Source organism: Miscanthus floridulus, chromosome 4, assembly GCF_019320115.1.
Source record: "Miscanthus floridulus cultivar M001 chromosome 4, ASM1932011v1, whole genome shotgun sequence".
NCBI lineage: Eukaryota > Viridiplantae > Streptophyta > Magnoliopsida > Poales > Poaceae > Miscanthus > Miscanthus floridulus.
This window is the reverse complement of record NC_089583.1, coordinates 65889677-65960950: the sequence shown is the minus strand read 5'-3', so window position 1 is coordinate 65960950 and position 71274 is coordinate 65889677. Positions and strand designations below refer to the sequence as shown.

Here is a 71274-nt window from a genome sequence, read left to right as displayed (position 1 = left end):
GAAGCACCGCACAAGCTTCTTGCGGGCTTCGACGGAGACCACCACCAAGCCGTCTAGGAGGTGGCAACCTCCAAGAGTAACAAGTACCACCAGCTTGCAACTCGATCACCTAGTGCCACTCGATGCAATCTCACAATGCAACACACTAGAATCACACTCACTCGCAATCGATTCGCACTCTTGCAAGCACAAGTGAGTTAGAGGGCATCCAAGCACTCCTACACAAGCTACATAGGCGTGAGGGTGCTAAGCGACCAGACCAAGGCCAGCCACACACTCCTTTTATAGCCCCAAGGGCTAAACTAGCCGTTACCCCTTCACTAGGCAAAGCGCATACTGACCGGATGCGTAGGTCATAACGACCAGACGGTGAAACCCAGCGTCCGGTCACTTACAGAGAGGTTCCAGCGATGTTTTCAGCGATCGGACGCGTCTGGTCATCACTGACCGTACTCTCCCAGCGTGTGGTCGCTTCTGGACACGCTAAAAACACTGACCGGACACTGGGACCGGATGCACAGGTGCTGACCGGACATTGGAACCCAGCGTCCGGTCGTTTTTCACGCTAGCGTCCGATCGTTTTTCACGCCAGCGTCCGGTCACAGACCTTTCAGCGCTAAAACGGCTATAACTCTTAGCTCTGAACTCCAATTTTGATGATCTTGGATATTTTGGAAAGCTTACTCAGAGGGCTACACATCCCACATGAATACTTGATCCAAATCGCAATGGATCAAAGCAGTATTCCAATCCAAGGACCATCCTATAGTTTGGAGTACACCAAAAAACCTTTTTTCTCTTCTCTAAGTTGATTTACAACAACTCTAACTTCTTCTCCTTTGCAAATATGTCAACACCACCAAGTGTGCACCACCATGTGTATGTGTGTTAGCATTTTCACAATCATTTTCCAAAGAATTAGCCACTCAACTTGCCACGCCACTCAACCCTAGCGACGATGCAAAGTTAGATCACTCGAGTGGCACTAGATGATCGATATGCAAACAAGTTTGCCCCTCTTGATAGTACGGTCATCTATCATAAACCCAGTCATCAACTTCTCTGCACACCTATGACTGGTGAAATGAAATGCCATAGGTTATACCTTTGCCTTACGCATTCCATTCCATCTCCTCCAATGTCGATGCAACACATGCACCAACATGATCAACAATGATATGATCTACTTCATATCATCATGTGATCATATTGGTTCATCGATCTTGACTTCACTTGCTTTTCATCGTTGCCTTCGTTCATCAGCGCCAAGTCTTGCTCAAGCTTCACCGCCATGCGGTCCATCGCTCCAAAGCCTCTGACTTGCCCTTCACGCTTGCAACCATTCCATCAAGCCAAGTCTTGTCTTAATCTTCTCTACCTTGATCACATGACTCAATGTCATGTCTCATGTGCAATAAGCTCCTTCATCATCACATGTGTGAGCTTTGCAATATCTCCAAACCATTTTCACCTTCACGGCATGTGTTGCTCACACACATGTACTTGTGGACTAATCACCTATGTATCTCACATAAACACAATTAGTCCATCTAGGGTTGTCACTCAATTACCAAAACCACACAAGGACCTTTCAGGGAGTCGTGCACGATGCTTGGGGGTAAGGGGCTCGAGATCTGCCTCCTCCGCCATCTCCTCCGGGAGCAGCCTTTGGATCTCACTATGGGCAGGCCCATGCTCTGGATCTGGTGGCGGGAAAGGGGGCAGGATGAACAACATCACAACCTAGCCAGGGGGTGCCCAGCTCGGCCAGGGCCTCTGTGGTGGAATGGGCAGCAGCGGCCGTGTGGCGCGTAGCTACGACCTGCCCGGCAGCTCGGCGGTGCGCCCGTCCATCCCTAGCCATCGACGGCGGCGGCCGGCATGGCCAGCGAAGCCGGCTAGGGCATGGTAGCTTGCCTAGTGCGAGGGCGCGCGACGCAGGGAGGAAGAGGAGGGGGTGCTGGTGCTGCACGAGGAGAAGTTGGGAGCAGGGGAGGTCGCCATGGGAGCAGGGAGCGGCGTCGGCATCGAGAGAGAGGGGTATGCATGGGATCCTCCCGTGCATGTGGTGAAGAGAAACTTGGGAGGCAAACAATGTTCTCAACCATCGGATCGAGAGATGGACGGCTGGTATCAACCGAAGTTGCAGCTGGGCCTATCTCTCAATTTGGGCTAGAATGGAGTCATCTTTGCCCAAGACTATTTTTCTTTTTTTATTTTCTTTTGCGGGTAGAAATGTATTAAATTCTAAGATATCAAAAATGATTTCAAATGAAAATGTTGTCAATAGCAAAGTAGTAAAACTCATCAATATCCACAACTTAGGTTTTGGTCCTTTTTCCATATGAGTTTGTTTGAATAATTCAAAATTTGAATTTCAAAATATGAAAACTATGACATAATTTTTGGATAGCAAATGACTTCATATGAAAAAGTCATAAACCACAAATTTGTAAAACTTATCAAGATCCACGACTTTTATTTTGGTCATTGCTCCATCGAACTTTGTTTGAACAATTCAAATTTTAAATTTCAAAAAATGATAACTTCAAACAAGATTTTGAAATAGCAAATGATTCCAGCTAAAAAAGTCATAACCAACAAAGTTGTGCAACTCATCAAGGTATATAACATTTAATTTTGGTCATTTTTTCATCCGAAAAAGTGGTAGTATACATTGTTCACAAATCCATAAATCTCTCACATAGTTTATGAAACTATATGAAAGATATATCAATTTATAAACAATGTTACTACCACTTTGTCGGATAAAACAATGATCAAAATAAAAGTTTTAGATCTTAATGAGTTCAACAACTTTTATGTTCATGACTTTTTCAGCTGAAATCAATTACTATTTTAAAATATTGTTTGAAGTTGTCATTTTTTGAAATTCAAATTTTAAATTGATAAAACAAAGTCACATGAAAAGATGATCAAAATAATAGCCATAAGAACACAATAAATTAATAGAGCGTGATTTTAGAAAACTTTAGGAAAAAATCATCAAATTTAAAGTTAGGATGAGGACGAAAGAGTAGTTACAAGTTTTAAAGAGAGATTAAAAAGAAAAACTGCGGTGGTTTGTATGAAGTTAGTATGAGGGCGCTTGTTCTATTTTTCTGCGTGTGTTTACTTTTTTATGTGTGTTTTATAGAAACCCACAGAATATTTGTAATTTTTCTGTATGTATTGGCACACACAGAAAAATCATGTAATTATTCTGTCGATTTTTTTATTTTTTCTGTCGGTATTTTTGGAACCCACAGAATAATTACTAGTTTTTTTGTGTGTACCAAAAAAACACATAGAAAAATTCGTTATACACATGAGTATTCGAGTTTCTAGTAGTACTTGTATAATTTTTTAAAAGATTATTCAACCCCTAGCATTCCACCTGTCCTTACACCTCCAAAACCTCCTGCTCAGTAAAAGGGGGGCGTCCAGGGAGCCTAGTTCAAGGTGGCTAAAGTTCAAATCCTCCCACTCCCAGTGCTGAGGCCCCGAGGGTTGTCTCGTCACTCCCATTACTCTAGAAAATATTCATGCGCCACTTGTTCTTTTTTTCCTCATGCGAAATTGCCAAGCTTTGGTCCCTTTGCAGCTTGGAATGAAATTTTTTTTCTCCGCTGGGAAATGATTTTTAAGTGAAAATAATTGGAATTTGCCATTATGTGTCATACAATAGCGATTTGCTCCATTCTTTCAGTCGTCGTGCAGTGCTTGGAAGCCTATAGTTGAGACGGTGGAAAGGTTCAGAATGTGGGTTATGCTCCGTCCAGGCCATTTGGATTACGTGCTGAATACTCAGCATATGAATCCAGAAGTTTTCAAATTTAAATTGTTTTGGCCTTGGCGGTTCACTTTGATTTGAGAGGGATATGAGTATGCTGTAAAGAGAGGCCCCGTAGGATATGTGCGTCTCGAAGGACAAATCCCAATCCTCGCTGCAGAAAACATGGTCTAGGCGTACGAGAGTTGGGTTGCTTCGTTCATTACTCAAGTATATTTTCAATTCTGGAGATGTCATTGAGCATTTGTGAAAAGCTGAGCCATAAGGTTTCTATTGAGGTTTTGTGTTGTTTTTGTCCCTTGCTCGATCGGTAATGCTCAGGATTGGGCGGCTGTTCGATTGGATGTCGCTTCTCGGGCCTGCGCGCGCTACTGACCCAACAAGCCTGCCTCCTCCTCTGTACGTCTCCTCCATCTCTTTCAAAAATATCATTCTACTTGTTCACCCCTCGCACGCTTCACAATGTCATGCGGCCGTCAGTCCGCCCCACTCTGCATTCACCGCAGCAGACATCTCCCCCGTGCTCCCTCATCCTACGCTGCTCACTCCTCGCTCCTGCCCGTTACGCGCCCCACCCGCGCCGCCAGGTGCGTCGCCCGCCTCTGCTAATGCTGGCGTGCCATCGCGCACCTCAGGTCGATCCCTACCGAGCCAAGGCCACCCACGAGCTGGTGGTGCTCGCACGCTGCCGCTCGGCGCCGGCTCCTACTCCGAGGTCAGAATCAACTGGCCTTGGCCTTTTCCCACCTCTACGTTGCAAATGTATATTTCAAGTGTTTTAGGTGTTATTAGAGGTATGTTGCAAGTGTTTCGTATGGATGCTGTAAAAGTAGATCGTGATGTTACATATGCTACAAGTGTTTTAGAGGCATGTCGCAAGTGTTTCAGAGGCATGTTGCAAGCGTTTGTTCAAAATGTTTTAGACGTATGTTGCAAGCGTTTTTATCTGAATGTTGCGCATGTTTCACACATGTTGCAAGGATATGTTTTAAATGTTTCAGTCTTATGTTGCAATAAGTGCTTCCATGTTGCAAGTTGCAAGTGTTTTATCTAGATATTGCACATATTTCACACATGTTGTAAGTGTTTCATCTATTTAAGATGTATGTTGTTTTATGTTGAAAGTGTTTTCGTGTTTCGGAGGTATATTCAGAGAGTCATGAGGGCACGGTCCGAGCACCAAGGGGCGGCGGATGGGGCGTGCAGCGCGCCTGGGTACTGCGGGCGGGGCATGCTCATCCTCATCTTGGCTCCCGGGTCCCACCCGCGCAGAGAAAGAGGAGGGACTCAAGGGGAGGGGCGAGGTGGACAGGACCCGAGCACGTGTGTGGGGCGGGACAAGGCAGGGATGGACGAGCGCATGCAGCAGCGAACGGCGCTGCGGCAGGCGAGCTGGCGACCGAAGCCGGGGTCGCGCGATGGCGTTTTCTGATGGATCGTTCTGTTAGGCCGTTCGGTGGGTGGGAGTATGCCCAGATTACCATCCGACGAAATTATATCCTATCCGACGTCCAGGCACCAGCAATTCCCTTGCTCAATAGATGAGGTGGCCATACACAGACACACAGTAACTCTAAAATCCGTGGCACTCTTTTATCTGAACAGTAGCTGAAATTGTGGTCGAGATGCCAGTAAGCTCTCATCCCAACCCAAAGCAACAGGATGTAGCTGAAATTGTGATCGAGATGCCAGTAAGCTCTCATCCCAACCCAAAGCAACAGGATGCCCACACGCGTGCGGCAATGGGCCGGCGGCAGCATTCGGTAGCTCCCCAAGCAGGCAGCAAGGAATCGACGATTTCGTGCACAATGCCTCTCCTGACTTCAGATTTCAGTCCTCTGGACATTCCAGCAAGCTATGTTGATGTTGGGGCTAGCCATGAAAAAGCAAATATGGATGGATGCCTCTCAACAAATGATGCAAGCGAACCAAGGCACGGCTGCTGCAGCTGGGTAACAGTGAACCAAGGCACGGCAGCAGCCGCAGCAGGTTGTAGGTAGCTGAAACATATAGCAGATCGAAACACATGCCATTGATGCAACAACACACAACAGTCTGAAGAAACACAGGTTTTAGTTGGTACTTGACGATCCAGTACATATAAAACACAGCAAGCTGCTCTGCTAGTGAGCAGCAACGACGAGGTCTGTACAAGAGCTGCAAGCAAACAAAGAGCTGATGAAACGGACAGCACGATGCAGAAATACACAGGCGCAGATCGATAACCACCCAGGCTGGTTTTAAGACCAGTCACTACTGAAACCTCCTGGAGCAGTTCTGTGGCTTCTGGTCCAGGGAGAGCATCTCGTCCACTTCGGGCCCAGCAACGAGCATCCCTGGCGACTTGCAGCTGGCCACGAGCATGTGAGCATCCACCGTCTTCTCCTCTCAGCCCTGTGCCTACAGCAAAATCAAGACAGAAGAAGCAACCAAAACAAGGAGAATTGATTGAATGGAATGAATTGAATGCTGACTGAATCGATGAAACCTTCCCTCTGGTCATGAGCATCCAACGTCTTCTCTTCACAGCCCTGTGCCTACTGCCTACAGCAAAACAAGACAGACTAAGTAGAATAAGCAACCAAAACAAGGAGAATTGATTGACTGAATCGAAGACACCTTCCCTCCAGCCACGAGCATCCACCATCTTCTCCTCACGGCCTTGTGCCTACAGCCAAAAGGATTCTTCTCCTCACGGCCTTGTGCCTACAGCCAAAACGATAAGACAGACGAAGTAAAACAAGAAGAATCCACTGAATTCAATTCGTTAGTATTTCAGTTTGAAAAATCGTAATTGGACATCACGGCGGGTGGTGGCCGGCAAGCTCAGACGGGGTGGTGCAACTCCTCATCTCTGGAAGTGACACAGGTGTTAAGAATAACACTTTATACACACACAGACAAGAAGAATCACACATGAATCTGGTACTGAAGAACCACATAAGAACCACATCCTAATCACCTGATATACTTCACTAACAAGGAGTACCACAACATTATGCATTTCTATTAACTTGACATCTGACAGGACATTATACTCTTTGAGTGACTTGACAGTAGCTAAAGTACCATAACCACTAAACCTTCAGAGTTCAGAACACAATACTGTCAACTGTGCCCTTCCCATTGACTTCAAATCTTAAGAAATCTACAGAAATTAATAAACTCTTCCAAGGAGATAACAGCGGCTGCAGCTCGAATTGTTAGACAACCTTGACTGGCCCTGGTGACGAGCAGTTGACCCAAACGAAAACTCCACTTGTGGCCCTGGCCACGAGCAGATGACCAAAACGAAAACAACTTGTGGACTGTGTCCTTTAGCCTCCAGCCACGAAATTTCACCATCTTCTTCTCAAAGCCCTGTGCCTACAGCAAAATCAAAACAGACGTAAAACAAGCAACGAAAACAATAAGAATTGACTGAATTGAGTTCGTAAAAATTTCAGTTTAGAATCCTAATTGGACATCACGGTGGGTGGTGGCAGGCAAGTGCGGACGCGGCGGTGCTCCTCCTCTTCGTCTCCGGCCATGGCGTCCGCCTGCCTCTTCCTACTGGCGCAGCTCCCGCGCGGCGGCAGGGGCACCTTCTCCAGCACCCCGCAGAAGCACTTGAACTCGTAGCCGTCCACGAACAAGCGGGAGCTGATCGCGCGCAAGAACCGCTCCTCTAGGCCTGCGATCTCGCCGGTGCGGATCGCGCGGTCTGAGGCGGCCTCGAACACGGCGGCCCAGTTCTTGGGGGAGTGTCCGCCGAGGAAAAGCGCGACAGCCACCAGCCGGTGCGCGGTGGACGGCTCCACCACGATCCCCGCCACCCGCGCCGCGTGGCTGCCGATGAATCGCGTCAGATAAACGCCAGCGAGCACGAAACACGTACCGTCGACGCGGATCACTTGTCCGGTGGCGGCCTCCGACCGAACCAGCACATAGATCCGCTCGAGGAAGTCCCGGATTGGCACCTTGGGAACCGTCCGCCCGCGGAAGGCGCGGACCAGATCGCTTCCGGCGGGTTGGGAGGCGGCGGCGGCGGCGGCGGCGGCGTGGAGGCGGGCATCCTCCTCGACGAGCGCTGCGAGGAGGGGGAGAGATCGGGGGATCCCCCGGTCGTCCTCGCACAGGCCGATGGCGGCGGCGGCGGCCATTGCGAGAGCGAGAGTGAACGAAAGCGAGACCGAGGGCGCGGGTTTCGGCGACTGGATCAGATGGCGAGAGCGAGCCAGATCGAAAGCGACGGCGAGGGTTTCGGCGACTGGATCGGATTGGATCAAATTAGATGTGGCGCGAAACAGAGGAGGGAGGGAGACGGCGAGGTAGGAGCGTATTTTATACACGCAGGATACGCGTTACAACTGCGCTGTACGTATACGGTAGGATACGCGTCAGTACTACGCTGGCACGCAGGTTGGGCCAGTTTGCGTGGGCCTATCTGCAATACTCGGCCCTATTTCTGAACGGGGAACGGAAAAACGAGGAGAATTTTCTGAAATCTGGAAAAAAAGGCATGTAACTACATATGAAACCCTATAAGTTAAGTGGATTAAAAAACTAATAAAACAGTAGATTTGTAAAATATAGCCCCATTGTAATATTATCAGTGTCAAGATAATTCCATTCCACGAAAAACCTTCCATTGCTAAAGTTCTTTGTGTTTTTTTTCTTCCAAATTTTCCCTAATATTTTGAGTTTATAGTTCCAAGTTGAAATGGCTCTCGTTGTTTAGATCCCATACACTGGAAGTCTTAATTAAAGTAATAAAAAGTGAACCATCAATGTAATAACATTACTAATTTCAAAAGAATTTCATTTCATGAAAAGAAATTCAAACCTATATTGCTAAAGTTACTTTTTCTTTCAAACCCCCTTGTTTTTCTTTTCAAATTTAGAAAGTGATTCGGGCCAAGTTGTGGGCCTATCTGCAGTACTTTATATTGCTAAATTTAGAAAACAAGGAGAATTCCAAAAATATAAGAAGATGTAAATAAATAGGGTAAAGAATTAAGGCACTAAAATTAAAAACAATAAATCAATTTAGTAACATTATTAATTTCAAGAGAATTTCATTCAACCAAAATAATCAAAATTAAATTGCTAAAGTTCTTTTTGTTTCTTTTTTCAAATTCCCGTATGTTTTTATTACATCGGCCCTCCTCACCTTCAAAAGATTTCAAGCGTTACTTTATATATATATTAACTTTAAAAAGGTTGTACTTCGGAGTTAGTAGATCCCACTTTTAGAAAAAAAGGAATTTCATTCTAGTCCTTGCAAGTTATCACTTAATCATTTGTCATTACATTTCTATTATAGCCTCGGGCTTATAAAACATGCTCCTAAAATAGCAATCAAGAGAAGGAAACAAAATGTCAATTCAAGCCACATACTAATTAACTGGTTGTTTAGATCCAGGAGCTAAAGTTTAGTCCGTGTCATATCAGACGTTGAGCTAATTATAAAACTAATTGCACAGTAGTAGACTAATTAGCGAGACAATTCTATTAAGCCTAATTAATTCATGATTAGCGGATATTTACTATAGCACCACATTGTCGAATCATGGACTAATTAGGCTTAAAAATTCGTCTCGCAAATTAGCCTCCATCTGTATAATTTATTTTTTAATTAGTCTATATTTAATACTTCTAATTAGCATCAAACATCCGATGTGACGGAACTAAAACTTTAGTATGTGGGAACCAAACACAAGCACTAAGCTATTAGAAGACATCCACTCATGATTGGTGAAGATCTCGAATGCTATGGTCTTCAATGTAGGACATGCCACCTTAATCTTGGGCGTAAACCAAATGCAGCTTGAATCACTCTCCAAGCAAAGAGCGCCACATAACAGTTAAAGAGGAGGTGTCAAATGGTCTCTTTACCGTTGCTCCTTTTGGTTTACTAACTTTTTATACATTTTAATTGCTTCGTGAAAATACCATTCTTATTGAGTTCCACTTAAACCTATCTTGTTGGCTATACATACTTCTGAACTTTCCGTAGCTTATGCAATAGAACTTGTTCTCTAATTTTAGTCTACGATTATCTTAGGGCGCCTTTGGCAAGCATGAACGTTTCCGATTCTGCCGTGGATCCCACGAATCAGTGCCAAACGAAATAAGGCACAGCGTTTTGGCCAAGAAACCAGTGCAACGATTCTCATTTTTTACGCTATGCTAGTGAAACGGCCTAGGAGTAGTTTCGTTCGATTGTGTTTCTTCCATCTTCTCTTCATTAGCAATTGTATTTTTTCCCATTTTCGGTCGCGTGCGCTCGGAGGAATTTTGGAAGAATCTGGAGGAATCTGTGAGAGAAAAACACTGTTCCGGATGAAAAAAAAACAAATCAAGCCGGGTTTAAAGACACGCGAACGGGACCTTCCTTTCTAAGTGCAACAAATTAAAATGAATAGTATTTAAGTAGATCTTCAACCATAAAAAATTCTTATTTTTTTGGAACATTTCTTATTAATATTATTTTTTATATAAAAAATAATTTCTTCAGGGATCAGAATCTAACCCACCAGCCAAACGATCTTACGAAGTCATTGTCTGAAACGTTTCTTAAGAAGCCGGATCCGAAGCGTTTCTATGAGAATCTAGATCCTTACCGAACACACCCTTATAGTCCGCCATACTAATCTATCACTTGACAACTATACAACTACAACAAAAGATGGTAGCTCCTGATGATACGTTAAGGGCAGTCCCAATGGTGCATTGATGATGGTTTCTATCCTCATTAAATGACTTGCCACGTAGGCAAAACGCTGATGTGGCAACGTAATTAATGAAGAAAGAGAGCAAAAATCATAGAAATGGTTTCTTCATGAAGAAACCAGGTCTACTCTTGACCCAATGCACTAAGAAATCATGAAATCGCCATTGGGGAGAAACCACCAGTTTCTAGGGAGCTCGTGTCGTACTCCCATTGGAGGAAAAGATAGAGTTGGGAGAGAGAAAGAGAAAATAGTTATTACTCATAGAAACCATGGGTTGGAAAGCAGTACTTTTTTGGTGCGATATCCTATGTTATAGAAACTACTAGTTTCTTTCATTGGGACTGCCCTAAGGACATGTTTGGTTGCCGTGACGTTGCGCTCCTATATCTGCCCAGCTGTAGAATCTTTGAGAGAAGTAAATTTGCTACCTATCAAATTTATGGCTCCGCAGTTGCAAATATATGGCCGCATCCTACACCTCGCGGTGTGGCCAAATCGAGAGCCTGGCCCCCAGATGCAGCGCACAGGAAATGACCCACACGTCAGCCTCATGTAAATAATCTATATATTTGCTTATACAAGCAACCAAATATTTTTGTTCACAAGAATTACTGTATCCACATATACAAACCAATTGAATACTGTTATGTGAGGTTTCGGCTTGTGGAACAGGTTAACATGGCTATCTCCAACGGAGTACCATAAGTGCACTTAAACCCAAAATGGGTCTTCGATGGTAGTGTATCGGCCTCCAATAAAGTACCTATATTGAAGATCCATTTTAGGTGGCAGGTGAGGTACAACCCAAATACGGGCATGCTCTCTCCTAAAAAATTATTTTTCAGAAATGGTTCTCTTTTAGGTCCTGTTGTTCGAGAAAACAAAAAATAAGTATTGAACTTTTTGTCTGTAGTGCTACCCAAATATCAAATGGGTCTTATATTTTGGATATCGTTGTTGGAGATAGTCGGAGAGTCTAATGGTCTGGTTTGGTTTGGGGTAGTACCTATAATAGTTTGGTTGGGTTTGAATCGAGGAACAGAAATGGTGGGGTGGGGTGGATTGGCTGGACAAATGGTGGGGGTGGCTTATACATTCGTCCGTCCCTGCCTATCCGGACGCTGCCCCCAGATGTGTAGTGGACCGGCCCAACGCCTTCCTCAAATCCCCTTGTCCGTTTCTAATAAAAAAATGATCGTCGCTTTTATCTGCTCGTTGCTCCTATCGGCTTGTCACTCCTATCCGCTCGCCTGCCGCCTTCGAGGAGCAACGCACGGGCACTAGATTGCCAAGCGCGACGGACGGCCGCCTCCGAGCCGCGGCGCTCGGCTACCGGCCCTGCCTGCCAGGCACGACGTTCGGCCCCTGGACTTTGGGCCCTGCCTGCCAGGTGCGGCGCCTGGCCGCCTCTGAGCCGTGGCTGCCCTCTAGCTCCCTGTCACGTTGTGTGGCTACCTTCCTACCGTCTCGCGCCAGCCCCCCGCGTACCAGCGTCGTCGGGCCGCTGCCTCCGACTAACTCCACACGCCGACGGTTCTCCATGCGATGTACTGAAAATGCATGTTGCAAACGTATGTTTCATGTGTTTCAGGTGTTTCATAGGTATGTTGCAACTGTTTCATGCGGATGTTGCAAAAGTAGATCGAGATGTTGCATATGTTGCAATGGTTGTACATGTATGTTGCAAAGGTCTGTTTCCAATGTTTCATCTATTTTTTAGATGTATGTTGCAAGTGTGTTTTATTTAGATGTTGCATACGTTTCACACATATGTTATAAGTGTTTTATCTGGATATTGCGTATGCTTTGCAATGGTTTTCGAGTGTTTTTGCAAGTGTTTCAGAAGCATGTTTCAGATGTTTCATCATGTTGCAAGTGTTGCATCTCGATGTTTCAAAAGTAAATCGGGTATTGCATCTCCCTCGCGTTGCCTCGGTGTCTTCTCCTCCTTTGGACGCCGGCTAGGCATCCTCCGCGCCTCTACTCCTCTTCCCGATGATGGTGACGTTCGGGGCGGTGGAGGAAACTTACTAGGGCGCATGCGGTCCCACGTGGCATGCGCGTGCTGAAAGCGAAGGCGGCGCGGGAAGCGAGATGGGGCTATGTTATCGGGACGGGGAGGCGCGGAGGGGGCGCAGGCTCCAACATGCGCACAGACACACGTGAGTGGAGTAGCAGGCACCGGGGTCCGGACGCCAGTAAGACCCAACATATTCACAAGAATTACTTTTTTTAGCAAAATGTTCACAAGGATTACTTGTATCCACGTATACAAACCAACCAAACACTCTTCTGTAGTTCTGTGAGGTTTCGGGCCTGTCCATCAGCTTTAGACGTTTAGTGCCAGGAACCAGGCCCGTAGTGAGCTATGGGCTGTGTTCCTGTGGCCCAGTCGGCTGAGTAACCTGACATGTGGGTCCCATGTTCTCCCGTAATCCGTATTGCCGTGCCCTCCCTCGCCCTTCTTGCTCTCCCCCTCTCGTCGCTTGCTTCCTGGCCGCGCCGCCCTTACTCAGGTCTCCCCCTTAGCCGGCGAAGAGCAACCAGGTACGCGTACGCCCCTTCTCTTCCCTTCCCTTCCCTCTTTGCGAAATTGAGCACCTGGAACCCTAAGTAAGCTCTTTGTATTCGGATTCGGATCTGACCCAATTTCCATGGATATTATATATGTGTATTACATACCCACTAACTTCGATTTCTAGCAAAAAACAATTGTCGGATAAACCATGCCCTATAATGGATGCGCCTATGACCGTGCTGCATGTTTCAGTTGATTTATATTTTTTTTTCTAAAAAAAGATTTTTGTGTTGCGAAATTTCAGAGCATAGGCTCCTCACTAAGTTCCGCCCCCTGTTTGGATTTTAGGCCCAGTAAATAAATAATCACATGGCTCATCAAAAGCGTGAAGGCAGCTCCGCTGATGATGATTGTACATCCAAGCGCCTCAAAGGCACCGACACTGCTTCTGAAACGGGGGGCAGTGTAGAGGCTAGTGTTTCACAGCAAATGGATGCTGAAGCTAGGAGAACCTGCCAGAAGGAAAGCGAAGTGCCATCGGACAAATGCGTTCCAGATGGGGAAGCCGCTGCAAACTCTCAGGTTTCGGGCGAGCAGAAGATGGTACTGACTGCCGTCGAGGCAGATGCGGCGGAGGACAAGGGTTGCAGGCACACTATGGAGGACGCCTGGGTGGTGCTTCCTGATGGTGATGCTGAATCCCCAGGAAGTTTGAGGTGATCATCTTTCCTGTTCATGTTAAGTACCCACGTGCATTGCTGTTCTGATGCATGTAGTTTGAGGTGTGCTGGATGGTGCAGGTGTGCACATTTTGCGATTTATGATGGGCATGGTGGTCGCTTGGCGGCAGATTATGTGCAGAAGCATTTGCATCAGAATGTCATCGCTGCAGGATTACCACGTGAGTTGGTCTGTTTACCTTTTCTGCTGCTTTTTAGTGTTTCCATTAGTTGTTGTGATGCTTTTCTTCCATGTTCAACTTCTCTTATCGGCAATTTTTTTTTGCAAGTTTCCATAGCTTAGGAACAAATAGTTCCTGTTATGTTTACCCATTTTCTTGTTAGTGTCCTGTTATGCAAAATTTCCATGATTTGCTAGTTGATTTTCCATAGCACTCATATAATTAAGATATTCCCAGTTTATTTTAGATTCACCTTTGTTAAAGAATTGAAAGGCTCTGCTGTTATCTAAATACTGCCCAATTATTTTGCAGATGGATGTTAAAGCTGCAAAGAAGGCCGTAATTGAAGGTATTCAGTGCATCAAAGTTAACTATTACTTGCTCCTTGCTTGTCTAGGCACTACTAGTCTCAGGATGTACTGTAAGAGAGAAGATTCTACTTCTACTGTTTTCAGAATCTTACTTTACAAATGGGTTCTATTTTATGTTTGATTCGCTCTTATACTTCCAGATTTCATAGTCTACCATTCACACAATAGAAAAACTTGACCTTCCGAAAATTATGCTGCTGCAGTGATGAGCTTGTGATAGAATTAACAATTTCTTTCACTAGCTGGCATTCTAGAGTATAACACATAATTTCTAGAAAACTGTAAATGGGGATTTCCATCTTGTATGCTGTGTTAAGCTTTCAAGAGGAACAAAATCAAATTTAAAACATTAAAAGGCAGACCCAGTGCCGGACGCTCCCACATGAGTGGGGTCTGGGGAAGGGAAAAACCGAGGCAAGCCTTCCCCCCCCCCCGCAAAATCTGCGTAGAGGCTGCTTCGAACCCGCGACCTGGTGATTCAGTGAGACAGCTCTCACCACTGCACCAGGCCTGCCCTTCTAAAACATTCTCTCTATTTTTTTGTTTTCTTGTAAGCATTTTGACTCTGTAGCTAATGTCTCTCACGTGCAAAATTGATGCTTTTCTCTCTCCTATTTTCTTCTTACAGTGTCAATTAAATGTTTTGGATTGGTAATTTGTAATTTTTCTAATGCTTATTTCTATCTGCAGGTTTCCGTAGAACTGATGAATCTTTACTGCAAGAAAGTACTAAAGGTAAGAAACAGTTCTTTTTGTTCATCTGCAATACCTACTGTGTGCTACACTATATGGGCACTTATTATATAGATTTTCTATGCCAGTAGATCTTGGGCCTAGTATAGTGACTACATACATGATAGTAACAGTACCTGGCAAGGCTAGCATGTTTGCTGATTTATTTAGTATTCTTCAGAATTACCTTCTTGTAGGCTGTGACATATTACCGAGAAGTGTACTGTGTAGATACATCCTAAGGTCATATATAACCTCCTTTAGTAATGAGACATCGTGGGTGCATTGTTACGATGGTGCGGTAACCTGTAAGAGACAACTGTGTCTAGTACGTGTTGTGTGTTGCAAAGAAAATTGGTGTGTTAAAAAACACTTCTGTCTAGATTCCAGTGGTTTCCTTTAGGTTGCGTTTGTGTTGAGACTATGAATACTCATATCCTATTATCACATTCACATCTGTAGGAAATTGGCAAGATGGTGCGACAGCTGTATGTGTTTGGATTCTGGGACAGACGGTCAGTAAAAAGTACCCAGGAAAAGTTTGGATCTTGGGATTTTTTTGTCTTGTCTTTTAGAAATATTGGGGACTTTTTTATGCCATTATTTCTTTCTTCAGTAAATATGTATGTTTAATTTCCATTCTGAGTTGGAAAAGCTGGAAATTTCTTCACTGGGGGCATGATGTGTTTTATCGTACGCATGCTTTCCTTAATGTTTGCCATCCCCAATGTTATCTGCTATAAGTTCATCTGCAAACGTCATAATTCACATATTGGTTTCTTATGTGTAAGAAACTAGATGACATGGCATGATACATTTAGTACTTGAGTGCTAAGTAATTTCATATGATTGGCATGCCTTTTTTATTTACATATTGGAAGTGTGAAATCAAATCAAAGTGAAACCCATTTAACAATATTTCCTGTTGTCTTAAAAAATCTAGGTTGTGGTTGCGAATGCTGGAGATGCTAAAGCAGTATTGGCTCGTTCTATTTCAACTGAGGGTGAAGGTGTGGTTGCTGAGACCAAAAGTCAACTAAAGGCTATCGTTTTGACAAGAGAACATAAAGCCATCTTTCCACAGGAGCGCTCCCGAATCCAAAAGGTAATATGTTTTATGTGGTCAGATTCGTTTCTTTTTCACTTTTCCTTGCTGACTTAAGTTCAGTTCCATAAGGAACTTAAACAATTTCTGTTATATGTACTGTCATTTGTTGTCACCAACTCCCTAATCCCAACTTAGTAATTGTGCTGTATCCATTTTACGTTATCATATCGTTTGTATCTAGTTTGACTATAGTAGAGATTAACTGAAGCACTGAATCCTCTTATCATGCTGATCATCTTTTCATTATTTAATTTCAAGACTGTTAACAGTTGGAGATGAATGTGTATCCATTCCGTGCATACGCACCTATATTCTATCACTCAGTTTTATTGCTAGGACTTGTGTAGTACATGGCACGTGCTTTGAAAAGAGTTGCCCTTTCATTATTTTTTTCTGCAGTCTCATTTTGTTCCCCCTGTTATGGTCTCGGTATGTACTACTATTAATTCAACTTTTTGGTTCTGGAAATTAGATTTTTATTTGTATACCGATATTAACTCTTCAACCTTGTGCTGTTATTAAGGCTGGAGGTTCTGTTGGTTCTAATGGAAGACTACAAGGTCGTATTGAAGTATCAAGAGCTTTCGGTGATCGCCAGTTTAAGAAGGTTTGCTGATATAAGTTTGTTTGGTCGCTACTTAAGTCTGCTCTTTTATATCTGTTCATTTGGAAAAGATATGGTGTTTGGTTACTTAGTTGAATATTTCAGCATTAATAATAAATCGAGGCATTGGTTTATGCTGAAAATAAAGTACATTTGGGGTGCAATGTACAGCAATGATCACAATATCTATTTTCTGGCTAAGTACTCTGTTGATCTAGATCAACCAGTGAAGTGTCTGACGACCTTTGCTGTGTATGCTAAAAATGGGGCTTTGCTGATTTTTTGATTGTATCTAATATTAAGAAATAATAATACTGCTGCTTGAAACCTTTATAGTCGATAATGTGGAACTAAGTTAGCTTAGTTGGTGGGGGTTGAGGATGTGTAATGTAAACCAGCACACCCTGCTCTTGGCTTGAATTTGGGTGAGCTACATGCAAAATGCCTTAGTTCCGCCGTGGTGGTCTAATATTTTTTTTCTAGGATTTAACCACTAAAGAGTTTGGTTATGTAAGTTCCTGAAGCTACATAGTTGTAAATAGGTTGAGTTGATTTACTGTTTCTTAAACTGCGATTTAATTTTTTCTAATATATGATGTTCCTTTGCAAAAAAGAAATGCACAAATAAGAACCAGAGTGGATGGAAACACAAGAAAATCTGTCATAGACCTAAAATTTCTTGTATCATCACAATTGTCAATTATCTTTATGGTAATTGTGACATACACGAGTCATGCATTTGTATTAGCACAAGAGGTTCACTTGCTGATTTATGTGCACTGTGATGGTGGACTGTACAGCTTTATTAGACAAAAAGAAAGGTTATCCTATTGTAGTGAATGATTTTTTGTGCACTCTTAAAAGGCCCATACTGTAAAGGGGAAAATGCTGGCATTATTTTCTTTTCCCTGTCAATGTGCATTTGTTGGTTTGAACTTCAGAAGAATGCAGGTTGGTTTGATTGCAACACCAGACGTCCACTCCTTTGAACTTACTAAGAAAGATCATTTCATCATTCTAGGGTGTGATGGCTTATGGGGAGTATGTTCATTTCCCTCCCTCTAGACTGTTCTGTACCAATTATTGTTTCTGAACTCGATTTGCTTTATACCTGTGTAACCAGGTATTTGGACCAGGCGATGCTGTTGAATTTGTTCAGAATCAGCTGAAGGTTCTCTCCCAGTGATTCAAAGTCTATATGTAGTTGCATTTCCCCCCTATTTACAAGATAATGTGTCCTTTTTTTTTTCTCAAACATGCAGGAGAGTTGCGTATCATTATATTAAGAAGAAATAGATCTACTATGTTAAAAACCAGTTAGACTTATAATCAGAAGACACTGTTAGGGAATCTGTAACCCTATTTAGACAAATTCATATTAAATTCACTTGTTAAAATGTTTACCCAGTGTTACATAGCATGTGTTTTACATACTAGCTATTTATTACGGAACCTGAATGGCATACTTGAACATAGATGATAGTTATTTCTTATAACTTACTCCCTCTGTTCCAAATTATGTCGCTTTGACTTTTTTGGTACATTCATTTTGCTATGCGTCTAGATATAATAATATGTCTAGATACATAGCAAAATGGATGAACTGAAAAAGTCAAAGCGACTTATAATTTGGAACGGAGGAAATAGTTCTTTTTCTGTTTTTCACCCATAGCTGTCCTGCTCTTTTACCAGCATTTTATTCAATTTACATATACTGCAGGAGACCTCATCAGCCACACTTGTAGTGCGCCGCCTTGTGAAGGAAGCTGTTCGCGAGAGGCGTTGCAAGGATAACTGCACTGCTGTTTTGATTATCTTCAAGCACTAGCGATCGGCCTAATTCCCTTATGCTTTCGGCAGGCTGGAAAGGATTAGCTGATAAAGAACAATGTTTGAAGTGTAGCTAGTTGAACTTGGAACTCTTGTTTTGTCTGTTTTCATTTGATGTGACCTATTAATAAACCATCCATATTCATTTGGAAATTACTAGAAATCAGACTTGACAATCACAAGTTCGGATGTCTGTTGTCTGGAGTTATCTGGGTCAGGGGTCGCTGGTCGGCGGAACACTCGGCTCTAGAAATTACTGGTACTTGTTTTCCAACTCTGTGAACCAGAATTAGTTTACCAGTATTTTTATAATTAGAATTTTGGGTGACTATCAAGCTAACTTTTCCTAGTAGGAAAACCAATTTTACATTGTTCTCAAAAGAAAATGCTCAAAGGTACTACTTTGTCGCACAGTCAAATTGATACCTGGTCCCAGGGGGAAAGGGAGAGGGAGATAGTGGAGTGGAGAGTGATTGGTTTGGTATGATGTTTTAGTTTATACCGTAGAGAAAAACTAATAGGGTGATGATGGTGTTATAATTTTCAATTTTTTTTTCTAATAAAGCATTTCACGTGATCTGACTTGCTTTAAATCAAAGCTGCTGTTAACTCAAGTTGCGTAGGGCTGCAGTCTCGATCTCAGATCCAAGTACGAGTATTCAAAAAATGTTCTTTATGTACTGTATGTATGAGAAAATAGTCAATGGCTTTGTTCGCTTTACTAAAAAAAACAGGCTGATTTGTTGTGACAGAAAAATACCGTTTCGGTTGAAAAAAAAAACAAGCTGAAAAAGACGGATTATAAAAGAAGCGAACATAGTCAATGGTATTAGCTCGAAGTTCTATGCTGCCACTTGTTCAGTTTTCAACGGGAAAGGAAGCTGCAATGTAAAGTTTTTCAGACTCACGTGTACCGAGGTCATTGCGATCAATGAGGCCCTGATCCGTAAATTGGATTAGTCATAGTCAGCGCTCAAAAGGAGTAACAGTCGTTCGTCCTTTAAGGTAGACAGTACTAGTTGTGAATTGGGGAGGAAGCATCATATCTTTCGACTTTTCTTGCTTGATCCGTGAGAACGGTGTCAACATATGTGCTTATATTATAGTACTATATATTATGTACGTGGAAGAGAGAACATAGTTATAGCTTTTATTTAGGAATTACAAAGTTACAAAGTATGGACTCATATTTAGGACTTGTTTGAATTGGAAGATTTTTATAAATATTTCGAAGGAACCTGACTCCTATGTTTGCTTACATCACATAATGTTCGTAATGAAGGAATGCAGTTTTTGTTTCCTATGAAAAGACTCTTTCCTACATGATCATTCACTTCGTGCTCTTGCAACATGTGAATGGAGGGAGGAAGGGATGAGCAAGTCCTTATTCACTACAAGGAAGGAATAAACATGTACTTATATTCATGGGTTCTAAGTACTCATTCCTATAAAATTCTTGTGCTTTTTTGGTCCTCTATTTTCTACCTACACTTAGTTTTCTATTAATATGTTTTCTCTCTTTCCTCTGTTTTGCAATTTTCCTATTCCTCTCTCTTTCCTCTGTTTTGCATTTCATAGTTCCAAATAGGCCTTTAGTATTGTGTGGCTAACAAGTGGGCCCATGCAAAAATGCTAGTCCTATGGATTAAGGACACAAGTAGGTGTGGGTATATGAAATATGAAACTAATATCGAAAGTTGTAGTTCCTTGGTGATTACGTGCTAACAGTTATAATTATGTGAAATTAACTCTTCATTTTAACTTAATCTTCCAAGTTAGCATTTAATTGTTGGTTTAGTAGAACAATAGGTATAGTGCCAAAGCATTGTTGACATATGAATCTAATTTATAGTTACTCATGTAGAGTTTACTTTAACGAAGATACTTTTGACCCGATGAGTACTCCACGTCGATTATTAAAAAAAAATCCATGATACTCTAGTACTGCCTACACGATATTTAGGGCTTGTTTGGATTCTCTCGTATTCATTTTAATCAACATGTATTGAGGTGGATTAGGATGTAAGTTATTTTAAATTCCATTCCAATCCACTCAACACGCGTGTGGATTGAGGTAGATATGAAGCTGTGCAAACCATCCTTTAGGTGGATTAAAGAGTGAAGTGATTTATTTCGTCTGTCTTTTTTATTTCCTGATGAAGTGTCCTCAAGTCTCATCTACTCTGCTTTTGACTTGGACTAACCGTTCTAATCGTACGAGTTAGAAACATAAGTGTTTGTACGTCCAATACCAATAAATGTTAAAACAAGTGAACCCTGCATATGTGCATGTTTGCTTGTATACTCTTATAGCTTTTTTTCGCGAACGTGCAATCATGCGCGTGATTCATTAAGAGGAAGGTATACTCTTACGGCTAGTGATAATTCTCATATTCAGCAAGAGGAAGGTAATACCAAAATTTTGTCTATCGACGTCTACGTATTTAATTTGGATCAAAAGGAGTAATTGCGTGCAAGAAACAGGTATACAGAATTATCAACGGATAGGTCCAGGCACAGAGTAGATCGCTTTCATGTATTAAGTCCTTGTGATGATGTACATTCAACTTTTTTTTTAATTGGTTTGGATTTGAAGCTTCTTCCTTCTCCTCAAGTCACGTTCACATATAAACCAATCAGCTCCCATCCCAGGCCACACCAGACACCACACAGCACTCGCAGAGCCAGGCATTGCAGAAGCCCGGAGGAGCCCCACGCCGGCGGCGGACGGAATGCGGCTGCGCCTGCCCCAGTACGCCTCGCTCACTCCCCTCCCTCGTTCCTTCTCCCCGCTCCGTTCGTCAGATCGTCTCTTGGGACGGTCGTACTCGGTCCTCCAGGATCTGAAGGCATGCGCTGCCTTTTTCAGTTTTCGTTTCCTTTTTTCCTTTTCTTGGCAACACGCATCCTAGAAAATCTGCAGAAATCAGGCAAATTGGGATTTGGGCCCAAACCTATCCTGATACAGTCAGTTGGTGCTTGGTAGCTGATTGGCCGCGTGATTCGAGCGCCAATATTTGCCCAATCAGTTATCAGTAGCCTCCGCTTGTTGAAATCTTTGTCCGGTGTGGACTCGGTCGTTGAAACCCGTCGCCTGATTACTTGGGTTGTTTTCCTTGCTGTTGAGCTTTGTGATATGAAGCGGCGATTTGTTCATTGCATTTTGGAGCTTTTACTGCCTGGTGAGCGAAACGATATATCAGCTACTGGGGTGTCGTTTCTACATTGCAAGATTTGTCGGTGTTAGTATTCGTACGCACATAATTCTATTCAGATGGACATACTACACACATCTGAGAATGCAATCTCTAAACCAAAAAAAAAAAAGAAAGAAGGTAGTGAGATATTGCTAAAATCCTTGGCCTCAGCTGTGCAGCCACTGAGTTGATGTTCTCGAATTACTTCTCTTTCCTGTCCAAATTGGAGCGTTACACCTTACTCCGGCCAATAGTTTAAGTAAATTCTACTGCTCTAAGGAGCTAGTAAAGTATGGTGTATCAATCATCTCTGCTCTAATGCGGTATGAGTTGTAATCTTGTGTTACAAGCAGCGGCAATTAACCTGGTTTATAGATCTATTGATAAATTGTCTGAAATCTATGAGAAATTACTTGAAATCTGGCATTCTGTTGACCATTCCAATTCTCCACGTTGATGATGTTGGTATCTTGAAATTTTTGTAGTAACCAGTTAGCAATTCAACAAAATGTGCGTGTTTCATTGTTATGCGCCTAGTCTTGCTTTATTTTATTTCAGAAGCAAAACAGACTGCTGAGTAGTTGGACATTCTAGTAAATAAATTCTTATAGTTTAAGCATTAGTTTGCTATTTGAATGCTTTGCTAACGCTGAACCTATTGCAGGTGAACATTCTGCTCTGATGGCAAAGCAGTATTACGCTACAAGCAGCCTCGTGGTTGGGTATGCTCTGTGCTCGAGTTTGCTCTCAATCATCAACAAATATGCCGTGACAAAGTTTGGTTACCCTGGCCTCCTAACTGCTCTACAGTACTTGACATCTGCCGCTGGTGTTTGGATCCTTGGAAAGCTAGGCTTTCTCACCCATGACTCCTTCAACTTGGAGACTGCAAAAAAGTTTGCACCGGCTGCTCTTGTCTTCTACCTAGCCATATTCACCAACACAAATCTCCTCTGCCATGCCAATGTAGATACGTTCATAGTTTTCAGATCCTTGACCCCGCTTTTGGTTGCTATTGCCGACACAACTTTCCGGAAGCAACCATGTCCTTCAAAGTTCACATTCCTATCCCTTGTGGTCATCTTGGGAGGAGCAGTTGGCTATGTGATGACAGATTCAGCATTCAGCCTCACAGCATACTCATGGGCGCTTGCATATCTGGTGACCATAACAACTGAAATGGTGTACATCAAGCACATTGTGACAAACCTGGGGCTCAACACCTGGGGCTTTGTGCTTTACAACAACCTTCTTTCCTTGATGCTGGCCCCGATCTTTTGGTTCCTTACAGGGGAGCACAAGTCAGTCTTTGCAGCGATGGAATCAAGGGGCGAAGGCTGGTTTCACCTGGACGCCTTTGTAGCAGTGGCGTTGTCATGCTTGTTTGGGTTGCTCATTAGTTTCTTTGGTTTTGCAGCGAGAAGAGCTGTATCAGCAACCGCATTTACCGTCACCGGGGTTGTGAATAAGTTCCTCACCGTGGCTATCAATGTCATGATCTGGGACAAGCATGCAACTGCATCCGGTTTGGCTTGCTTACTGTTCACTATTGTCGGTGGAGTACTCTATCAGCAATCTGTTACAGTGAAAGGAAACAGTGTAGCGAAGCGTGAGCTGGTACCCGAACAACCTAAGGGGGGCAGTGATAGCAAAGAGTTTGATGAGGAGAAACAAAGCTTAGTTTCTTCAGCTAAATAATACAGTGCACGAATCACTTGCATTGATAGGATTCGTTTGCAGGTTTATTCTTTAGCCTTTGAATAGGCTCGTTTATGTGCCTGACCCTTAAAACGAATCAAACATGAGGGAATACTAGTGGAAGTAGTACTTCCGTCAACTGCTGTTATTGAATTGCACCAAGATTGCAATATTTTGTTCACTACTGATATGTAGGTTTGCTACTATAGCTGATAAAAGCGGTTCTTGATATTGCATATTTTCTTATGTGTCTGACGCCTCTCAGTTTTTCTACAATAAATATTGCTCTTCAATGTTCTTTAGTAAAATGACTTAGCATGTAATTTACAGTGCTTGATGCAGTCCTGTGGCACTGCTCTCGTTGCCGGTTGCCATATATTTCAATGCCTATTTCTGTGCAATTATTTTCCCTTTAAAATTAGCAAGTACGTTGTCATGTTTGGTCAAAATTGTTAGACAGTGCAACATTTATCCTTTTCAATCTTGTGCGATGGCTGCTTCCCACGTTTTACATGCAGAAAAAGTGCTGTTGGAGGTATGCCCTACTTGCTATCTGAATGAGCATTATGCCAGGAGAATGTCATGCTTAAGAGCAACAACAAGAAGACGGCGAAGTGCTATTTCCTGAATGGAAAAAAAAAAAAAATTAGATGCTCACTTGTATGCACTACATGTTTGATTATTACAGTACTCAGCTATCTTTCTCCACAACTGCCGAACCAAATTTCATCACCGAACAGCAACAAAATTACAAAGTTTTGAAGCGTCAGAGTTTGGGAAGAGAGAAGAGACACCTTGTGCCAGATCTTTTGCCACTAATGGCATGTAAGCCCTTGTTTAGTTACTCCAGAATCCAAACTTTGGCACTATGTAAAAAGAAGATTTTCCGTCATATCAAACTTACGGTATATGTATGGAGTACTAAATGTTAACGAAATCAAAAACTAATTGTACAGTTTGGTTGTACTTTGCGAGACGAACATTTTGAGCCTAATTAGTCAATGATTGGACAATTATTATCAAATAAAAACGAAATACTACAGTGCGCTACAGTGCCCTTGGAATTTTGGCGGCGCCAACTTTGAGGGGAACTAAACGCGCCCTAAAGTAGACTAGACTGCATGATTGGATTGGCTACGCATGTATAGGAACCAGAAGAAATTGTATTCTCAGAATGAACAAATGTTATCAGTTCGTACGAATTCCATGACAGTTCACCACAATAATGCAAGACACTCAGCTGTTTCAAACATTCAGACAATCCAGTTCTTCCCAAAGCAAAACTGCACTGCAGATTGCAAACTGTGGGCTCGAATATTCATTCACCCAACACAAGAATCAACTGATTTGCAATGTATACATTAACCATTTGTGGCCAGTAAAACTTTTGGAACATCTGTCATCGTGTAAGCTCCCAAAAATATAGCAAAATAGAAGGCCTGGTGCGTGTGATTCTATCTAGAAGTGCACAACAGAAACTTCGAAGAAAGAAAGAATCCAAATGGAACTTTATTCAGTTCCTGTTAGCAACAACGGAATATCTCAGTATATACAGGGCAGAACAGGCCCAACAGCGACCCGCGTCACCCGCGCCGTTCCTCTCTCCCGTGCCTTGTGCCGCTGTCAGCCGGGCCCCAGTTGTCAGCCGCCTTCTCCTTCCTCTTGCGTCGGGACTGCCGCCGCCGTCAGACTCTGCGCCGCCCCGGAGTCCGCGACCGCCACGCCTCCTCCCTTGCCTTGCGCCCCAAGTTGTTTCCGCTCCATAACAGCTGAGCCCACACCGCGCCACTCTCCTTGTCCCGTTCTATGCAGCAGTCGTCGAATCGACGCCGCGCCACACCAAGCCCTAGCGCCGCCATCACCGCCGCTGCCGTCGCCGAGTTGGATTCTAGGAGTTGGATCTGAGACGAAGAAGAGAAGGAGCTAGAGGGGTGATAGAAGGCGCCACATCCCCGAGACTCCCCTTTTATAGTCCTAGTCGATGTGCGGCAAGCGTCTTTGGGCCCTCCGATCAGCAATCGACGGATAAAAGAGGCCCCAAAGAACCAGCCAGGTGTCCTTTCAATCCCCGCAATGCATCCCAGGGTGGTTTCGTGATGGAGGCCGCACAGTAAAAGTGGAGCCAGGAGGACGCTGACAACGAGTCAAGTCCCCGCTCCACTTTCCGCCACGTGCGCTGCCCACTCCGCGCACGCCTCCTCATGGGACTTGAGGGGATCCGACTCCCCTCGGGCCTACCGGCCACCATCAACGGCCTGGATCCATGCACGCCAAGTGCTACGGCTCCTCCTTCGCTAGACCTAGTCCACAAGGCCCGACGTCCCATCTCCAAGACGAAGTGGGATGGCGTGGGAGAGCATGCCATAACCCCTCCATCGGGCGTGACACCCCAGGCGCCATCAACCGCCTACACAAAGCATTAGCCGACGAGACATTCCCAGAAGCCGCCACACCCGCTGACAAGGAGGCCCCATGGTGGCCTCGGGGGCTACGCCGACTCCCCAGATGGAGCTACCCGACCCCCTGATCGACGGGTGCTCGGGCAGCACACCCCCAAAACCAACCAACTCTCCGAAGCACCCAAAAGGGCGTGGTGCGCTGGGTGATCAGGTGGCCCTAAGCCAAAGCCCAGACGCTCTTGATCACCCGACCCACAGCAGGCTCTTACCAAAAAGAAGGGTGCCCCCGAGACTAAAGTTGGTAACTCCTAGACGAGTTCACCAAACCCTTGCTCGGACCGTTGACCTATGCGACATAGGACCGAAACAGGGGTCAACACCACCATCGCCCTGCCTCGATAGCCAGGCACCCCCATCACACCGGGGAAAGAGCTCCATGAAGGGTGTCACACTCTCATCAGCGGAAGCCATCCCCACCGTGGCTAGTTCGGTCACTGAAAGATCGAACTCAACCCTTCGTCGCCATCATGAGAAAGTATTGCCACAAAGGGCTCGGGGGCTCCTGACGAGATCTATGGTTCCCAACCGAAGAGATCTGTGGTAGAACTACCCAATTTATATGGCCCACATGCACCTGTCATTGTCCTTAAGACTTCTGACTGCTGCACATGAGAGCCAGATAACTCGGATAGTCTGTTGGGTGTCCTCGGGGAACCTTAAATCATCCACATTTTACAGCTCATACATGATCAACATGGAGTTACCACAACATTATAATATTTGGTACAAAAATATCATACATCAGAGTGCGGAAGATTTATAACATTAGTTTACAAAACATGTTCAAGTAAAACTTAACTTAAACTTTCAATGATGTGTAGAATTGCGGAAGCAACTTAGGCGAAACACCTAAGGTAGGAGAGAATGTCAGATCATGTCGTGCCCACCGACATGACCTCAATTAGCAGCACAAGTCAGATCCTGCAACAGGGGTTAATAAACCCTGAGTACTTGAGGGTACTCAACAAGTCTTACCCAACTAAAAGAAAAGACTCCAAGGACATGCAGGCTTAAAGGTAAGTTGGAAGCAAGAATAACCGTCGACACAGAATTTCGCCCCATGCCGAGGACACACGCAGCAAGCCGGAAGGGTCTGCTCGATGGAGCAGATCCGCCTAGCTTCAGCGTAGGGGTGGTCGATCCTGCGCAATCCTCTCAAGGCGTGCCAGTCAATTTGACCCTACAATTAACAAGGAGAGAAAGTTCATCAGTAATTAAGGGCGAAACTTACCGTTGTTACCAGACAGTCCCGAATGTACGGCTGTGAGAGCTGATATGAAAGGAAATCAGCTAAATAGCCGATTCCAGTATATTCATGAGAATAAGTCAGTTAGAGCTCATGGGGTCGTATGAAAAGAATCGGTTATCATTCAGGATAAACATCATTTAAATGAATATTAATCAATGGCAATAAGATATTAATGATGATCGGTCCATGCTGAGCTAATGATTACGAGTAACCGAACTCCTTTTTATATAAAGAAATAATTCAACATCACTTAATCATTTAATAAAGATAAATCTAATGAATAAATCTCATCTATCGCCATGACCAGTGGGGCATGAGGCAGAATCATGCAGGCCATAGAAACAACAATAGACTCGATGATCCTAACTCATTACTAATATCAGTGGGGCATGAGGCAGAATCATGCAGGCCGTAATACAATAACAAGATCACGGGGCTAACATATCTTTCAACTCATCTCTACTTGAATGATCTCGTAATGTGAATAGTTCGTGAAAGCATTCGATATCGGCTAAACAGCCGATTCAGGCATAGCGCACAGTTAAGGTCATGCCTCCCCAGGAACGGGTCAACCAACCAACGATCCCCACTCCACAGTGCCAATAGTGGGGTGAGAGGTAGAATCCCACAGGCCATGATGACAGGCCATGGAACGGTTCTCGCTAACTGATAGATCTACTCAAGATCGAACATGCCTTAACCGCACGCTATGCACGATTAAGATTGACGCAAAACAGCCGATAAAAACATAACTCATCATTTAAGATGTAGATTAGATCAATTTTAGATTAGCAAACGATGTGTTAAACAAGATACGAGGCCGATCCAGATCAATCTCAATCGGCCAGAGTGATATTACTGTAATTAGATAAACAATAAAAGCAATAAGCAATATTGGTAACTTAATGAATCTACCAAAGACTGCCACTCTAAGATAGAGCCAATAACTTGACCTTGATCCAATTCAAGCAGTGGGGTGTGGGGCAGAATCACATAGGCCATACTTGAATTAGGCAAGAGTCGATAACTAGCTTATACCAGAGCCGCAGTGGGGGTCAACTGGATCGATGCAGCCATACGAACAGAGGTATAAACCATGACGGTACTTACAACAAGCAGTGGAGGTCGACTGGATCGATACAGCCATACTTGCCGAAGAACTCACCGAGATCTACTCTACTCCTACTCCTAAGGGGTGGCCGGAGCCAAAAAAGTAATTGACTTATGTTTGATTGATTGGTTGATCTCTTTACAATAGCCGAGGTTTGGTATTTATACTCGGAGCCTAAACACGAGTCCTACCCGAGCACGATTTACAACCTTTGGCATAAAATGAAAACATTCCTAATTTAAGATAACTTGGACTCTAATTTTTCCTTTTTTGTAGAGTCCGACATGTAATTTCCTGGTGCCAACTGTAGTTCATCATTGCTGTCTGCTGACGTCACCCTAATATATATCCGATTCTAGAGTTGTATTTGAATCGGCTGACATCGATCTTTCTAGACTAGCACAACCTTGAAAGCCTATGAGTTCTCACGTTCTTTCTCCCAAATTTTGGTGTAAACACATGCCCCCCAATTTTGGGATAAAATGGTTTTATCCCAAAATTCTGACTCATCGGTTTACCGTGCCGCAACCGTCCTTATCCGAGAAATACGCATAACTCCTAACTTTTCAGCCTGAGCCTCACATAACATCAATAGTGCCTCTTTCGACGCACTTAGCCTTTTTATTTTCCCCTCTTTTCTTTAGCCAACTTCAACAGTCGACGCTATCGTTACCGGGGACCCAAACCCTAGCAAATTCGTCGTTCCATCAAACCGTTTATTCGAGCCATCTTTGCTAGATCTGAACTTGCTCTGACTGTGATGGCAACCTATGATCATGTTCCTAAGGTATGTTTCTAGCTTTCGTTCTCCAGGTGTCGGCCATCACCCCGTATTTCTGCCCCTTTTGAATTTATTTTATCCGATTTCTAGGAAATGAAGAACGAGATCTTGATTCCATCGGTTGTTGTCCCTAATGCTTACTTCCTTGGGACGATGGGAGACCCTGATCCATCTGATTTTATTTGCCAAGAAACCCACCAGACCCCTTTTAAAAGGTCCATAGTGGACTTGTCTTCTTGGAACAAAACTCCCTTCAGAAACTAGCCTAAAGCGCCTAAGGGTTGGAGAGACTGGTTTTGTAGGGTATCCGTGAAGAAGGGTGGAGATTGGGAGCTTTATGATCTAAACCAGTGTCTAACACTTTTGTTGTCCAAAATGGAGAGAAACGATTCACTCCTTATCTCTGCTTCTTATTTTTGGTCCAATGCTCTAAATGCTTTCATTTTTGGCCATGGTTCGATGACCATTACCCTAGCCGATGTATACATGTTGACCGGCCTTAGAACTACTGGATCAATGCAACCTTATGAGTACTTGAGTGATGGTTCCAAAAGACTGGCCAAGATAGCAAACTGTTGAGGATGGATCATATTCTCCATTGTTTACTCATGCTTCCTTCTTCGGCTAAAGAGCCAATTTGATATAGCCGATCCAGGCCTTTGGTTTAACCAAGTCTCAAAACACGGCTTTTATTAAGAGAACCCTTTGATTTCCTTCCTTTTAGTTGCTCAGTGCTGTATTTCCGTTGGCATTAGTGAAGTGGCGCTTCACCTTCCATTAATTGTTGTTGCCTTTTACATGTCTCGAGGCGCCCGTCCCTTCGCTTCAGGTCTTCAAATACCAGTTGGTGGTTTTAGCCTCGAATACATCCTTACTCGCAACTATTTCTCCGCTCTTCTCCGCCTGTCGAAACCCTATAGTGGTTCTCTTTCTCCCCTTCGTAGATCCAATCGTTCTTTCATGGCCGGCGAAGATAACCAAGGTAAGCGCGCGGCGGAGGAAATCCCGAAGGAGAGTATGCCAATGAACCAACATCTCCGACGCATGAGGTGAGATCAACATTTCTTGTTCATGATGATGAATAGTTTTGACACACCTGCAGGTTTGTTGTGAATGATAGCCTTCGTCCTCTCTCAAGGGATGGTGGGCCTTCTAACGCCGCATCTTCCATCCCAGCTTCGTCGTCGGATTCCTCCAACTCCTATAATGGAGATGACGCCTGGCACTACCTTCATGAGTGGAGGATGGCCCAGAATCATTATTCTGAGGCGACTTGGGAGAATGGCCAATTGGAGATTCGCCTCAGGGTTTCTCAGGCCGCCCTTCACGTAGCTGAGGAGGAGGCCAGCACCGTCCAAGCATGGCTGGCCGAATCCGACGCCATGGTGGCAGGTAAGATGAATCCCATGAAGGCTTTTTACTCTGACTTCCATTATCTTCATCTTGACCGTCTTCTTGTTCTCGTGATTGTTAGCCCTGACAGCACAGTTGGAATCTCTCCAACTGATGGCGAACACGGCCATAGACACTGTCAATGCCTGGGGTTCCTCCATCGACACTCGTCTCCAAGACGTCCCGGTTCGCGTTCAGGAGATCGCCCACCATGGCGTTCGTCATGGTGCGGCGGTGGCGTTGACCGCAGCACAAGTCCAAACTAGGTACGAGCTTTACACCATAGAAATAGGTTTCCCAATGGGCGACGGCCCTGAGGAGCACGAGGACCTACTTGAAGAATTCATCATGGTAGTGGAGGCCATAGTAGACATCACATCGGCTCAGGATGTGGTGAATAAGGTCTTTGGTTAGTCTGTGCTTAGGGTAATCTGATGAACACCAACTCTTGTTCTTTCATGAATATGTTTCAATGTGATGGCTTCGTGCATGACTGTGAATGTCTCTTGCTCTTTTTGTTTTTTTGCTCTTGAGACGATATGCATCGTATCAGCTTTTATGCCTTCGAAGATCTTTATTTTTTGAACTAGAGGTGATACCCTTCTGGTACTGACTATTAGAGCCGAGAATGAATCGGCTATCGAATGTTGCCTAGGTGTTAGGATAACGTACCATAGAAACTTTCACATCAAAAGTCAAACGAGCAATCAACCTAGGTTGAACATCCTGTTAAGTGAAACATAACTTCTTCAAATCCATTAACTCCGAATTTGCCACCTTATCTAGCATTCATACATTGGCCTAAACCTCATAACTAATACTTGTTTTCCTTTATTCCAATGGCTGATATGAAGCTGTAACCTTTTTTACTAAAATAAACTCTCAGAGCCGATCGCTTGCATCGGCTATTGGCTTTCATTGCTGATCTTGATGAAGCCTCCTTACCATGACTTGCCAGAAAAACACTCGAAATCTCCTAGTTCCCAAAAGACTGGATTGACTATTGTGATGCTTATGGACTCATCAACACGAACCAGTTCGACATCATCTCCATGCCATTGAATCAAACACTAATGCATGGTCGAGGGTATGCAGCAATTTGCATGAATCCAATCACGACCGAGGAGTAAACTGTATGATCCTTTCCCATCAATGACAAAGAACGTGATGAGCAGAGTTTTACTCCTGATTGTCAGTTCAACGTTTATTGCCCCCAGGTCTTGGATGTATTTCCTCTGAAGTCTCTAAGCATCATGTCGGTCTCAAGCAAATCTCCTAGTCCCTTGCTAAGCTTACAGAAAGTGGTGTATGGCATAAGATTGATAGAAGCACCTCCATCCACCAACATCTTGTTCATCGGCTTCCCATCAACAAAACCTTTTGTATATAAAACCTTTAAATGCCGATGCTTGACTGGCTTATCAAATATTGCTTGCTGCACAACTGTTAACTTGACAACCATCTCTTCATACTCTTACTCATCGAAGTCTGAATAAACTTCTTGATCTGTCGGAGCTCTGAATTCTGATGGTAATAGAAAAGCCATTTGGATATTAGCCGATAGTTGCTTCTTATCAGCCATCTTCTTGGTATGCCATACTTGAGTTTTACTAGGTGCCTGAGCTTGTTCCATCTCTCTGTTCCTTAGGCGCTACACCCTCCTCTTTTGGCTTCTCGTCAAATCTCCTGGGCACCACTAGCCTTCCTGCCACGTGTATCTTCTTTTAGTGCCTTCCTCTTCATGATCAGCCCAGTCCAGTCCAATGACTCTTTTTCCCAACCGATCATGAACACTTTTGTTTTTTAAGCGCTGATCCATGTTGTTATGATGATATGCATCTTGAGCATGGATAGACTGACGGTTGGTTCGAGATTGCCTATACTCCCATGTTTACACCAAAATTTGGAAGGAGAGTCACAAAGACCCAGAAGCTCCTAGGATCGTATCATCAAGGGATCAGTTGTGGATGGATTAGAAACAACTGATTCAGACGTGAAATCTAGGAATCGGCTTTCTTCGGACAGTGCCAACAGATAATGACAAGGCTATGATCAACGCCAGGACAAAAACATGTTGGACTCTACAAAAAGGGAAAGATTAGAGTCTAAGTTATCTTAAATTAGGAATATTTTCATTTTTATGCCAAAGTCTGTAACAAATTGTGCTCAAATAGGATTCATGTTTAGGCTCCGGGTATAAATACCAAACCCCAGCTATTGTAAGAAACAACCAATCAATCAAATATAAGTCAATTACTTTTTTTTGGCTCCGGCCACCCCTTAGGAGTAGGAGTAGAGTAGATCTCGGTGAGTTCTTCAGCAAGTATGGCTGCATTGATCCGATAAACCTCCACTGCTTGTTGTAAGTATCGTCATGGTTTATACCTCTGTTCGTATGGCTGCATCGATCCGGTCGACCCCCACTGCGGCTCTGGTATAAGCTAGTTATCGACTCTTGCCTAATTCAAGTATGGCCTGTGTGATTCTGCTTCACACCCCACTACTTGAATTAGATCAAGGTCAAGTTATCGGCTCTACCTTTGAATGGCAGTCTTTGGTAGATTTATTAAGTTACCGATATTGCTTATTGCTTTCATTGTTTATCTAATTACAGCAATATCACTCTGCTCGATTGAGATTGATCTAGATCAGCCTTATATCTTATTTAACCCATCGTTTGCTAATCTTAAACTGATCTAATCTACATCTTAAATGATGAGTTATGTTTTTATTGGCTATTTTATATCAATCTTAATCGTGCATAGCGTGCGGTTAAGGCTTGTTCGATCTTGAGTAGATTTATTGGTTAGCGAGAACCATTCCATGGCCCATCATCATGGCATGTGGGATTCTGCCTCTCACCCCACTGTTGGGACCATGGAGTGGGGTCGTTAGTTGGTAGATCCATTCCTGAGAAGGCATGACCTTAACTGTGCGCTATGCCTAAATCGGCTGTTTAGCCGATATCAAATGCTTTCACAAACAGTTCACATCACGAGATCATTGAAGTAGAGATAAGTTGAAAGATGTGTTAGACCCATGATCTTGTTATTGTATTACGACCTGCATGATTCTGCCTCATGCCCCACTGATATTAGTAATGAGTTAGGATCGTCGAGTCTATTGTTGTTTACATGACCTGCATGATTCTACCTCATGCTCCACTGGTCATGGCGATAGATGAGATCTAACATGTTCATTAGATTTATCTTTATTAGATGGTTGAGCGGTGTTGAATTGTTTCTTTACATAAATAGGAGTTTGGTTACTTGTAATCATTGGCTTAGTATAAACCAATCATCATCGATATCTTATTGCCATTGATTAATATTTGCTTAAATGATATTTATTCTGAATGATAATCGATTCTTCTTCACACGATCCCATGAGCTCTAACTAACTTATTCTCATGAATATACTGGGATCGGCTATTTAGCCGATTTCCTTCCATATCGGCTCTCATAGCTGTACTTTCAGAACTGTCTAGCAACACCGACGAGTTTTGCCCTTAATTACTGATGAACTTTCTCTCCTTGTCAATTACAGGGTCAAATTGACTTGCACGCCTCGGGAGGATTGCGTAGGATCGACCACCCCTGCGCTGAAGCTAGGTGGATCTGCTCCATTGAGCGGACCCTTCCGACTTGCTATGTGTGTCCTTGGCACGGGATGAAATTCTATGTCGACACACGTTTCTAGCACGCCCGGTGGGACTCCACAATCATCATGGAGGTTCACAACAACGACAGCATCCTTATGGTACATTATGAAGACCTGCCTAATGAAGATAAGGATACCATCAACAAATCTATGAAAGAATTTTAGAAGAATTGTTTGTTGTCCTACACCAAAACACGTGATAGCATAATTATTTAGAAATTTTCACTACCAAGAGTTCTACTACATGGGCAGACAGATACCATCGAAGCTAAAGATAGGCGTTTCTTTACAGAAGCCATAGACAAGTCTGTTCATGATGCCATATCAAGCCGCAATGAAGCTTTTGTTGACGCATTTCACAATGCCATGAAAGAGGTGATTCATGTAATTCCAGTTGGTCAGGTTGGATCGACTTATTATAATATTCTAGATCCGTTGACCCAAGAGACTAATCAAGTCGGTACCAGTCATCAAGAAGCAGCACCAACTAGTAATGGTGGCGTCCAGCACTTCAAGGTTCATCTAAACAAACTCCGGGTACTGCTACAAATCAGATACAGTACAATCCTGAACTATCAGTACAACATATGCAGTAGCCGGCGGGGCAAAGTCAAAACCAGATGATCAATTTTGGCACATCAGGCCACATACCATCGTTGGCTCAGAAGATAGCACCATCCATTCAGAGGATCCATAGAGATAAAGATCCTTATGTCTATAATCAGAGACTTCAAGTTGCAAGTCAACAAAGGACCCAACAGATTGAGATTCCACAAGGCTATCATTATGGCACGGATTATAACACCCTCCACATGATGCCAAATCCAGGATATCAAGGCACATGGGATTTCAATCCATAGATGGGTCAGCAAGTACCGAGAAATCCAAATCTACAAGCTGATGAGTTGCTGCTGAAGGTGATCGAGATGATGAAGAATCAGTTTGGCCAGAAGCCAAAAGGGCTGACCTTTTCATACAAACACCCATATCCAGAGTGGTATGATTTTGTCGCTCTTCCTACAAATTACAGGCTCCCAGAATTCACCAAGTTTAGTAGTCAAGATAGTACAAGCACAATAGAACATGTCAGTCGGTATCTTACACAATTAGGTGAAGCGTTAGTTGAGGATGCCCATCGAGTTCGTTTCTTCTCCTTGTCCCTATTAGGGCCAGCCTTCACTTGGTTCTCATCACCACCAGTCAACTCCATTGCCAATTGGGCTAACCTGGAGAAGAAGTTTCATACATATTTCTACACTAGGACTAGAGAGAAGAAAATAACCAATTTGACAACCATGAGACAGAGGACTAATGAATTGGGCACTGAGTTTCTTTAGAGATTCCAAGAGACTAAGAATCTGTGTTTCTTGTTGAGCTTGGCCAATGATCAGTTAGCTGCTTTAGCCATCCAAGGAATACTGCCGATATGGAAAGAGAAACTGCTAGGACAGGAATTTGACAACTTGGGTCAATTGGCTCAATGGATGGCAGCACTTAATAGCAATTCCAGAGCATACGTAGAGATACCCGATTCTAGAAGAGTACCTCAGTGGCCGAAGCTTACGATCCATATTCAGTCAATGATGGCTATGAAGATGAAGAAGAAGAGGTTGCTGCAGCTGAATGGAATTAGGGCAAGAAGACAGTGATGATGCCAAATCCTTGGGGAAGAGGAGTTGAGGAGAGTTATGACTTTGATGTTACCAAATCGGACAAGCTCTTCGATTTCTTGCTTGAGAAGGGGCAGATCAAGTTGCCCGATGGTCATGTCATGTTGCCCCCTGATCAGTTGAAGAACAAGAAGTTCTACAAATTCCATCGTGCTACTTCTCATTCCACTAATGAATGCAGAATCTTTAGGCAACATATGGTTGATGCTGGGCTATTCAAAGAAAAAACTAAGGTTCTAACATCGATCAAATCAAAAGAAGCTAGAACAGTTGATCCCAAGATGCAAATATCGGCTGATGAGTATAGAGAGATTAGAAGACGCCATGCCAAACAAAAGAGCCGATACGAGTAAGGGAAGACGTCAAAAGCAAAGACATCAAAACCGTGGGTCACGTCTTGGATTCTATTGAATAAATGGCAGCGGCAGAGGGAAAAGGATTATCAGCGTTGGTTAAAAGATCAAGCATACAAGCATCAATTAGAAGAAGAGAAGTATGAAAGGGAACAAGCTAAATTACATTAGAATTGTCCCTTCTTTAGACATTGCTGGAATGAAGGTTTGAAGTTGCCTACCAGACACAACTGTCTAGAATGTAGCAATTAATATCGGGAGTATAGGCAATCTCAAACCAACCGCCGGTCTATCCATGCTCAAGATGCATATCATTATAACAACATGGATCGGTGCTTAAAAAACAAAAGTGTTCATGATTAGTTGGGGAAAAGAGTCATTGGACAGAACTGGGCTGATCATGAAGAGGAAGGCGCTGAAAGAATATACACGTGGCAGGAAGGCTAGTGGTGCCTAGGAGATTTGACGAGAAACCAAAAGAGAAGGGTGCAGCGCATAAGGAATAAAGAGTTGGAACAGGCTCAAGTATCTGGTAAAACTCAAGTATGGCATACCAAGCAGATAGCTGATAAGAGGCAACCATCGGCTAATATCCAAATGGCTTTTCTGTTGCCATCAGAGTTCAGAGCTTTGGCAAATCAAGAAGTTTATTTGGATTTCGATGAATCAGAGTATGAAGAGATGGTTGCCAAGTTGACAGTCGTGCAGCAAGCGATATTTGATAGACCAGTCAAGCATCGGCACTTGAAGGCATTGTATATGAAAGGTTTTGTTGATGGGGAGCCAATAAACAAGATGTTGGTGGATGGAGGTGCATCTCCCAATCTTATGCCTTATACTACTTTTCATAAGCTTGGCAAAGGACCAGAAGATCTGTTGGAAACTGACATGATGCTCAGAGACTTTGGAGGTAACATGTCTAAGACCCGAGGGGCAATAAATGTCGAACTAACAATCGAGAGTAAAACTCTGCTCACCACATTCTTCGTTATCGATGGGAAAGGATCATACAGTGTAGAGAAAATTTTGTATTTAGCCCAAAAAATAATGCTTCTTTCTTATTTGACACCGAAACTAAAAATCTTTCTTATATGTCCCTGACTTGAGTTTTTGTTAGCTACTTGACACTTCCATCGGATCATGAAGGAAACATCGTCAGTTGTCCAACTGAGGCAACGCAAAAAGACCATAATGCCCTCTCACTGAAGAAAAGAAAATGAAGTCCGCCGTGGCTCTCCAGTTTGTAACCTGGACTCGTCTCGAGTCGCGGTCGCCGTTTCCCTCCCCTAACCCTAGATCGAGGGTGGCGTAGCCATGGAGGCGGAGGGCGGCGCGGCTTCTGGGGAGGGCAGCGCGGCTTCTGGGGAGGGTGGTGTGGCTTCGGCTGATGGCGTCGCGGCCACGGAGGCACCGCGCGCGGCCACGGCGGAGATCGGCGCGGCCACAACGGAGGTCTGCGCGGCCAAGTAGGCGGCCCGCGCGGTGATGGCGGAGGTCGATGCGACCACGACGGACGTCCGCGCGGCCAAGCAGCCTTCCCGCGCGGCCATGGAGGTGGAGGACGGAGCGGCCACGGCGGGGGGCAGAGCGGCCAAGCAGGCGTGCGGCGCGGGCTCGGAGGCGGGCAACGCAGGCACAGGGGCGGGCGACGCGGCCAAGCAAGCACCCCGTGCGGCGTTGGTGGCGAGCGGCGCGATCTTGTTGCCGAGCGGCGCGGCCTCAGGAGGAGGACGACGCGGCCATGGAAGCGCCACTCGCGGCCATGGAGACGGGTGTCGCGGCCACAGTGGAAGGCGGCACATCCAGGACACAACACCAACTCCCTGCAGGGTGAGTTTATTATCTCTAAGCTCAAAATTCTATCAAGCCAACTCGGACTGTTTGTGGATGTCCTGGAATTTAAGAATTAGTGGTGAATTCGCTGACCAATAATAATATCAAAGTTCATAACTGAGGAAAAATTACATAGACAGTTGTTGGCTTGGCTCTGTATGTCACTACTTTAGATTGACATATGTTTGCAAAGAGTTAAAACAAACAGAAGTAACACTATACAACCAATACTCCAGCACATGACATGAACAAAATAATTAGTAGGGACCAATAAATAGCTCTTGATATTAGATAATATATTGTCATATCGTAAGCATGAGTGGGAGCCATACCAGGGTGGTAGGGGCACCTCCCACCAAATTGGCAAATGGCAAGTTCAATTCCTTTTGCACATATCGGTTGACCATAAAAAATGGTTGAAAGCATATCACCATGGCTTATAAGGAATGAGTTTCGACAACAAAAACTGAACTACAGGCATGACATATGCACTATGTTATGGGGAAAAAGAGTCATTGATACAATATATTAACTTTGTGTTTGAACACATCTCCAGTGAAAGAATGTCTTGACTAATTTTCTGTTGTGTGAAGAGGATGATCATAGCTTATATAAGCAAGAAAGTAAGAAGAATACCATCTTGAGATTTTGTCTACTCTCCTCATCTTTTGCTAACCATTCAGACCATCCAAGAGCACCATCTTCCCCTATTCTGGCACCGCCACTGTTCCAGAAGTGTTCAAAGAGCCTTTGCTTACTGCTTGTCGTCAGATACAGAGGAGGGGCGAATAAGTTAAACTCCATTTGCGCCTGAAATAGCCTAGTTGCTAATTCCCGATGTCCTGTTTGCCACTCAAATCGGCACAGATTAAAAAATATATCCAATAACCCCACTTCTAGCTGAACTAAGGAAGAAGATTTAGAATCCATGCCAATAGAGTCTCAGTGCTGTCCCTCTTGCCATATGACTTCAGAAGGCAAAGCAATAATTCCTCACTATCTGGATTAAGCTCCACAGCCTTCTCCAATATGCTAATTTTCCTTTCGGTAGTTTGTAAACAAGCAGCCTTTTGTGGCTGAGTGCTAGCAACTTTGTGAAGGAAATTATAGAACAGAAGTGTGAAATAATGATTGAAACAAAACTCTAGTGGTGAGTCAAAATTGTCGAATTTCATTTCTAAGAACAAACTCTAGTAGTACAAAGTTCGCCATAGGTTGAAGAAGTTCTCATGCATGACGTTATTGTGCTTTCACAGGATGGATGTAGCTACTAATTTTCTATTGAAAATTCATTTGCTTGGCAATCGCAAAAAGGCTAGAAAGGATGTCAAATGTTTTAGTTTTGAGATGGTTGTTGACTCAGATCTGTCGAATTATAAGGATTTCATTGACTCAGTTACAGAGAAGTACCCTCCAGGCTACTTAGAAATTCCACATGTTCAGTACTATGATAATGTTCTTAAGAATTTTCCAGTAGTAAAATCAGATCAGGATTTGATGTCTATGTTTGATGTACACAGTAAGGAGAAAGTTGTAGAGATGTTTGTCGCTTATTGTGATCCCTCAGAAAAATTTGAGCCTATCACTAAGTGGGAGTTTGATGTTGAAGGGCAGCCTGCAAACAATATAGAGGAGGATGACGATGATTATCTTAGAAATCCTTTACCTGAGAATGAACATGTTGGTGTTGATGAGGAGATCATGTACTTGGACATTGTACCTACGAATGCTGTAGATGTGCTTGGATGTTTTGAAAAAGGGAAGGAAAAAGTAGTGGCTGAGGATGGCTCAGAGGATGAGTCTGAGGATGGCTCAGAGGAGGAGTTTGAGGATGAGGATGAATTAGAGGCTGATGAGGATGAGCCATATGAAGAAGTAAATCATCACCCAATTGCTGATTTCGATGAAGAAGATCCTCCTATGGAAGTAGGCACTACTTATCATAACATGTACGTGTTCAAGTTGGCTCTTTGTCAACATGCAATCAAACATGAGTTTGAATTCAACACAGAGAAAAGCTCAAAAAGTAGGTTCAGAGCCTATTGTTCAAGGAAAGTGGAGGATAATTGTCCATGGAGTCTACATGCATCTACCACGGCAGACAAATGCACTGTTATGGTAAGAATAATTTTTTTAGTTGCTACTACATGTAGTATGACAATGTTATGTTTTACTAACTAGTTATCTTGAATGCGTTTGTAGGTGAAGAAGAATAACTTTGCTCATGATTGTTCTAGCACTAGAAGGAAGAAGAGAATAAAGAATGCTACCAAACATTGGATATGTTGGAAGGTGAAGGACTTTCTGATAGAAGATGCTACTTTGGGAGCAACAGCATTGCAAAAGAAAATTAAAGAACACCACAAGGTGAGCATCAACTACCAGAGGGTATATCAGGGTCAACAACTAGCAATGAAACAACTTTATGGTGATTGGGATAGCAGTTTTAATAATTTGTTTAGTTTCAAAGCACAAGTTGAGAGCTCTTGTCCCGGTAGCAAAGTAATTATTGACCATTACATAGTAAATGGGGAATTCAGATTTAGGAGATTATTTTTTTGCCATGAAACCTTGCATAGATGGGTTCCTTAATGGTTGTAGACCTTACTTGGCAATAGATAGCACCTTCTTGATAGGCAAGTTCAAGGGGCAATTGGCTAGTGCTTGTGCAGTTGATGGACATAGTTGGTTGTATCCTGTTTGTGTTGGAGTTTTTGATTCCGAAACTAATGACAATTGGATCTGGTTCATGAGTAGGCTTAGAGAGGCTATTGGGTCACCTCCGAGTTTGGCAATAAGCACTAATGTAGGCCAGGCAATCATGGGAGCTATTGCTGAAGTATTTCCACAGGTAGAGCATAGAGAGTGCATGTTTCACTTGGTGACTAATTTCAAAAAGAGGTACCGTGGGAAGGTGTTTGATGATCACCTTTGGGCAGCAGCTTACTCATGGAACCCATACTTGTTTAAGAAGCATTGGGCTAAGATGGAGAAAGCAAAGCCTGCTGCAACTGATTACCTAAGACATCACAAGAAGTTGTGGACTAGAAGTCAATTCAAAACAATTTGCAAAGTGGACTATGTGACCAACAACTTGGCGGAGAGCTTCAACAATTGGATTAAGCAGTACAAGTCCATGAATTTGGATGATTTGATGGATAAGATCAGACAATTAATTATGATCAAGTGGAACCAAAGGAGAAAAATTGGAAAGAAATTAGATGGCTTCATTCTTCCCCACTTAATTAAGAAGCTAAATGAACAGAGTAGAGAATTGAACTTGGATGTATCAGAATGCTCAGAAGAGGTGGCTGAAATTACCTTATTTGGTGGCAGCGGCTTTAGGTTTGTGGTGAACTTGGTTGATCGAACATGTTCTTGCAGACAATGGCAAGTCTCTGGCATTCCTTGCAAACATGCCCTTGCATTCATTACAGCACTACCTAATGCACCTATTGACAAATATGTTGACTTCTACTACTCCATTGAGAAATTTAGAAGAGCCTATAGTGCATTAATCCCTGCTATTCCTGACAAGACACAGTGGCCTAAATCTACCCATGGCTTCTTCATGTATGGACCACTACTAATGTCTATAGCTGGTAGGCATAAAACCGAGAGACACAAAGGCCATAGTGACAAGAATGGTAAAAAAGGGCAGCACCAATGTCCTATCTGTAAGGAATATGGGCATCACTGGCACAACTGCAGGAAGGGCAGCAAAGAAGATATTGAAGCAATGAAAACTCTTAGGTACATTTCATCTTCTATGCATATTTTTTAATTAGATCATATTCTTTACTATCTATTTGCTTATGTAGAGGAACACCGAAAAAGAGGAAGAAGGTTACCAAATCAACAGAGAGTTCCATTGTGCCAATGGAGGATGCAGCACCAACACGTTCTATGACTTTTCCACCAAGGTTAGCTCAATTTCCACTTTCTGTATTTAGATTCCAATTCATGGTGTCTCATCCTAGTACTTTTCAATATTACTGTAGTCAAAACTTGGAACCTGAACCCACAGCTAGTAAGAAGAGAAAGGGTGCTGCCTCTAATTCTAGACCAACAGGAAGGTAATTAATAAAAACTTGAATAAATATTCTATTAATACAAAGCTAATGGTGACTTCTAAGTACCAAACTCTCTTCTTTTTTGTAGTATAAGCTTGGAGATTACAAGTAGGAAAAAGGGAAAGCATGGTTCCTCTAACTCTGGAGCATCAAAAAGGTAGCCTATACTAAATCTGAATTTATTTTGCATGGTTAGTTTGTTGATTTTGCAAGCAGTTCTATCAAAAAGGTGGCCTATACTTTAACTCTTCTTCTTTTTTCTTCCTTGCATTGCATACTATAAAGTACTCCATCAGTCAAGTTGCTTTTCTTAGAAAGTTGAAACTGCAGGATGGTGTAATGATTATGGAATAGTGAGGGTTTCGAGGTCGATCGTTGTTGTCATTATGAAAGCTTGCTTGCTCTCCCTCCCTCTCTCACTCTCTCTGTGAATAAAGTTCTGCCTAAGTGGAGGTAACTTTATGTAGTAGAATAATAGAGTAGCATTTGAGCTATGATGGAAAAATTGACTAATCCGAAGTGTGAAGAAAAGTGGAAGGACAAGCTAGGTAGTAAATGGCTGCAAGGACAAAGTAAACTTTCCTAAAGTACTGCTGATAAAAAGGAATGCTGGCCATCTTGTTGGTCTCAAAACTGACATATGATTTCAGATTGGAGTATTGGACTGTTGATTTCTGAATTACTAGGGTCGTACCTGCATTTTGTCAAATCTTTTTATTAGGCCCAAACATGATCTGTAGTTAACAATGGATGGTCCCCTCTTCATAACCTCCTACTTTTCCACCCAACATTTCACACAGTTTTGAAACAATGTATACTTATATAATGAAACCAGGCTGCTAACAGTTGTTTTCTGTTCTCATGCCTTTTGTTGTATAGGTCCAGAAGTGGTTCAAATCAACCTGAACCACTTTCAATTGAGCTTCCCTCATCCAAAGATAAACCACAAGCTGTTGTTGTCAAGTTAAAAGGCAAAAGGAGGAAGAAAGAAGTAGATAAAAATGCTGCAAAGAATCTTTTGTCGCAGCTTGATATCCCTGCAATGGGCACGAGGAGCAAAAGACTTCAGCCTAGTAGTCCGGCATTGAGCACAAGAAGCAAAAGAAGGCTGAGTTTGTGATTCTTGTATGAGAAAATTTCCTAAATGTGTATTGTGTTAGATGTTTGTAATGGATGCAATCCTGTGAAAATGTTTCTATGCATGTGAACCTGAATGTATCTCGACTATTATTGTGATCATGGATGCTAAATATTGCATTTATCTTGAACATGTGAGTTTTCTAAAATAAATGTGCTATTGTTCTGCTGCATGTCATTTTCAAATTGGATGTAGTTGGAGACCTATTTTATTGTTGTTATTCATGTATCTAAATAGTTAATTTCAAACTGAATATAATTATACGTAATTATATAAGATGATGTTTGATCCTTTATTTATTTAGAGAAAATTTTGGAAACGACGACCACGACTCGAGACGAGTCCAGGTTACGAACTGGAGAGCTGCGGTAGACTTAATTTTCTTTTCTTCAGTGAGAGGGCATTATGGTCTTTTTGCGTTGCCTCAGTTGGACAACTGACGATGTTTCCTTCATGATCCGACAGAAGTGTCAAGTAGCTAACAAAAACTCAAGTCAGGGACATATAAGAAAGATTTTTAGTTTCGGTGTCAAATAAGAAAGAAGCATTATTTTTTGGGCTAAATACAAAATTTTCTCTACAGTTTACTCCTCGGTCATGATTGGATTCATGCGAATTGCTGCATACTGTCGACCATGCATCAGTGTTTGATTCAATGGCATAGAGATGATGTCGAACTAGTTCATGCTGATGAGTCCATAAGCATCGCGACAGCCGATCCAGTCTTTTGGGAACTAGGAGATTTTGAGTGTTTTTCTAGCAAGACATGGGAAGGAGGCTTCATTAAAATCAGCAATGAAAGCCAACAGCCGATGCAAGCGATCAGCTCTGAGAGTTTGTTTTAGTAGAAAAGTCACAGCTTCACGTCGGCTGTTGGATCAAAGGAAAATGAGTATTAAGTCTTGGAGATGGGTTTAGGCCGACGTTTGTGAAGGCTGAGTTAAAGTGTAAGTGCGATTCAGAGTTAATGGATTTCTTAAGAGAAGTTCTGTTTCGCTTAATAGAACGCTTGACCTAGGTTGATTACTCGTCTGACCTTTCATATTGAAAATTCTACTAGACGTTATCCTGGCGTCTGACCAACATTTGATAGCCGATTCATTCTCGGCTCTAATAACCGGTACCGTAAGGGTATTGCCTCTAGTTCAAAAAAGAAAATCTTCAAAGGCAATAAAAGCCGATACAATATGTATCGCCTATAGAGCAAAAAACAAAAGATAGGAACATTCACAGTCATACACGAAGGCATTGCATTGAAACACAATCATAAAAGAACATGAGTCTTCATTCATCGGTTTATCCTAGATGCAAACTAATCGAAGACCTTGTTCACCACATCTTGAGCAGGTGTAATGTCCACGATGGCCTCTGCCGCTGCGGTGAAATCTTCTATCAGATCTTCATGTCCCTCAGGGCCATCGTCGGCCGGGAAGCCAACCTCCATGGTATGGAGATCATGCCTGGTTTAGACCTTAGCCATAGTTAGCGCCACCACCATGCCATGACGAACGCCATGCAGAGCGATCTCTTGGACGCGGGCTATAATGTCTTGGAGACGAACATCAATGGGGGACCCCTTGCATTAACGATGTCCACGACCACATTCACTGCCAATTGGAGAGATTCCAGTTGCACCATTTGAACTAGCAATTGTAGAAGAATATCAAGGCAAAGGCAATGGAAACCAGGATGGAAACATTCATGAAGCTCATCTTACCTGCTACCGCGGTGTCAGACTCAGCTAGCCACACTTGAACGGCGTTGGTCTCCTCCTCCATCGCATTAAGAGTAGCCTGGAGGACTCCCAAACGATTCTCTAGCTGACCATTGTTCAAAATCGCCTTGGAATAGCGGTCCTCGGCCGCCCTCCATTCTCGAAAGAAGCACCGGGCATCGTCACCATCATATGAGTTGGAAGAACCCAATGATGAAGCTAGCACAGAAGATGCAGTGTCAGCGGGATTGTCAGTCCTAGAAAAGGAGTGAAGGCTGTCATTCACAATGAGCTTATAGGCAAGTCAGAGCAGACCATCATCGTGAACAAGGGTTGCCAATCTTACCTTATGCGCCGGGAACGCTGGTTCATTGGCATGTCTTCCGCTGGGATTTCCTCTGCCGCGTGCTTGCCTTGATTACCTTCACCATCCATGAGGAATGAGTGAATTTGTAGAAAAGAGGAGTGGAACCGCTGTAAGGTTTTGGCAGACAGAAGGAAGCGAAGGAACAGTTGTAGATAGAGAGGCGTTTGAAGCCAAAGCCCTCGGTTGATATTTGAAGATGTGAAGCAAAGAGGTGGATGCCTCGGGACGTGCAAAAGGCAACAACAATTAATGGAAGGTGAAGCACCACTTTACCAATGCCAATGGAAATACAGCACTGAGCAACTGAAAGGCAGGAAATCAAAGGGTTCTCTTAGTAAAAGCCGTGTTTTTAGACATGGTGAAACCAAGGGCCTGGATCGGCTATATCAAATCGGCTCTTTAGCCGAAAAGGCAAGCATAAACAAAAGTGATGCGCATAGTGCCAAGACAGATAAATTATATGCTAAATATTGCCTATTACAAACTACGGGCCGAGGAAAACCTTACCTACTATGTCATCGGCCAAGGTATCAAAAGCTACAGAATTGGCGGCACTCATGAAATCCTCGACCAAGCGCTCCTGCTCCCAAGGGTATGCTGCGTCTAGAAAATCATGGGGAAGAAGCTATAGATTTTGGCCCAAACAGGCTTGGGCGACAGCCAACGCCGTGGCAGCGCCATGACGAACGCCATGGAGAGCAACCTCCCTAACACAATTCGGGATGTCATGCAAACGAACCACCGGAACGGCACCCCTGGCATTGACAAATCCCACCACATGATCCGCAGTTGATCGAAGGTCCTCTAGTTGAGCAGATAGATCTAAAAGATTCAAAGAGGAGATGATCAGAGTCTTAGAGACAAAATTGAAAAGAAGCAGAGGTTACGATAGGTATCTCACCTGCAATTCTGGCCTTGGCCTTGGCCAACCTATCCTCCACCAAATCGACCATAGGAGGCGACCAGCATCAGACCATGGCCAGGGCAGATTCTGTGAGGGATAGACACTCAGCAAGACTTTGGCCATGTCGATCAATGGAGGCAAGTAGATCATCATTATCAATCAGCCTCATCTGATGGCAAGAGGGCTAGTGGCAAGCCGTCGATGAGGAAGGCCCTAAAGGCCAGATGGAGTCGGCCCTATTCCCTAAGGCAGTAGAGGCATCATGGGATACACCTTCTTGACAACGAAGGCACTGACGCGATGACACAGATTTGATGAAGGCCTTCTTAGGGGACCTCTTGCTGTTCTCCATGATCTCTAACCTACGGAAAAGCAGGAACTATGCTAGGGGTGCAGAAGTTTTGGGGCAAAGTGAGTTATCCTTAGATCGACTACCGAGGCCCGTTTATATAGCCCAGGAAGGCGGGAAGATAGATTTTGCCAGAGGTGTGAGTTTGGAATCAGAAACAGAAGCAGAACGACACTCCGGAAGTTTAGGAGACGGATAACAGAAGGGTAACAAATTCGAACTTATTGTTTCCCCAAACTACGAAGCATCGTGGGACAGATACAAAGAATCTACATTGACTAGAGATCTACCCACCAAGGCCTCTTTGGATTGAAGGGAGTCTGGATCCCCATAAGGCCGAGGGTCATTGTGAACCAAGTCACATCGGCCCGTTGATAAGATTGTGCAAGAGAAAGGGAAGAGCTGCCTGCCTAACAGATACCCAGCTAATTCCTCGGTGACTGGGAAACCACTGGAAAGAAGCTTGTGGCTTTCCCGATAGACATTTGATGGAACAAACAAGGGGAAGATGTCCACATATTCTAGCCTTCACAAAACACTAAAACAGCTTTGTGAACGTGGAGAGAAGACCCAGGTGATATCACAAGAATTCTTCTAACCACGATGGCTGGTCTTCTTGCTCAATGAAACGCTAGAATAAGTGACACAATTACCCCATGCACAAGAATTCTTCTAACCGCTCAAGATCTACATAGCAAAGGGATAAACCATGGAGGATCCAGTGGAATAGGAGACACCCGAGGAAGCAGATAAAAGCAAAACATGGCTGAATTGTTGAAATTGCTCCCACCAGGGTCGGATAACCATTTTATAGCCAGCTTGGAAGGATAAGTCCAAACGCCCGTCGAGCAATAATGCTCTAAAAAAGGTTTGAAGCATGGGATCATGATTTGATATGGACGGTGACGAATAGTAGACCCCAAAATTCCTTACCCGTGACTACGGGCCTATTGGGAGCGCGGACATGGTAATTTTGGAACAAAATTTCTTTTGTCCCAAAATTGGAGGGCATGTGTTTACATCAAAATTTGGAAGGAGAGTCACAGAGACCCAGAAGCTCCTAGGATCGTATCATCAAGGGATCAGTTGCGGGCGGATTAGAAACAGCTGATTCAGACGCGAAATCTAGGAATCGGCTTTCTTCAAATAGTGCAAGCAGATAACGACAAGGCCACGATCAATGCCAGGACAAAAACATGTTGGACTCTACAAAAAGGGAAAGATTAGAGTCCAAATTATCTTAAATTAGGAATATTTTCATTTTTATGCCAAAGTCTATAACAAATCATGCTCAAATAGGATTTATGTTTAGGCTCCGGGTATAAATACCAAAACCTGGCTATTGTAAGAAATAATCAATCAATTAAATACAAGTCAATTACTTTTTTTGGCTCTGGCCACCCCTTAGGAGTAGGAGTAGAGTAGATCTTGGTGAGTTCTTCAGCAAGTATGGCTGCATCGATCCAGTCGACCTCCACTGCTTGTTGTAAGTACCGTCATGGTTTATACCTCTGTTCATATGGCTGCATCAATCCGGTCGACCCCCACTGTGGCTCTGGTATAAGCTAGTTATCGACTCTTGCCTAATTCAAGTATGGCCTGTGTGATTCTGCTTCACACCCCACTACTTGAATTAGATCAAGGTTAAGTTATCGGCTCTACCTTTGAATGGCAGTCTTTGGTAGATTCATTAAGTTACCGATATTGCTTATTGCTTTCATTGTTTATCTAATTACAGCAATATCACTCTACCCGATTGAGATTGATCTAGATCGGCCTTATATCTTATTTAACCCATCGTTTGCTAATCTTAAACTGATCTAATTTGCATCTTAAACGACGAGTTATGTTTTTATTGGCTGTTTTATATCAATCTTAATCGTGCATAGCATGCGGTTAAGGCTTGTTTGATCTTGAGTAGATTTATTGGTTAGCGAGAACCATTCCATGGCCCATCATCATGGCATGTGGGATTCTGCCGCTCACCCCACTATTGGGACCATGGAGTGGGGTCGTTAGTTGGTAGATCCATTCCTAAGAAGGCATGACCTTAACTGTGCGCTATGCCTAAATCGACTGTTTAGTCGATATCAAATGCTTTCACGAACAGTTCACATCACGAGATTGTTGAAGTAGAGATAAGTTGAAAGATGTGTTAGACCCATGATCTTGTTATTGTATTACGACCTACATGATTCTGCCTCATGCCCCACTGATATTAGTAATGAGTTAGGGTCGTCGAGTCTATTGTTGTTTCTATGACCTGCATGATTCTGCCTCATGCCCCACTAGTCATGGCGATAGATGAGATCTAACATGTTCATTAGATTTATCTTTATTAGATGGTTGAGCGGTGTTGAATTGTTTCTTTACATAAATAGGAGTTTGGTTACTTGTAATCATTGGCTTAGTATAAACCAATCATCATCGATATCTTATTGCCATTGATTAATGTTTGCTTAAATGATATTTATTCTGAATGATAATCGATTCTTCTTCACACGATCCCATGAGCTCTAACTAACTTATTCTCATGAATATACTGGGATCGGCTATTTAGCCGATTTCCTTCCATATCGGCTCTCATAGCCGTAATTTCGGAACTGTCTGGCAACATCGGCAAGTTCCTCCCTTAATTACTGATGAACTTTCTCTCCTTATCAGTTGTAGGGTCAAATTGACTAGCACGTCTTGGGAGGATTGCGCAGGATCGACCATCCCTGCGCTGAAGCTAGGCGGATCTGCTCCATCGAGTGGGCCCTTCCGGCTTGCTGCGTGTGTCCTCGGCACGGGACGAAATTCTGTGTCGACATCCCGATATTGATTGCTACATTCTGGATAGTCGTGTCTGGTAGGCAACTTCAAACCTTCATTCTAGCAATGCCTAAAGAAGGGACAATTCCAATGTAATTTAGCTTGTTCCCTTTCATACCTCTCTTCTTCTAATTGATGCTGGTATGCTTGATCTTTTAACCAACGTTGATAATCCTTTTCCTTCTACCGCTGCCATTTATTCAACAGAATCCGAGATGTGACCCGCGGCTTTGATGTCTCTGCTTTCGACATCTTCCTCTACTCGTATCAGCTCTTTTGTTCGGCATGACGTCTTCTAATCTCTCTGTACTCATTAGCCGATATTTGCATTTCGGGATCGACTGTCCTAGCTTCTCTCGATTTGGTTGATGTTAGGACCTTGGTTTTTCCTTTGAACAGCCCAGCATCAACCATGTTCTGATCCCCTGGGAAAGGATTATCATCGACTTTCATCTTCCGAGGTATATCGAATTTGAGCCTCCCTTGCTAAATAGCTCTCTATATATGCTGCCTGAAGATTCTGCATTCATTAGTGGAATGAGAAGTAGCGTTATGGAATTTGCAGAACTTCTTGTTCTTCAACTGATTAGGGGACAACATGACATGACCATCAGGCAACTTGATCTACCCCTTATCAAGCAATAAATCGAAGAGCTTGTCCGATTTGGTAACATCAAAGTCATAACTCTCCTCAACTCCTCTTCCCTAAGGATTTGGCACCATCACTGTCTTCTTGCCCCAATTCCATTCAGCTACAGCAACCTCTTCTTCTTCATCTTCATAGCTGTCATCGACTGAATATGGATCCTAGGCTTCAGCCATTAAGGTACTCTTCTAGAATCGGGTATCTCTGCGTATGCTCTAGAATTGGCTATTAAGTGCTATCACTCGTTGAGCCAATTGACCCAAGTTGTCAAATTCCTGTCCTAACAGTTTCTCTTTCCACATCGGTAGCATTCCTTAGACAGCTAAAGCAGCTAGTTGATCATCGACCAAGCTCAACGAGAAACACAGATTCTTAGTCTCTTGGAATCTCTGAAGAAATTCAGTGCCCGATTCATTAGTCCTCTGTCTCATGGTTGTCAAATTGGTTATTTTCTTCTCTCTAGTCTCAGTGTAAAAATATGTATGAAACTTCTTCTCTAGGTCGGCCCAATTGGTAATAGAGTTGACTGGCAATGACAAGAACCAAGTGAAGGCCGGCCCTAATAGGGACAAGGAGAAGAAATGAACCCGATGGGCATCTTCAACTGATGCTTCGCCCAATTGTGTAAGATACCAACTAACATGTTCTATTATGCTTGTACCGTCTTGACTAGTGAACTTGGCGAACTCTGGGAGCCTATAATTTGTAGGAAGAGCGATCAAATCATACCATTCTGGATATGGGCGTTTGTACGAAAAAGTCATTCCTTTTGGCTTTAGACCAAACTGATTCTTCATCATCTTGGTCATCTTAAGTAGCAACTCGTCAGCCTATGGATTTGGATTTCTCGGTACTTGTTGACCCTTCTGTGGATTGAAATCCCGTGTGCCTTGATATCCTGGATTTGGTATCATGTGGAGGGTGTTATAATCCGTGCCATAATGATTGCCTTATGGAATCTCAATCTGTTGGGTCCTTTGCTGGCTTGCTACTTGAAGTCTCTGATTATAGACATAAGGATCTATATCTCTATGGATCCTCTAAATGGATGGTGCTATCGTCTAAGCCAACGATGGTATGTGGCCTGATGTGCCAAAATTGATCATCTGGTTTTGACTTTGCCCCGCTGGCTACTGCATATGCTGTACTGACGGTCCAGGATTGTACTATATCTGATTTGTAGCAGTACCTGGAGTTTGTTTAGATGAACCTTGAAGTGTCTGGACACCACCATTACCAGTTGGTGCTGCTTCTTGATGACTAGTACCAACTTGATTAGTCCCTTGGGTCAATGGATCTGGAATATTATAATAAGTCGATCCAACCTGACCAACTGGAATTACATGAATCACCTCTTTCATGGCGTTGTGAAATGCGTCAACGAAAGCTTCATTGCGGCTTGATATGGCATCACGAACAGACTTGTCTATGGCTTTCGTAAAGAAACGCCTATCTTCAGCTTCAACGGTATCTGTCTGCCCATGTAGTAGAACTCTTAGTAGTGAAAATTTCTGAATAATTATGCTGTCACGTGTTTTGGTGTAGGACAACAAACAGTTCTTCTAAAATTCTTTCATAGCTTTGTTGATGGTATCCTTATCTTCATCAGGCAGGTCTTCATAATGTACCATAAGGATGCTGTCGTTGTTGTGAACCACCATGACGACTGTGGTGTCCCACCAGTCATGCTAGAAACGTGTGTTGACATAGAATTTCGTCCCGTGCCAAGGACACACACAGCAAGCCAGAAGGGTCCACTCGATGGAGCAGATTTGCCTAGCTTCAGCGCAGGAGTGGTCGATCCTGCGCAATCCTCCTGAGGCGTGCCAGTCAATTTGACCCTGCAATTGACAAGGAGAGAAAGTTCATCAGTAATTAAGGGTGGAACTTGCTGGTGTTACCAGACAGTCCTGAATATATGGTTGTGAGAGCCAATATGAAAGGAAATCGGCTAAATAGCGGATTCCAGTATAATCACGAGAATGCGTCAGTTAGAGCTCATGGGGTCGTGTGAAGAGAATTTGTTATCATTCAGGATAAACATCATTTAAATGAATATTAATCAATGGCAATAAGATATCAATGATGATCGGTCCATGCTGAGCCAATGATTACGAGTAATCAAACTCCTTTTTATATGAAGAAACAATTCAACATCACTTAATCATTTAATAAAGATAAATCTAATGAACATGTTAGATCTCATCTATTGCCATGACAAGTGGGGCATGAGGTAGAATCATGCAGGCCATAGAAACAACAATAGACTCGACGACCCTAACTCATTACTAATATTAGTGGGGCATGAGGCAGAATCATGCAGGTCATAATACAATAACAAGATCATGGGGCTAATATATCTTTCAACTTATCTCTACTTCAATGATCTCATAATGTCAACAGTTCATGAAAGCATTCGATATCGGCTAAACAACCGATTCAGACATAGCGCACAGTTAAGGTCATGCCTCCTCAGGAACAGGTCTACCAACCAATGATCCCCACTCCATGGTGCCAATAGTGGGGTGAGAGGCAGAATCCCATAGGCCATGATGACGGGCCATGGAACGGTTCTCGCTAACCGATAGATCTACTCAAGATCGAACATGCCTTAACCACACGCTATGCACGATTAAGATTGACGCAAAACAGCTAATAAAAATATAACTCATCGTTTAAGATGTAGATTAAATCAATTTTAGATTAGCAAACGATGAGTTAAACAAGATATGAGGTCGATCCAGATCAATCTCAATCGGGCAGAGTGATATTGTTATAATTAGATAAACAATGAAAGCAATAAGCAATATCGGTAACTTAATGAATCTACCAAAGACTGCCACTCTAAGATAGAGCCGATAACTTGACCTTGATCCAATTCAAGCAGTGGGGTGTGAGGTAGAATCACACATCCTATACTTGAATTAGGCAAGAGTCGATAACTAGCTTATACCAGAGCCGCAGTGGGGGTCGACCGGATCGATGCAGCCATACGAATAGAGGTATAAACCATGATGGTACTTACAACATGCAGTGGAGGTCAACCGGATCGATGTAGCCGTACTTGTCGAAGAACTCGCCGAGATCTACTCTACTCCTACTCCTAAGGGGTGGCCAGAGCCAAAAAAGTAATTGACTTGTGTTTGATTGATTGGTTGATCTCTTTACAATAGCCGGGGTTTGGTATTTATACCCGGAGCCTAAACACGAGTCCTACCCGAGCACGATTTACAACCTTTGGCATAAAATGAAAACATTCCTAATTTAAGATAACTTGGACTCTAATTTTTCCTTTTTTGTAGAGTCCGACATGTAATTTCCCGGTGCCAACCGTAGTTCATCATTGCTGTCTACTGACGTCACCCTAATATATATCTGATTCTAGAGTTGTATTTGAATCGGCTGACATCGATCTTTCTAGACTGGCACAACCTTGAAAGCATGCGAGTTCCCACGTTCTTTCTCCCAAATTTTGGTGTAAACAATAACTTTTATAGAAAAGCTCACTACAAGTGGATCCATGCTTTCAATGTTTTAGTGGTGTATTAGGTGTTTATCAGTATCCATGTTGCACCTGATCTAAATCAATCACTTCATTATGCATCTCATCTCTTTCCATCCCATTTCCATAAGTCACCATGTTCCATTGATTAACTACGATGAGTGGTCGGAGGATCGAGTCTTCTTCTCTGAGAAGCAGTGGCGATTCGAATCGATTTGGCCTAGCTAGAGTTTCCCTACCACACGACATATGCAGGTCCCGGTCTCGAACTTACATATATCAACCCTCACTCAGATCCTCCAAAATGTGAACCAGTCTACGCTACCCAAGAGCACAGTACTCCACCTTCCTACAACACTCCTGGTGGATTCACAGGATGTGTACATGCTACTCTCACTATCTCCCATGCCTAGTGCACAGTTGTCTTTTCACATAATGGAATAGCCGAGGTATCAGGCTTACTAGAGTATGTGGCCAGTACTACAAAGTCTCAATCACAACAGGCCTACAACGAACGGTCTTTAATTGACACAGGTGGAGGCACTACACCAAGACTCAATTCTCGATGCAAGCCACCCACCAGGTCTCAATTTAAACATCATCATTATCATGGTGTTCTCATGACCCAAGAGGAGAGTTGAGAAGAGCAAGGTAAAACCTATTCTTGCGAACGATGAAACCATCGCTCAACTTGTATCTAAGTCCATGCATTACTAAGCATTAGAGAAGTCGACCCACACATACTAGCAGGGTAGAACTAAGGATACCTGAGTATCAAGGTAATCATGCAGCAACATTATTCGACCAACTCCTAAGTACTTAATGCACATTTCACAAGACTTAAAGTGTAATAAAGATTTGTAAATACTAAGAGAGGGTTTATGCTCTGGGGCTTGCCTGCGTTGCAGAGAAGGTTAGATTCCATGGTGGATCAAAGGAGTTAGACTAGGCACCAACACCACGATGGATGGACCTTCTTCGAAACTTGATCAACATGAGTCTTCTCACTCTCGTATGCACTACATGTGATAAATGATGCTTTGCTTTAACATGATGGACTACATGCCATGATGCATGATGAGAGGTGCACAAGTGCATAACAGAAGTTAAACAAAGTTCATTATCTTGAGTACAACTTTCCTTCACTAAGAACTAGGGTCATTAACTTACAAAGCATTTTAATTGTTAACCACAAGTTAGTTAGTTGTTACATGAATGTATTAACATTTAACTTAACTCAGGATCATAATAAGGAACTAATAATCAAAGGTATATTAATTATTATATAAACAAGTTAATTATGAGGTTATTAATAAAGCAACACGCATCACATTATATTAGTCAAGCAAGGCAAGGTATTTAACTAACATTACACAAGATCAACTATAAGGGCAAGAAAGGATCATTTCATGACCTAATCACATGCATTACTTAACTAGTCATTTGAGTAAACTATTTTATTTATTAATTAACAAATTAATTATAAGCATAACATGAAAAAGGATTAAGTTGCTAAGGAAAAATAGGGGTTTGGGTGTTCCAAGGTCCACAAAAAATGTTCAAAATACACCTAAGTCATCTAAACATTTTTCTAATTTATTTTAGTATTTATTAATTAAGGAAAACACATTTAAACACACCTAAATTAATTAACTAAGTTATATTTATTAAAACAGTACCAAACTTTTTTGAAGTTAGGTATTGGAATGTAAAGCATACACAAAAAGTTTCATGATTAAAGCATAATTATTTTAACCTATAAAAATCATGGAAGGTACATTTATTAATCAAAAGAGGTATTTTTTAAGCATACTAAAAGTACTAAAAATGACCAGTTCATATTTTTCCATGGTAGAGCATCTTATGAAAAATCTACACAACAAATTTCATGAATTTAGCATGTACAATTATTTAGTTATGAATTTAGCAAGAAACTGCACTTTTAATCATTTCTAAAAAAGATAAAATCATTTTCTATGCCAAAACATTTTCTCACCCACCCCTGCCTTACCCACCGTGGCTGACTCGTGGGGCCAGGGTCAAACCAGACCCTGCCCAACGCTGACCGCAGGCACGCCGCGGGTAAGCCGCGTATCTCGCCGGCGACGACTTCGCCGGCGACGAGACTTAGCCCGACGGACTCTATTCTCCCTCGCGCACCTCTTGGTAATACTAGTTGAACACTTGGAGCACGGCAACGAACATGGCAATGTCCATGGTTGGCCGGTGGATCTCCGGTGAGACAAAGACGGACGACGGTGAGGTCACTGGCTACGGGCAAGCTACAAGCGTGCTCACAACACTCTTGTGAACTCTTCTACACTATCAATCGATCAAATTAGGGCTCGGCTCATGCGTAGCCATGGCCATGGTGGCTCGGCGGTGCACGGCACTGCGGCACGATGGCGAGCCGACCATTCCAGCCCCTAATCGGCCAAATTGGCGCTTGATACGCGATTCAGGAGCTTTCCAAGACCTAGTGGCGTGCGCGAGTGAAATGGAGGCGACGCAGGCGCAGCTGCCCACGGTGAGGGCAGATGCGGCGGTGCGAACCGGGGACACGAGCAGCGTTCCGGTGGATTTGGCATGCGCCTACCAAAATCGAGAAGCCAATGAGCATCACAGAACCGTAAGGAAGCTAGAAAAAAAGACAAGATGGCGATGGGTGCTCCGGAGTGGCCTGGCCACGGTGAGCGGCATCACGGCGGCCATGGCAAGCTGCCGCGATGAGACCGGCGTGAGGCGACGCAAGCGGGCTCAAGATGCGTGAAAGGGTGAGGCAAAGGTAAGGTCACGAGCAACTGGGTGGTGGGCAAGCAGGTGCGGCAAAATTTGGGCCGACGGACGCGAGGAGCTCGACGGCGGCGAGGAAACAAAAAGAAGGGAGACGGCACCGGCGTCGCTCTATATCGGCCACGGATGAAACATCAAGTTGCGCCAGCTCCTACTTGACCAGAACGCGCAAGCAGCTGCGTGCCTAAACTTAAGGACGTGGCGCTAGAGGGCGGTTGTCGGCGGCGGCAAGCAGCTGCGTGGCACTCCACGTCGACCTCCAGTTCATGTCTGACAGGCCAACTTCATCCCTCTCGTTCTCCCAATTTTGTAAAGTGACTTGATGAATAGTTTCAAACAAAATTGCTCATCCATGAGAGACCTCCATCTTTTCTTAAAGGGTCGACATCAAAATATAAGGGTTTTGAAGGTTTGGAGATCTGAAGACAAATACAATGAAACTAAAACTGGATTAATTATTTAGATGCTAAACAGTGATCATACATTACAATCAATTGCACATTAACAAAGTCCAAACCTCATACTAATTCATCAAACAAAATTTGGTCAAGTTTTATTATGAAAATTGCATTTAATAATTCTCCCAAAATTGAACTTAACCCTGATTTCCATAACTTAGCCAAAAATGCTAAGGGAGGGAAAAACAGTATCAAATTCAATCTTTGGAGTCCAATTTCAACAAGTTTGACTTTGAAACATCACTAACCTTTGATCCCACATTATAGAGCATACTTTAAACAACAAAGTTGATATTAACAAAATTTTAATTGTTTAAGCAAATTCTCTTATATAAATTCACAAAGATCCTTAAACATGATTATTGACATTATTTCATGCAACATGTGAAACATCACAATTGCAACATATGAAAGCTATTACTACAACATGAAATGCATTTATGACATGATACTTGATGCTTATGCTTGATGATGCTCATAATCAAGTTTTGATTGCTTTTTAACATCTAGGATGTTACAATTATCCCCCCTTAAAGAAATCTCGTCCTGAGATTACAGAGTGACAAAAGCATTGGGTTAAGTAATGGAAATGGAAATGTGTCAAGCACATTAACTTATAAGTTCATAAAACAGCAAGGATCAATTCAAAGGTTACAGCCAAGATCTGTGAAAGGTTGTAACTAACAAGGGATTTAGGAAATTCAGAAGTGCCACAAACATGAATTTCCAAAAGAGGTTCCAAGGAGAATGAAAGCACATTAATTATGGGCTATGATGGATCATGACCACAGACCTTGATTCCAGTGCGTGCCTAGCAGTACTCCTTATGGTCGCGTTCCACAGGAGACCCCAGGTTTCGACGCTGTACCGTGGTCACTGATCATGGTACCTCCATAGGGTACAATTGCAGTAACTTTCAACCAACACACGTCGGCCATCAAGTTCAAGATATAGTATGTGTCGGTGTAGAAAAAGACACTATACATACACAAGTTCAGGAGTCAAGGCTTAATATCCCGGGTTTTGGTATTGATTTGGCGTGGTAAACAAAGTGGATCTAGAAGTTCCCAAGGATTAGGAACTTATGGAGTTAGGATTACCAAGGATGTTTAATTGGCAAAAACCTGGTATTTTGACGAGATTATTGAAATAGAACAACTATCAATCTTTGATTGCTTTTAAGTGCTGGATTTTGTTTAATTCATAAATAATTGTAGGAGCATGATAACATTATGAAAATTTTTGCGTAGCCTCTTCATGATGTGCTCAATCTAGAAAAAATATGAAAAAGGTGAAAATCAATAGTTTTTGCATGCTTTAAAATTACCTCTTTTAATTAATAAATGGACCTTCCATGATTTTTATAGGCTAAAATAATTATGCTGTAGTCATGAAACTTTTTGTGTATGCTCTACATGCTAATACCTGTCTTCACAAAAAGTTTGGTACTGATTGGAGTTAATTTACTTAGTTAATTTATTTAAGTATGCTTAAATGCCTTTTCTTTAATTGATAACTATTATTGACATCATTTCTTATAACTTATAAATCATTATATATGCAACATGGACATAGTAGAAATGAAACGTGAATGCATTTATACCATAATGCTAGATGATTATGCATAATGATGCTCTTGATCAAGTTTTGATTGCTTTTTAACATCTGGGATGTTACAAGATCCCTCGGTCGATCCCTTTAGGATCGCCCGGGGGCTTGGGGGCTATACCCATCGGGTATGCTCGTGCGCACCCTTAGACTAAGGAACTTGCCCGAGCCTGAGCATGCCAAGGCCTCTGCTCAGGGCTCGGGGGCTTGCCCGAGCCCTAAGTTCCCGATCGACGGGAAACCTAGGCCTGGTCCTCGGCTCTTGCACGGCCTACGACGCCAGCCAAGGCCCGGGCATAAGAAGACACGCCCCGTGCCTTCAAGGCTTGGGGGCTCCTTGACACAGCGCTTTGGGCATGACCTTGCCGGCCGCTCCCCCGATAGGGTCACACATGGGGTGTGACTCAAGAAGACAAGTTTCCCCTCGGCCTCCAGGGGCTCGGGTCAGCCCCTGGAGCCGACCTCCTTCACCACCAAGAAGACTCTAGAAGGTCCACCTGGGGGAGGCCGGTTCAAGCCGACACAGCTTGACACGTAAAGTGTCAGAACAGTGCAGTCGAACGACGCCCAAGGCTTCTTTGGCTCCACGACATCACCACGGTCCACAGAACGCCGCTGCAAGACCCTCCTGGACTCCAGTGCTTGTAGACCATAGGCTCAACCCCCAAACCGCCATGTACCTTACCTGTCTCGATATATAAGGGGTAAGGTCAGATCCTAGAGGGGGGAGGACGATCCCAGACAGATCATCCCATTCCTCATCTATCCATCTGCTTCTGCTGAGCGCCGAGAGCAGAACAACCCAGCGAGGGGCACCGAGAGCTCCTCCACTACACCCATCATTCTCCTCCTCTCCGATGAGAGGAAGGCTCCACCGGCGGCGAGGCAGCCTTAGGATTAGCACCGAACTGACCCCTACCAAATGTCTCTCTTCCTCCTGTACACTCTGTTGTACCCCCGATTTTAGGTGTTCATGAGTATAAGGATCATCAGCTGCTGAACGTAGGACACCGATCGGCCCAAACCAGGATAAACCGTTGCGTCCTCTCTATGATTCTTGTGTTCTTGAGTCCACCCGAGCCACCGGAGACACGTACTCTGACACCAACTCGAACAACAATGCTTGCCGTGGTTCCAACCCTGCGACAGTATGCTTCTAGTTAGAATATAAATCAAACCGCTACAAGACTTGTGTAGGAGGCTTGCTTGAAGTAAACTAGAGTTAGTCCTTGTAGCGGCTATTAGTAGCGGCTATTAGGATCATTTATTGTACGAACCATCTTACTCTAGTGAATTGTGAATTGTAGAAGAAATTTTTATAGACTAGTTAACCCCTCTAGCCATCTAGATCCTTACAGCTTTGGCGCCTCTAGAGCCTTACTACATTAACGAGCCATGGCCCATCGTCGTGTGTGCGGCTGCCACCCTAACCATTTTCTAAAATGGCTGGTCCTAAACACTAATGGCACGATGCTGTGTCGTATTCCGAATCTTGGTGCAACATGCAATGGAGATGACAAGGGGAACCTCTCACCCCGAATACCTGTATATTATGGAGGCGAGAGAAGAGAGAAAAGAGTAAAAATTGACTAATAAGGTGAGGTCGTATTGAAAAACATTTCCTCTAATAATGTAAAAGTTGGTATTGAGACATCATTAGTACCACCCTATATTGGTAATGGATCAAGTTGCCGCTGAACGAAAATGACATCTTTAAAAAAAAAAAACAAAAATGATATCTTTTTGTCATGAAAGCAAAGTTAGTTGACTTTTCTTCTTGCCACGAAAGATTGTTGGAAAATGCTCAATTTTGTTGATTGTGGCCTTGTTGGCTTGATACAGAAATTCATAATATACAAATTCATCTGTTCCAGAATTTAGTTTTTTTTTAAAATTTGACTAAGTTTTTTTTTAAAAAAGGCACAAATAATGTCTAGAACATCAGGAAATTTCATTAAATCCATCATGAAATACGTCGTTTGGTATATCTGACGTGGGCATATGGTAAAATATTTTCTATAAACATGATCAAAGTAAGAAAAAATTGACTAGAACAAAACTAAAACAACATGCATTTTTTAAACTAAGAGATTACATGGTATGCATGGCGTAGGATGAAATAGTCTTACCGTTGTCCAGCTTGCAGCCATCGACAATATATGGATTTCCTGTGTGTAGCGGGTCTTGCAATTGCAGCTGTAGCCATTATAATCATCATCCTCACAAAAGCTATTTCTACTAACGCAAGCATATGTTGTCTTGTCTTTACGGGCGCTTGCGCACGTTGGTTGATCGCTCATTTCCATCTTATACTTCCTATCTCCCCGTAAGCACTGGTAACATTGGTTGTATACCACAAGAAGCTCCGGCTGTGATTGGCAATGCCGCCGCGGTGCAACACGAACTTGAGTTTGACAGAATCAATCTCTTCACCAAATAAGATCCGGCAACATCCAATTCCGGTTCCGGTTGCGTCGCCACAGTCGCGTGCAGCAGTCGCCATGTCTGTGTGCTAACCGTCAGGGCAGGTAGCTCTGTAGCTAGACTCGGAAAGACGACCTGGTCTGTTGACCGGAGGGTCTAGCCAGTGTACATCGAAATCACAGCCGGAGAATCTCAATCTGGACACCCAGTCTATGGAAGCAGGGATGAAAGGTGTCCCGGTAGATCTACGAGGCAACGACCAGATAACCGGCGCAGATGAATTCATGGAGATGGTGTAGAAGTCGAAGCTAACCATATGACCATCTGAGCTGCTGTCCCTTTTAATTTTCTCCGTGGTGGCGATGACGATACTCTCCATGACCTGGGTGGTGTTATCACACAGGGAAAAAAAAGCTTTGGAGGCTGAGCGGTGTCGTCGCAGGCGAGCTCGAAGCCGTGGCCGATGCCGAAGGGGAAGTCGACAGTCAGGTTGCCGCATCTTTTCGGACAACCGGCGGCGGGGGCGATCGAGATAGAGGGTGCCCTTTCGCCGCCGTCGTTGCATCTTTGCCTTCCCGGAACATCCCAAGCCTCCGCCACCGGTGTTATCGCCAGAACGGCAAGCAAGTAGAGAGGAATCATGGCGTCCACCGGTCGACGTAGCGGACGGTCACCACACACTACCACCGGACCTTTGTTGCATCGAGGTGTAGTGTAGTGTAGTGTACTAATGCTAGCAGTCACCGGCTCTAGTAGTCGTCTTGCTTCTAAGCCTTTAAAAATAGGATGGAAGAGTTGCTTTGAAGTCAACACATACTAGAGATACAATTCCGAAATCGGAACACGCGATATCATTACAATAATGCTAATATTGCGCAGTTCCATATAGTGGAGGGAGGGCCGGGTAGCATTTTATTATATTATATTACAAAGAAACAAGAAGGAATAACTAAAGCACAAGGTGCGGTGACATTCTGAATAAACTTACTGATCTCCTTCGTTCTGTGTCGAAAGTAGTCGTAGGTCGGTCAGGCAGAGTTACTTTTTTTTCAATTTAATTTATATTGGTGGTTGTGGAAACTACGCTTTCACGTCCAATAATCAAACTAATGCATGCCGTGGAAGTGGAATCAGTCAACAGCTTTACCCATCGACCGTTTGACTACTAGTCATCCTTGCTCAAGAAACACGAAGACGGGGTGATAAAGACTTGCTACAACGCGCGCTAAAACTGGTCAACATATATACCGTGCTGGGAATGGCAAGCGGGACGTTATTATTAGAGTATGTTTGGATTGCATAGTTATATAGTAGTCGCTAAAATTAGCAAACTTGGTATATACTCTCCTCATTCTAAATTATATATTGTTTTTGCTTTTCTAGATATAATAAAGCTTTTACTCTACACATAGCGTATATTTATGAAGGACTGGAAATGACGACCAGAGGGGGGGGGGGGGGGGGGGGGGGGGTTGAATGGGAGCCGTAAAAATTCTTTCGAAATATTTAGGCGACTATCCCAACTTCACCGCCAAACGCACAAACAAAACACCGTGATGTCTACGACCCAAACAATGGGTAGATGTTCTCCGTGATGTCCACGACCCAAACAATGGGTAGATGTTCCCTAGGAACGCAGCGGGACACCACGAAGCAGAGCACAGCTAGGGAATGCTCACGGCTGCGTCTGCCTGAAATTGGCTGCTGCTGTTGAACGAAAGCAAATTATCTCACAACTGTGAAAACCAAATCAAATAGCAAGTAGTATTTTAATACTCCAATGATTAGTCAATAAATGCTTTGGTATTCTCACGGATGGAAGATGCAAACTTCTGATCAATCAAAATCCATCGTTCATATCAAAAGCATTGCTGCACTTGCTGGACAAACGCAAACTGCGAGTTGCTCTGCTGAGCAAATTGCTTCTGCTGCTACTGAAACCCACCCGCTAGTGCCACCACACAACAAGCAGCGAAGCTGCAAGGCACGAATGAAACAGAGGCACCGGTGGGGTCTGCACCGCGCCGAAGCAAAGCAGAAAAAGTAACGCACTGATCGAAGAACCTGGACAGCCTAGGCACGGGCGAGCGTCCACACGACGCTGGGAGCGCACGGCTCCTGTTGCGCTTGGCCAAATTGCCGCTTGGGCGAGCTGTGCACAGGATGGGATCGAGTGGCACCTGGGTACGCACGGTGTTGGTGCTCCCGTGCTGCTGGGCTGCAGTTGCCGCAAGGATCACGAGCAAGGAAGCCTCGCAGACAGCGCTACACCTTTAGCGCTTCTGCTGGATTCCACAAGAGCACACCCCTCGACCATGACGAACAGAGAAAAGCTGAGAGCACGAACAGAGAAAAGGGATGCCCAAGGAAAATCGAGAAGAACTCGACCAAATCAAAATGAATGGTTCCCAAACTTTGCACAGGTGAAATTGAACCAGCTACGAACTAATCCCCAAAGAATCATGAATTGAGATCAAACCAAACTCCAGGAATATCAGATCGCGGCCATGAATGTAAATGAAGAAAAATAGCACAACATGAACACGAAAAATCACAGTCAAAATAGATGAATCCCAGAGGGCACGAGGAGGATTCGGGCCTCCATTCCCAAACTAAAACCAAGCAAAAACCACCCACGAATTTCTCAGCTCTTGGACCTCTCTCAAGAGCAAGAAACCCTAAGTCTAAAAGGAGAAAAAGAAATGAAAGAGAGGTGAGGGAGATGGGGGCTCCCTCATCCTATTTAACAGGGCTATTACACATTCCCAATTTTGCCCCTGGATACAAATGAGTTGAACCGCTAAGCCCAAGGGCGTTGTTGTCCACCCCGGTGTAATCTTGATCCGACGACCACCGCGCCTTCTTACCGATAGCTTCGCTTCGACGCGAACTCCCCGATGCCGCCACGTGCCGTCCGTCCCTCCTCGGAACCTCCGCCCGGGTTTTGAGGCCCAAACCCGTAAACCGTCCATCCGATGGTTTTGAGACCCAAACCATCAAACCGTCCGCGGGTAGCGTACTCCATACGCGTCCCCCGCCATCCAACGCGTGTCACCGCCGTCCTCGACCGGCCGGCTCGCCAAGTCCTCCTGAGCCTCACTCGACTCGCGCGTCCGCCGTCTTGACCCGGTCAACACCGTCACTCCATGTCTTCTTGCACTTGTCGATGTCCCAAGTGTCAGCCACCACGGCTAGTCACCCGACCTCTGGGTCCCTCGGTCCAAGCCTCACGTCCGTCCTTCACCGCTCCCGGTCTATCGGCACGGCACGTCCTCCTTGACCTTCACCTCGCCGTCGACCACCGCATCCGAGCTCCACACCTGCACAACACAAGCCAAAAGACATGTCGTACACATAGCTCACTACTACACAAACTTTAATGGAGGCGGGCGTTTTTGATTTTCCGCGGCGGGCAAAGCCGTCCGCCGCGGCCTAGAGGCCACGGTAAATCGTGGCTTAACCGCGGCGGGCGGCTTTGCCCGCCGCGGTTAACCGATTTACCACGGCGGGCGGTGTAACGTGCCCGCCGCGGTAAATTATTTTACCGCGGCGGACACGGTACAGCGCCCGCCGCAGTTATGTTCGTTAGCCGTGGCGGGCATTATTATTTGCCCGCCTCGGTAAATTATTTCCTGAATTAAAAAAATACAGCAGGCATATAATTAAATTCAAATTCAAATTCAAATTCAAATCACATCCAGATTTCACAGATTAAACTTAAAAAGTATGCAGGCATTACACATGAGATAATATACATATATATACATTCACTTAGTCGTTCTTGTCATCGTTAATTCATTACATTTACATATTAAAGTCGTTATACATGCCCTAAGGAGTAATCTTGCGGACGCATCATCGTGGGCCATTTCCTCAGCCTCTCGTACTCCGGTAAAATCGCTAGCTGGCTGTTCTCATTGAAGAACGTGCTCCCTTCAAGCACGCATTTGTCTAAGACAAACTTACATATGTCCGCCTTTGTCTGCTTTAAGGAGTGTTGGGTGCTCTGCACGTCTCTCCACCAGTTCAATCCATTCTTGAGCACCCTCCAACTGCTGCTGTACTGCTTGCACTCCCTCAGGTACTCACAGACGTAGAAGCCACAGGTTTGTGATCCTACTGGTTGTTTGGCACACTACATGATCGATACACAAGCATTAGAATACAGGCATTAGAACGCTTATGAACAGAAAGCACAATTAAACCTTTCAAATACTTACCGGAAAGTTGCATCTGATTTTGATGCGGTTCTTATGCTTAGCCTTAAAATTCTCTGTTCTTCGATCATAGCATTCAGGATCCTTCACGTACTCCTTATAAGCGCTATATGAAATGTACTAGTATTAGGCAGGGCATTAGAACGCATATGAGAAGATAGTTCAGTCACTTACACTCTGAGGCAATCTTCAAAGGCCTTGTACCCTTTTAAGTTTGGCATTCTCAACGAATCAAATACGCAGGCCCTTCCATCCTGAGGGTAGATGATAAATGCAACCCAGTGACCCTCGAGGCCTTGGCTGCGCCATTGAAACAAAATATAGGTTACAATGAGAAATAATAATACTAGCTAGCTACCCACTTATCTCTACAGGCATGTCTTCGACTTACCCAAAGTGGTAGGCAGCTACGATACACCCATTTCTCCTGATCTTCTTCATTGCTCCTAGTATGTACCTTGAAATGTTCAACTTCTCATTGTCCATCAGTTTCTTCCTGTGCGCCTCTCTCTGTCGCTTGGTCAAGTCTTTCATGGTTGGATGATTGTCATCTAGGTGGTAACCAATGATGACTCTTTGAGCAATATGCATTGGAGATAGATAGATAACATCAAGTTTTAGTTCCTTGGATATATAGGCCATCAACCTGCAAGGACAAGCCATCGTGGCATATATAAGTAGTCTTGACCGATTCAAAGGCAGGTGATATGTGAAACTCGCAATTCATCACTTACATAGAGAACAAGGTGACTTGGGCGATGTCAAGGTCTTGTTCTCGTAGTAGTCTGTACATGTCGTGGAAGTCCACGGGGAGTTCTACATCGTTGCCGGGCAAGTGGAAGTACTCCGCCACAACCTTGACTAGAAAACCATGTAGGCCAGCTTTTGCCGCTTCCATGTACCAGAGATGAAACCTCCTTGTCTCCCACCTTTCCTCGTCGACGAGCTGGGCCTTGGTTATCATGAACTTCCCATGCTCGTAATGGCCGGGGCAGTCATCCGATTCAGGAAATAGATGGAAAGGTGATCTCGGCCTGGGATAGAAATGTTAGTACCATATTATGGCAAAGAAAAGTTATTAGCAAATTATGCTCGTGGCTACCATACCTTTCGAACTCAAGTGAGTATGTGAGATGCCCTTGGTCGCCTTTAGTCTTCGCCGGCGGTGGAGGACAGTGGCTTGTGCTCGCAATGGTAGCAGGCGGTGTCTTTGCCCCCGGTTCCTCCGTGCCTCCCGGTCCTTTGCTTGTGCCCTTAGACGGACTATCGGGAGGTGGAGGTGGACTTGTTGTTGGAGGAGGAGAACGAGGGTGAGGGCTTGTGCCTCGGGGTGACTTCCTTCCCTTGTCATCCCCGCCATTGCCTTCGTCATCACCGTCGCCGTGATCCGGATCATTGGGGGGACAAGATCTGGCAACAGATGGTTGTGATGCTGGTGTCGCCATCGGCGTAGAAGTCGGCATCGAGAGAATGATCTCTATGTCGTCCTTGTTCCACAGGACTTCGGAACCAATGGCAACTCCAAGGATCGTTACCCCTTGTGCAGTTGGATATTCCATTTCAAATTCTTCGTATTGGGTCGCATACCATGTAAGTATCACGGCAGCATAGTTGGCAGGGATCTGGTCTTGGTTGAAATCTTTGATATCTTCTTTGGGGTGCATGTAACCCTCACCCACGGTCAACTTTTTCGCCCTGCCGAACGGGATGTTGAGGTTGACGCGCATGGGTTGCCGGATGTCGTCGACGGGGTGCCTTGGGCGATCCTTGATCATCGGCAGTGGCTGCCCTTGTGTCTGCCCTTGTGGAACTTGTGGCACGACCACGCCAGCCTGGCGAAGCATCTGTGACCTCATCGACACCATATCTGGGTCATTGCTCGTGAAGGCTTCTTTTATGGACCGACTGATCATTTCGGCCACGCCTTGATCATAGCCCTTCTGAAAGATGCCCTCCTTGTACCTCTACCTTGACCAGGTATGTGGCAGCGTCGGATTGCCATGACTCCACTGAGTTCTAGCTCATCTTCGATGACATGCCACAGACGCGGCCACGGTGCTCGGGGGTTCCTAGCGCCAGGGTCAGCAAGTCCTGGCCCCTATGAACCTCGAAGCTGTCCTTGGATTTAGCGGCCTCGATGAGAGCCCTCTCCACCTCCTCGAACTTCGACTCATTGAACTTGCTCGCGCCCTCCTTGAGCTTCTTCGGCTTGTGGGCATAAATGAAGTCCTTATCCCTCAAGTCTACACCGTCGTACGGATCGGGAAGCCCGGCGGCAGCTCTAGCCCTTTCTTCCTCCCACCACTAGGGCCTCTTACCAGCAAACCCAGTCATGCCCAAGTGGTGGGGGTGCAGGTTCTTCTTCGTGAGTGCGCTGAACTTGGCGCTCTTTGCCTTTGCTTCTTCTGTTGTTCTTTGTTTGCAGAACTCTTCCCAGTGATGTTCCTTCACCATAGTGTATTTGACACAGGGTGACTTGCCTAGCTTTAGGTAGTACCTGGTTAGCATGGACTTGAAGTTTCTAAAGGCTCTTCCTGCCATGTGCATGACCCACTCCCTGCACTTGTCCAGACCGGCGTCCTCGGGATAATGGAAGCTCCTCGTCACCTCACCCCAAATATGTGTCTTGTAGTCGACCGGGACATTGTTCCACTCCGCCTAAGTGATCTCCACCTTGTCCTTGACTATACATGCCACCTGGTTGCTGAACTTGGCAAGGACCGTGGGTGACAACAACGGGTTTCCCTCTGGTCCCACCTCATGGATCACATGGACTTCGCCGTGGATTTCCCTCCGGTGCCTCCTGTGTTCCCCCCTTCTCAGCTTTGTCCTCTGACCACTAGACTTGCCTGAAGTGGTTGGAGATGGAGCGGGGGGTTCTTTGTCACTGACTTGTTCCTCCTCGAAATTCAATTCTCGAGGCACCACCGGCATCTGTTCAGGGTTTGGAGACCGCACACTTTCAACTTCGTCGTCCCTCGGTTGGTAGGTCGGATCATCATCGTCCTCTGTACGATGTTTCTTTGTTGGCCTCGGGGTCACAGACACTTGGCTCTCGAGGCTAGTTGATGATGATGCACTAGGGGTAGGGTCGCGCCATTTGCTTATCGGTTCCTCCGCCATTGGAAAGCTACAATGAATACATATTTCAGTTGTATAGACACAGTTATAGAGTAGTAAAGTAGAGTAGTACTAGAGTAGTAAAGTAGTAGTAGTTGGCTCAGATTTGCCCCATTGTCATCACATCACTTTTAAACTGGTTGCTTGTATCTGGTATACAAGCCATCCTAGTTTAGCGGGGGCACTCGATCATCATCGCCGCTGCCTCAGCATAAAAGGGTTCACATCATTGCATATGCCACTGCCTCAGCAATAAGTTTAAAAGTTCATCATTGCATATGCCAAAAAAGGAACCAGCCCCATTAAATAAAAACCTTTCACAAATCAAAAACAAGAGCAACAATAGTAGAATAGTAGTATAGGAGGGAGTAGAGGAGTAGAGGAGGAGGGAGTAGTAGTAGGCAGTAGTAGTAGTATACTAGTAGTAGTATACTACTAGAAAGTAGTAGGCAGTAGTAGTAGTATACTAGTAGTAGTACAGGAGGGAGTAGAGGTAGACAGTAGTAGTATACTAGTAGTAAAGGAGGGAGTGACCAATTCATCTCAAAATTCTCACAAATTATATCAAATTTGGCAAAATTGCAGCAGAGTGACCAATTCATCTCAAAATTCTCACAAATTTAGCTCAGAATTAGTTTAAAGGCAAGGTGCATCATAGGCAGTGGCATATGCTCAGAATTTTGTCATAAATTTCTTTGGCATCATAGGCAGCAAAAAGAATTGAATTCAAATGCTACGGTTCACCAAAAGCATCATAGATCAGTAGTATAGCAGTTCAAAATTCACCAAGTGTAGTATAGCAGTTCAGTTGAATTCAGAGTAGCAGCAGCAGTAGTAAGACAACAGTGGTAGAGAGACATAGGTAATACAAGTACAATTTTGCATCAAGCACTAGAGTACCAGTAAGGGGATAAGTAGTAGCTAGCCATCTCAAAAAACTTTCACAAATCAAAAAATTTGCATCAAGCTATAGAGTGTAGGCAGTAGACATTAGAGTGCAGGCAGTGGATTAATGGGCATCATGGCAATTGGCAATGCCAAACTACCAATGACAAGCAAGAGAGGCAAATGCCAAAAAAGTTCATCATTGCATATGCCAAAAAAGGAACCAGCCCCATTAAATAAAAACCTTTCACAAATCAAAAACAGGAGCAGCAGTAGTAGAATAGTAGTATAGGAGGGAGTAGAGGAGTAGAGGAGGAGGGAGTAGTAGTAGGCAGTAGTAGTAGTATACTAGTAGTAGTATACTACTAGAAAGTAGTAGGCAGTAGTAGTAGTATACTAGTAGTAGTACAGGAGGGAGTAGAGGTAGGCAGTAGTAGTAGTATACTAGTAGTAAAGGAGGGAGTGACCAATTCATCTCAAAAAGGAACCAGCCCCATTAAACAAAAACCTTTCACAAATCAAAAAATTTGCATCAAGCTATAGAGTGTAGGCAGTAGTATACTAGTAGTATAGGAGGGAGTAGAGGAGTAGAGGAGGAGGGAGTAGTAGTAGGCAGTATACTAGTAGTGTTCACAGGCAAAAGCTATAGCTGTGCGTGTCCTGTCAGATTCAAGTGAAATACGATGAAGGTCATTCAGTAGTTCATACAACTGCAAAATAACCTCACAGTATCTATGCCCCCAATTGGAGGTTTGATTACTGAAAATATATAACTGATAGCAGATTGAATAAGTATTCACATGAAAGGAAAAAATATGCCATTTAACTGTACATGTTTTATTTCATTATTTGTAGAAATTCATATGCCTAGCTGCTAAATAATTTATTGCTGGAAATTCATATGCATAGCTGCGAAATAATTTGTTGCTGAAAATTCATAGCCTAGCTGCTAAATAATTTTCGGTTCTAAGTAGCTAAGTCCAATTATTTCTGATCTTAAAATTCAAGTCTGAAAATAATTTACGGCTGACATGTTCAAATTCCAAAGCTGATTTACTAAGTTCTGTTTTCTTTACCCAGTCCAGGGCAAAGTGGGACTGCTACTGTTTTGTGCTTCATTTTTTCAACTGTCCAGTTTAGTCAAGTTCTTGATTCATGATGGCTTGATGCTGCTACAGGAGGTGAACGAGATGTGGGCTGGTCTTGGCTACTGCCATATGGTTCGATTTCTGCTGCAGGTGAGTCGTGCTCGTTGACTAACACTTGCTTGGCAACTTTAGTAGCTGTGCTTTTTGCTACTAATAAAATTTTTGTGTGTGCATTTTCTTTTCGTTTTTAAATGATTCTGTTCTATCATTACAAGTTGTCTCAATTGTTGATGGGTGGCTAATGCAACCTGACACTTGTAAAATGAGCTAAGATATAATTGAAAAATATGAACATATTTATGACAAGTCATAGACTTTTTCTAGAGTAATTCTCTCATTGCCACCAAATGTTAAAGAGAGCGCTTGCTGCTGCGAAGCTGCTACAGTAATTGCAGAGAGCAAACTGCAGCCGAAGCCAACAGGTCCAAAATTTTTCTGTAGTCAGTACGGGCTCTGTCATTTTAGGCTTGACTATCTATGCAGTTACTAATTTTCATGAACAGACATGGTTTCATAATTGTTTTCATAGTTTCAGTTCATAAATAAAAAAATGAAATCCCAAATGCAGAGGTTAGGTCACGTACCGCTGGTGGCGTTGTTTCCTTGCGCGCTGTGTAGTGCTGCCTGAACTGGAGAAGGGTGGAGAAGGCTGTCGAGGAATTTGGCAGCGGCGGACAGGTCGGAGCCGGCGACGCACCGGAGCTAGGGTTCCAGGGACGGGGCGCCGGAGGAGCACGGGGACGGGGCGCAGGCAAGGGAGAGGAGGACGGGGGCGGGGCACGGGCACGGGGGAGGAGGATGGGGGCGGGGGTCACCACGGAGGAGCTCGGCGGCGGGGATGGCGACGGCGGCGCAATATTTCGGCAGCCCTTCGGGTCGAAATCGAGGGCGCGAGGCAATAAGAAAATTTGTGCGAGCAGCGGCACATATATAGCGCATGGATTAACCGCGGCGGGCAATATAACCCGCCTGCCGCGGTAAATGTTTACTGTAGCGGGCACCTTAAATTGCCCGCCACGGTTAATCTATTAACCGCGGCGGGCGCTGTTACGTGCCCGCCACGGTTAATATTTTTTCATTTCCTCCCTGCTATTTATTACCAATCTAGAACTTATTAATCTAAAATTTATGGGCACTG

General features: G+C 43.8%; 5 protein-coding genes across 7 annotated transcripts; 3 read left to right on the top strand and 2 right to left on the bottom strand.

Moving 5' to 3' along the window:
* Nucleotides 1-5849: 5849 nt before the first annotated feature.
* On the bottom strand, nt 5850-8092 carry LOC136551600 (cyclin-P4-1-like). 2 transcript variants are annotated; one of them, XM_066543148.1, is made up of 2 exons: nt 7006-8092; nt 5850-6647 (listed from the first exon to the last, which is right to left on the bottom strand). In XM_066543148.1, the coding sequence occupies exon 1, from the start codon at nt 7933-7935 to the stop codon at nt 7249-7251; it is 687 nt and encodes a 228-aa protein (XP_066399245.1). In that variant the 5' UTR covers nt 7936-8092; the 3' UTR covers nt 5850-6647; nt 7006-7248. The 2 variants fall into 2 exon arrangements, with proteins under 2 accessions (XP_066399245.1, XP_066399246.1); XM_066543149.1 differs by having other exon boundaries at nt 5850-6499.
* Nucleotides 8093-12943: 4851 nt separating this feature from the next.
* LOC136551599 (probable protein phosphatase 2C 67) lies at nt 12944-18736 on the top strand. 2 transcript variants are annotated; one of them, XM_066543147.1, is made up of 11 exons: nt 12944-13056; nt 13376-13743; nt 13828-13936; nt 14241-14277; nt 14990-15034; nt 15494-15546; nt 15975-16136; nt 16663-16746; nt 17695-17784; nt 17867-17914; nt 18464-18736. In XM_066543147.1, the coding sequence occupies exons 2-11, from the start codon at nt 13397-13399 to the stop codon at nt 18569-18571; spliced, it is 1083 nt and encodes a 360-aa protein (XP_066399244.1). In that variant the 5' UTR covers nt 12944-13056; nt 13376-13396; the 3' UTR covers nt 18572-18736. The 2 variants fall into 2 exon arrangements, with proteins under 2 accessions (XP_066399244.1, XP_066399243.1); XM_066543146.1 differs by lacking the exon at nt 17695-17784.
* Nucleotides 18737-21187: 2451 nt separating this feature from the next.
* Nucleotides 21188-24242, top strand: LOC136551598 (GDP-fucose transporter 1-like). Its single transcript, XM_066543145.1, has 2 exons — nt 21188-21325; nt 22435-24242. Exon 2 carries the CDS (start codon nt 22452-22454, stop codon nt 23466-23468), a length of 1017 nt encoding a protein of 338 aa, XP_066399242.1. The 5' UTR covers nt 21188-21325; nt 22435-22451; the 3' UTR covers nt 23469-24242.
* Nucleotides 24243-37435: 13193 nt separating this feature from the next.
* On the bottom strand, nt 37436-38780 carry LOC136548580 (uncharacterized). The gene is made up of 2 exons (XM_066540058.1): nt 38613-38780; nt 37436-37966 (listed from the first exon to the last, which is right to left on the bottom strand). The coding sequence occupies exons 1-2, from the start codon at nt 38778-38780 to the stop codon at nt 37436-37438; spliced, it is 699 nt and encodes a 232-aa protein (XP_066396155.1).
* Nucleotides 38781-39233: 453 nt separating this feature from the next.
* Nucleotides 39234-43169, top strand: LOC136548579 (uncharacterized). The gene is made up of 7 exons (XM_066540057.1): nt 39234-40094; nt 40179-40404; nt 40517-41729; nt 41798-41899; nt 41978-42052; nt 42138-42206; nt 42929-43169. Exons 1-7 carry the CDS (start codon nt 39234-39236, stop codon nt 43167-43169), a joined length of 2787 nt encoding a protein of 928 aa, XP_066396154.1.
* The last annotated feature ends 28105 nt before the right edge of the window (nt 43170-71274 follow it).

Bases quoted from the DNA above. Each gene is read 5' to 3' on its own strand.
- LOC136551600 (XM_066543148.1), bottom strand. From the start codon at position 7,935: ATGGCCGCCGCCGCCGCCATCGGCCTGTGCGAGGACGACCGGGGGATC.
- LOC136551599 (XM_066543147.1), top strand. From the start codon at position 13,397: ATGGCTCATCAAAAGCGTGAAGGCAGCTCCGCTGATGATGATTGTACA. The intron at 16,137-16,662 runs GTAATATGTTTT...GCTGTTATTAAG, and splicing joins AGCGCTCCCGAATCCAAAAG to GCTGGAGGTTCTGTTGGTTC. The intron at 17,785-17,866 runs GTATGTTCATTT...CTGTGTAACCAG, and splicing joins GGTGTGATGGCTTATGGGGA to GTATTTGGACCAGGCGATGC.
- LOC136551598 (XM_066543145.1), top strand. From the start codon at position 22,452: ATGGCAAAGCAGTATTACGCTACAAGCAGCCTCGTGGTTGGGTATGCT.
- LOC136548580 (XM_066540058.1), bottom strand. From the start codon at position 38,780: ATGGAGTTTAACTTATTCGCCCCTCCTCTGTATCTGACGACAAGCAGT. The intron at 37,967-38,612 runs GTATTCTTCTTA...CTCACCCTGCAG, and splicing joins GTAGACAAAATCTCAAGATG to GGAGTTGGTGTTGTGTCCTG.
- LOC136548579 (XM_066540057.1), top strand. From the start codon at position 39,234: ATGGATGTAGCTACTAATTTTCTATTGAAAATTCATTTGCTTGGCAAT. The intron at 40,095-40,178 runs GTAAGAATAATT...ATGCGTTTGTAG, and splicing joins CAGACAAATGCACTGTTATG to GTGAAGAAGAATAACTTTGC. The intron at 41,730-41,797 runs GTACATTTCATC...TTGCTTATGTAG, and splicing joins GAAGCAATGAAAACTCTTAG to AGGAACACCGAAAAAGAGGA.